The following is a 72,089-nucleotide window of genomic DNA, read 5'->3' on the forward strand; positions in this document are numbered from 1 at the left end:
TATTTGGACCACGGTGAACGCTTGAGCATTCCCCCTATGGATCACCATAGCCTCTGCCGCAATGTTTTAACCCTTGTCCCTACGTAGCTCATCATTTGATGAAATTGCAGCCCAGAGGTGATCCTAACGACTCAGCTGTATCCCACTTAAGTTAGGGTGGGTCCTCCACGAAAGAGAAGCAATAGTCCAAGTGCATCTGCAGCTTTAAGAATCATGCATCGAATTGTTTAGGCAAGAACTTCCTGGCTACTAAGCATGATTGAACTTTACAACTATCTGTTGTAGGAGATCCCAATACCAATTGGGATCAGCTATTAGATAAATGTAAAGTTATTTTCGATGGTTCTGTTACTCCCCCCTCCTCCCCCCACCCGTGTAAAAGATAAGGAGCCTGGAAAATGCTGTTTTAGAACTAACAAGGACATGTGAAGGGAGATGATGACCCCTGGAGCTAGGTCAGTAGGGCCAGGGAACCATATTGGATGAGCCTACATCAATAACATGTGATGGACATACTATCAATAATCCCCTGCTCGTTTTTCTCATGGCATCTTCAAGTCTGTGAGAAGGAGGGGAGGGGGGTTGTATACAACGGGGTGTTGAGGATCAGAGCGTAATCCTGAAGGTTCTACTTGGCCCAACATGACCAAACAGTCATGCTTAAATCTCCCTCCTGAATGTTGGCCATATGTTGCAGTAATGACTGGTTGCCACCTCTGCATACTCCTACTGAGGAATTACCTCCTTAAATCAAGATTAAGGTGTGCTATTGGTTAACCTAAAATTCACCAGGGAATATAAGAACTATTTTTGTTAGGAGGGTAGGTAGGGATGGCCCCTCAACAAAGAAACTGAAGGGGGGAGTGCATGGTCATCAACTGTAGTTATGACGTTACATTACAAAGGATCAGGCGATATGAATTATTACACACCTATGCATGAATGTGCGATTGTTGCACGTTTTTGAAACATTTAGTTGTGTTTAGTTATACAACTTAAGGAGTGGAACTAGTCCTGTATATATATTACTTTCAATAACTAGGTCCTGAAAAATAGACGATCGGAATAGGCTAGAAACAGGTCAACCAATAGGGTGTGTGAACATTAATTTCCCACAACACCCTATTTCTTTTCCCTGTTTAACCTTGCCGACTAGGGGTCAGAATAAAGCACTTTTCCCACTAGCCAGGTAATTTTAAGTACACTCCCCTGTAACTTCACTCCTCCACAGCACAACATCTGCCTCTCATAGTCTGTGTAATCAGTGCTCCTGTGTAGCCGTCTGGTCATAGCACGCCCGTTCCGTAGCAGAATGCAGGGGTGTGGAATTTAATAAAATATCTACTTGTCCATGGGGCAGGCTGTTTAATAAATCTACTTGTCCTGTACCAAAATCTACTTGTCCCCTTTGTGCCATGTAGTGCGGCAACAAATTATGCAGCAATCTCATATAAGAGTTCTGATATAGCCTCTCTGATTATGCCAGGGTTCATACCATAATAGTGTTTGAATACTAGCAATTCCCATATGCTGCTATGTTTCTGCAGGTCTACATCCTGAGGCTGAAGGTAGTCGTAAGCAATAGTTCCAGGGTTGGAATGCCCTTTTTAGTCTGTGCAAACCTACTAACATGCATGTTTTAAGTGTTTTCAACAATTCTTCTCTAATCATTTCCCATACTGAGAACGGTTGGAAATTTACTACGGACAGTGGCCGACTTAAAACTTCTTTCAGGGTTGGGAAAAAAGTGGTTGGAGGAAAAGTGAACTTGAAAACATTCAGATTTTCACATGAGCAAATCTACACGTGCATATTTGCTCATGCTAAAATGCAGTTAACAAATATTTTCTGGGATTACAGTACTATTTCTTGGCCTACTTCTGTAAATTCTTGTGAATTCCTGGAAACTGTACATATGCACTTACTGCAAGGATATATACCATGGATGCACTTTTGAGACTTTCTTTAATAATCGGGCCTCTAATTAGGCCTGGCGTTAACCATGACCTTTTGTTTTGTTTTTTATTCTGTTTCTCTCCGTCTTTTTATCAGCTGGCTTCCCTGTAAGTACAGTATTTTAGAAGGAGCATATTGGCACACAAAGTAGTTTTGTTCAGTGCCCAGAACCGCTGTGGCAATGTGTGCTGAGACCAGCATTTTTTTGTTTTGCTATTGCCAATGCTTGTTAGAATGGTGAGGAACCAGCAGCTCCCACACTGTTAAGGTTTTATAAAAGCCATGCCTAAACAAGTCACGCCTTGACAAAATCAAAAGGCTGACCACCAATTTCAGACCCAATAGCTTTGCCAATGCTTGTTTATTTTTGTTTTCCATATGCATATTTAAACTGGTTACACTGATTTTCCATTCTGAATATTTTTGGGAAATACTAACATACATCAACATGTTACTAAATGATGCTGTAAAGATACGGTACCTAAAATCTTACAGTAGTTTAACTAAATGTTTTCTTTTCTTACATGCATTGTTTTGTGAACGTTTTATTTTGAAAGCAAAGAATCATCACTCTTGCTTTGAAGCTTCTGAAAATATTCACATATAATCAGAGCGCATTCTGGGTGCATTGTACAGAGCCTCATATTACTAAACTTTGAACACGTGTGTACACTTTTATACTGGATCCACCGTCAGTAGGGCAGGCTGAGCTTAAAACATTTACTTTTAGTGCTCTCCCTAATAATAAAGGCTTTGCGTTAATGAACCATATAGACAAGTTTGAACAGCATTACCACACATATTACCTTAATTGTAGAGAATGCCCTTCCCTGATCCACAATGTGGTACTGTAAACTGGCAGCCAAAGGGTTTGTGCTGCAGGGGGTTGGGCCTACTTGCCCAAGGACAAAAGGCACATTAAAATTTGCTGCCCTTGACCCCCAAACAATATGTCCCAGGCGTCGGGCTAAAGGAATTCCACATCCCTGAGAATGGGAAGGACCCTATGATGAAGCATGCCACTAGAGGGTAACCCTGGTGGGTGATGGTTTTACCAAAAACTTAAGGATTTTCCCAAGATAAGGTACATCTCTTCCACGTTTTCTTGCTTGAAAAAAAAATGGATCCTTTATTTCTACATATAGTTCTAATTTGAGGGCAGTCCCAGCCCATATCCTTTTTCTCCCCCCCCCCCTTTTTTTGTTGAAGTTCACTTATTCAACAAATTTCATGTGGTGATTTTAATGTCAAATTTGGTATTAATACAACAATGCATGATCCTTTTTTGGTTAGTGAAAAGTAATCACACCCTAAGCAATGGTTATAGGGGTCTGAAGCTATGACATATTTATCCAACTTTGGTCTATACAATACTTTAGAAATTGTTGGAGAGTCTTACAAACAGATCCTCACTTTTGTTGTCTGGGGCCAAGGTTTAATCATAGACTACATCTTTATCGCCAAGGCTTTGGACCTCTATGTCCATTCTGGGGGGCGACTGAAAACAGCAATAGTGACCACAACCCTATTAGGTTTGGTCTTAATTTACCTGATAGTAGTCTGTGCCCCATGGAATGATTGACATGAGCCAAAAGGATAATGGGTTCATCAGTCCAGATATATGGTTAGAACATTTTGAACATATTTACACGTATGTGAATACTTCTATGGATATAATGTTTTTATGGAAGGTGCTCCTCAGTTTCGCTTGGCCATCACATTTGAGCTTGAAAAGGTCACTGACGGCATATTGGCTTGACCATCAATGAAGCTGCAAGGGGTACCTATAGAGCTTTATAAGGAGAATATTCGATTGTGGGCTCCAATAACTACCAACGTTTTAAACTCCGCAGTCTCTCACAAAATTCCCAAATTGTGGCAGACTGCTAGTATTTTGTCCCAGTCTACAAAAAAAGGCAACAGACCGGATACTCGTTGCTACAGGCCAATATCACTGCTGGACTCTGTCGTTTTTAGAATTTACCCTTTCTGCAGGGTCATATGCAAACGTTTTAGCTTTTGCCTCCTATTTTTCTGACCCTGTTTCTGTTAGCTATAGGATTCTGGGCACTTTACCACTACCTATCAGTGCTAATGTGCCTATGCTCTCTGTATAAATTATGATATGATTGGTTATCCATGATTTGCATATTTGATTTACTGGTAAGTCCCTGGTAAAGTGCACAGTGTGTGCCAAGGCCTGTAAATCAAATGGTACTAGTGGGCTTCCCGCACTGGCTGTGCCACCCACATGAGTAGCCCTGTAAATGTGTCTCAGACCTACCCCTGTAGTGTCTGCGTGCGCAGTTGTAAACTGCCATGTTGCCCTGACAAGTTCACCCATTTGCCAGGCCCAAACCGCCCCTTTCCTTACATATAAGGTACCCCTATGGTAGGCCCAAGGTACCCCCATGGGCAGAGTAGTATATGTGAAAGGTAGGGCAAGTATTGCGTTTTCGTTTTTCACTATTGAAAGGCTGTCTGTCCCAGAGGTTCACCATTGGGGCTGCGCTGTAACAATTTTACATATGTAGCTTTCCATAGGGACAAGTAAGAACAAGCATTTGCAATGCAATCGGTCTCGCCTTTGGAACGTTATAGGTATTTAGCTATGCAGAACATTAGCTTAGGTGCTGAAACATCTACTGTTCTTGAACATGGATGGAAAGTAAGCACCAAACTGCGTGACACGCCAGTTATGGGAATGCATGGAGAGAAATATTGACTTTCAGCTGAAAATGGTATAGTCCAAAGCTCTATTTTTAATATAAAATCAGGGCCTTTGGTTGTCAAATCACTGAAAATACAAGATTTGAAAAAAAATATTTGTGTCTAAGGGTTCTTGTGGAAGACCATTTCTATGGACTGGAATCTATAGAATACCAAAGTGATTCTGGTATTTTACTGGCCTCTGCTGGTTGTTTTCTATCAAGAAAGTTGAATAGAGGCAGTTGTCTTTTATTTTTTTTAAAGTCCCTCAGCAGAAAGCATTTCTGGTATTTTACTGACCTCTACTGGTCGTTTCCCATCAAAGCTAAATAGAGGCAGTTGAACAGAAAAAAAGTCCCTAAGCAGAAGCAGACAAGTCCTAGCAATGATCTCCAGAGCCCACAAAGTACATACACATATAAGGATATACTAAAGTATATACAAGAGTACTCGAATGCTCGACCTAAAAAACACCCAGCTTTCTTCCTAACAGGGAAAGCATAACGATTAATGCAGAGCAGCATAAACAGAGACCTGCAAAATATAAAAACAAAATCCTACTTACACACCTCTAACCCTAGCCATTAACGTTACAGAAAAGTCCCCCAAAAGAAAAATCACAGACTATTCTACAGTAAAGTAAAACTGCCCCTCTAACCGACCAACCCCAGGTGCTTGGCCATAAATGAAATGTTCAAAAGGTTCAGCTTCATTAAGGACCCTTGGTACTTTCCTTCCTAGCTCTGACCCTTGCAAACCTCCTTTGTAGTAGGGGGGTACTGTTCTCCAGCGCCGACCCTTCCAGGCATCCTACAGAGCAGTGAGGCGCTGTTCTTCCGCGCCGACCCTTGCAGGCATCCTTCTCAGCAGTGGGGCGCTGTTCTCTGGCACCGACCCTTGCAAGCATCCTTCTCAGCAGTGGGGCGCTGTTCTCTGGCACCGACCCTTGCAGGCATCTTTCTCAGCAGTGGGGCGCTGTTCTCCGGCACCGACCTTTGGAGGCATCCTTCTCAGCATGGGGGGGGGGTTGTTCTCGGGCGCCGACCCTTGCAGGCATCCTAAAGAGTAGTGAGGCGCTGCTCTCCGGCACCGACCCTTGTGGGCATCCTTCTCAGCAGTGGGGCGCTGCTCTCCAGCATCAACCCTTGTAGGCATCCTTCCAAGCAGTGGGGCGGAGTTCTCTGATGCCAACCTTTGCAGGCATCCTTCGAGCAGTGGGGCACCATGCTCCGGCACCGACCGTTGCAGGCATCCTTCCTAGAAGTGGGTAACTGTTCTCCAGGGCTGACCATCACAGGCATGCTTCAGCGTAGTGCGGCAATGTTCTCCAGGGATGACCGTCCCAGGCATCCTCCTGAGTAGTGGGGCGCTGGTCTCCAGCGCTCACCCTTGCAGGCATCCTTCCTAGTAGTGTGACAATTTTCATGAACAATGTCTCTCTATGATCAGGAGAAGTCCCAAACTTCCTGAGATACTCACTGGTTTTCCCTCCTCCAACAATATTCACTTGGCTCAGCAGAAACCAACTACTCTTAACACATTTCACAATTTATATAAACTCCAAAGATCTTTATAAATAAAGTGAAGGTCTGTTTTCTGACTCAAACTGAGCCCAGGACATGGTGGATATAAGAGAGAGAAAAGCTTATGCAGAGGACACAGTAAATAAAACAAACTGTGCAGGTGAGCGGCTAGAGATAGGATACAACAGCTCCCAAAGCACGATCATGCTACAGATATCTCCGCTGGCTTCCGCACACTGGACCACTACACCGTCCACCGGCCCGCAGCCCGTGGGCGAAGTCTGAGACCACTCATTTAAGTGGGTTCTTTTTTTTATATGAATTTTTATTATTTTCAAACACATCCATTTTTCTTCCAACCCTTGTGTTATCTTTTGAAAACCAGGTGAAAGAACCTACTCACTCCAGTCTCTTCCATCGTCCTCTGTGCCACCAGGATTACATTTACAATGAGCGAATCATGTTGGTCTCCTTGGTGGAGCGGTCCTTGTAGTGTAGTTGGACCCCATTAGGTTGTAGCAGGACCCCATGGCTGCGGTCTGTCACCCCTTCACCTCAGTGTGAGTTGAATACAAGTGAGGGTTCACCGAGTCCATGAGCCTGTTGCGTGTAGTTTGCTGTGAGTGAAGGACTGCAGGTGTGTGTCTAGTGACTGTGATTAGTCCTCTCATGGTTTCCGAATTGTTTCTACTTCACTGGTTTCAACAGGCCCTGTTCAAGTGCACGCGCAGTGTAAGACGTGGAAGCGTGAGTCCTCCTTGGTGGAACTCTGTCACATGGATATTCACACTTGCCTCTCTACCCTCGACATCTCCTTTCAACATCTAGAATTCAATAGCAATGGACCACCTCCACTTTCATCCTCTGCTCTTCAACTCTCTGCACACAAGACAACTGTCAAAGAACTTACTTGTCAGAGTTCAACAACACTTTCACCTCTTTCCAAGGACTTGGAGGCAATCCAGTCTGGGAGGGAGCAACAGTGTCAACAGCATGGGTCATAAATGGAGACACTAACGCAGGCCCTTCAGTGGGACATACCATCTATTTCCCCCTCCATGGTCTTTGACAAGGCGGTACATGTGGAAATCAAAGAACCTGGGAGTCTTGTGGGACGCTCTCCTCAGCCTAAAACCCCAGGTAGGGAGGTCATTCCTAAATGAAGGTCTGTCCTCTTTGTGGCAGCCCCAGTGACCTCACCTCTTGACCACGCTAAAGTCCTCTCAGCTGACCTGCCAGTTTACCAACTCAGAGGGCAACCCAATGTCCATAATGATGCCAGACAACTTACATCTACAAAACGGCAGCCCATATGGTCTCACGTCAGAAGTTTAAACTTAACACCTAGCTCCCCACCAGAGTAACTTCAAGGAATCAGCCTCACCAGCACACACCTGGTAGAATCTGACCCCCTCCTCCAGGAAAAGACCAAAGGCCCCCAACCTGCCTCTCTGTGTCCTCTGAACAGGTCAGCTGGTCAGTGATGCACAGGTCACCTCGCAGAAGGAGCCGAGCCCACACAACACGAAGACTTAAAAATGAGAAGATTTGCAAGTAAGCCTCGCGAGAAAGGGGGAGGGGCAGTCTACACCCCCCATCCCTGCCACTGGAAGGTACTAACCTTCTTGACATATGTAACGCCAAATACCCATTTCGATTCAGGGAAAAACTAAAAGCCCACCTCTTCTGTTTCCGGCGACTCCACACTCTGTAGTCACCTTCGTGATCCCAAACCGGAAATGGCGTGTTTTATCCTGCCGTTCAAGGGCACACACACCAAGTCAACCAAGGTAACATCGCCAGTCAAGCATGATGGATGTGCAGTGACAATCAGTGCAACTGATGTAGCACCTAAAGTCCCCAGTGTATTAGGTGCTGTACAATCATCGTTGGTTATAGTTAGTGGTGACCTTCTACAAAGTGGGGTCACCTCAGCCTCAACGCCACACTTTCCACGACTGAAATTAAGCTGCCTTCTCGATGCTAGAAGCACTTTCTGCAGTACATCAGTTAAGTGAGTGAGGCATACTCCACTGAAGACTATTTTATGTACATTTAAAAATACCAGCAAGAACCACTTTATCAGAATCTCATTGTGGAGAGGATTACTCATGGTTTTATATTTCTTAAAAACGTTTCTATTGGTTTTTTACCCAAAAGTAACTAACATGCGTAGTACAACGGAGATGCCCCCCCTGGCGCACATTATGACGTCACTAGCCATTCCAAAACACCTCAAAGCCACAGGGTCATGTTACACTCTCCCATTCATCCTTGCTCAATCGTGCAGTAAACTTACATCCGGAATGATTTCAGATCCAATTACGCCTGACCTCGGATGCACCTCAGTGATGTATCAGGTGAGTAAGACATTGTTCAGCAGTAAACACCACAATTCTACGCCGTTAGTTACTGTTGCATCTGCTCTTTAGTTTATAACAAAACATGTGTTCTTTATTTAGACCTTCTAGCCAAAGCGCTCTGAACATTTAGATCATATTTGGAGAAATGTGGCTCAATATTTAGAGCGGCAGACCCTGATGCAGACGCCCGGGACCAGGGTTCAATTCCCTGCCTCGGCGGGTCTTGGGCTCAAAATTCCACAGACCTGATAATTCTCGCCTCGGTGCCTATTCCATTCATGGAGTCCCACTCTGCAACTCTGGGCAATAGCTTGCTTAATCTCCACAACGGCCCCCACAATGCTAAGGATGCCTGGCTTCCACCTTGGGGGTGCCCAGGAGTGGACGCCTCACAGGGAAAGCCAGGATGGGTTCCACAGCGGTATTCGTACAAGCGCCTTGAGACCCTTGTAGGTGAGTAGTGCGCTATACAAGTATCAATTTACATTTATTAACACCTAATCTAACTGGATCACCGTTCAGTGGACCGTGAAGGATGAAAGGCTGATTGAGCCCACCTGGGATCTGTAGGTCACACATAGAAGTCAGCAGTGACTTATATTAGGTTTGATAGCGGACTCTATCTCACTAAGAAGGTAATGTTGTAATATTCCAAGTCTGAGTTTTCTTTTACAAATCACAGTTTTAATTTGTATTAATGCAATTGGACTACTGACGCGAACCAGGGCTAAATCTCTCAAAATACACTACGCTGTGAAACTGAAGTCAAGGAGTGGAGTGCTGCGTCTTTATGGAGTCCGCTACAAACGTTACATCTATAATTCTCCAAAGCATATCCCTTGTTATGCGTAATAGTAAAAGGCCATAAAAGAAAAATTAGAACATTTCTCTCAGTCGCGTGTATGACAGGTCCAGATCTTACACCCTGTGCTAATTAATCCTCCTCGTCACACTGATGTTTTTGGAGGATTCATCCACTCCACCTCCAAAAGATAATGAAGAAAAAAAATATACACTTGGTGACATACTTCAAGCATCGCCAAGTGTTCCACGTCTATGCATGACCAGCTGTTCCAATCTAGTTTTTTTTAACTTTGCATTCTGGGACTTGTAGTCTTATTCAGTCCAGTAAAAAACCTGGATCACAAGTAACAGGATGTAAAGAAAATCCTGGCCTGGAGCAGTTGGTCAGACACGGCTCTTGGAGACTTGGCAGCTATGTTAGTTCATCACCGCAGCACCAAAAGGCTTATTCTGAGATGAACATGGCTTCACTCCCTGAACACAGCACCTCTCAGACCAGGAGCATGGGTCACGTGGCATGTCACTCAATGAGTTCTCAGCCGATCAAAGGTATCGACGTAGAGAGGATACAGCTCCAACGCATCCTGTAACACCGGATAGAGACCACCACTGTCTCAGGCACCCTGACCCCAACAAACACCCCTTTCACCCCCACTGTCCAGGGGGGTGGCTGGGGGAATGTGCGACCTCTGCAGAGCGCCAGTTTAAATGAGTGAGGAAGAGAGTCTCTCTTCAGCCAGGGGAGGGGGCACAATGGCTCCCCGAGGGAAGTAAACAGAGGCACTCGGCAGAGGTGGCTTCACAGCCCGGCTTGGAACTGGGTAGTCGCCCAGCAACAAGTGAAAAGGGGTGTGCCAGACAGGAAAGTGTGTCAACCCCTCACCCCCCCATGCTGCACCAGAGCATCGCATCACAAACAAATGCACAACTTACCCAATTCACCCTAATGTCCCTGTAACCTCAGCCCCCTCACCCTAAATACACACAGGAGGCTGTTTTCACCTGTGATGTTTATTATCCAACACCACAAAGCATACTGAATATTGTAGTCTCCTGCATGTGATGAGGAATATAGAACTACACTGCCGTTTGCTGCACACGAGGGCCAGCTAAAAGTCAGCAGACCTCAGCCCTTCAAATTCACCTCGAGGGGGCAGTAAACCATTTTTAACAAGCGCACCAACTATTTACTGCTGCAGATAAACAAGCGCGGCCGCGAAAGTGAAAGCGGCTGAGCTATGTTATAGTAAACTGATCCACGACCAGCTGCCAGCCTGCACGCAGCTGCTCGCCCCCAAGACCCAAAGGCCATGGGAGTGAATATTTAGAGGAAAAGGAAGGTCATGCACCCGTCTTTGGCCATTTGCTTGCTTTCATTATTTAAAGCCACACGCAGAGGCCAATGGAATGTGTGGGAGGAGTTCGACCGACACGGAGAAGTCTCTGGGAAGTCTGGAGTGATTTTGAGAGGCCCTCTCCTAGAGCAGCGCAAGCGCGCTGCGCTAGGCTTGACCTAAAAATTAAGTTTAGGCTTTCTGAACTCAGAATTTATCACCGCACCTTTTGGTAAAGGTGGTTTTTAAATTCAGTGTTTGAAAATGCCACTTTTAGAAAGTGGCCATTTTCTTACTTTCCCATTCTGTGTGCCACGGATGTTTGTGTCTTCTGCATCTGGTGCTGAGTGTTAGGAGCTAGGATTTGCATTCACTCTAGACAGTCACGCAGGAGAGGAGGTTGAGGTGTGTCCTGCCTTGTATGGGTGATTCATCGCTGGGCTAAATAGACCCGTCTGCATTTAGAGTGGTGGGAGGAGTTTCGCTTGCACCTGAATAGGCGGTGTCTCTTTTTAGGTCTCGCCTGGCGTTAACAGCGTGCGTGCGCTGCTCTCGCCAAGCAAGGGCTTCTTGGAATGAATACGGTTCCAGAAGTTCGCTTTCTGCTCTGCCCCTAATTTCTATTGTTGTGCATTATTTTGCGTCACCAATTATGGTAAAGGGGGTGTTACGATTGTCCCGGAGGCTTTTTTGTCCCTCCTGGTTACCACTCTGTCCACTTTTTTCCCCGCCCAACCGGACTGGATTATTTACTTGCAGCTTCATACACTTCTATTAAAGGCCGTAAGCACTCTTATTTTCATTTTGAGCGCGGTCCGTTTTGGCTGCGCTTGTTTCTTTAAGCGTGGTCTGGTTTGGCTAGGCTTGTTTCTTTAAGGCGCCGCTTTCAATGCAGGACACGCTGATTTCAATGGCTGCAGCGCTCCGCTCACCCCACATCACTTATCCAGCACACCCGGCGCACCAGTATTGACACTGGCAGTCTCCCATTGAATTTTTTTAATGGGTTGGTGCACCGTGCTTTATCTTTAATAATAGCCCTCGTCTTCCAAGCGTGTCTCTAAGAGCCAGGAATGCAGGCTCTAAGTATGTCTCGCTTTAAACCTGCACAGTAGTCACCGCCCTTCATTTTCCCAAGACCCAGAACGAGCCATTGTTATGAGGCTTTTAGAGATGTCACTGGATTGTGGGCTTCACCACCTGGCTGGCCCTTTAACACGCTTCCGGGTCACAGCTAAATGGCATCATGCCTCAGCTTGCACTGTAGCTTTACTGTTGGGAGCTCTGCTGCGAATTCCGGTTTACTCTGCTCCCTCCCGTTATCAGTGTTCACTTTACTCCGGACCCCTCCCGCGGTACTTTGTGTTGCTGTTCCAGACCCCCACCTCCCATTGTCTGTGTTCAATTTCTTCCCGCCCCCTCCTGTTGTCTGTGTTGTTTTTACTCCCTCTTCCTCCCGTTGTCTTTATCTTTACTCCCACCCACTTCCGTTGTCCGTATTGTCTTTACTCCTGCCCCCGATCCTGTTGTCTGTTGTCTTTACTCCTGCCCCCTCCCGTTCTCTGTGTTATCTTTACTCCCGTTTTCCTGCTGTAAAAATGCTTGTCCTCTCAACATACATCGTTTGTAAAGCTCTTTAACACCCTGGGCATATACTTTAATTGCAAGCCGGCCTCGGATGCAGGACCTCCTGAAGGTCGATATCCTGGGAGTGGGTGAGCTTGGGTAGAATCTGGAGCCGGCCTTTGCCTGACTAGGGATCCCGACATAACCGATTTATTATTTTTTTCACTATGGAGGCTCGAACTCCTATCCAAAGGGAAGGAAGTCCAGCTGACTACCCATACGAAGCCTGGGACCGGAGTGCTCACCTGGGAAGCGGCCTGCACCTGGCTGACACACTGGCTACAGAACTGGGTGCAGCAGATTTTTCCACCCACACTGTCAACTCGCTGCCCGTGCGCAATACCCAAACAAATACATTCATATATATGCTATGCCAATACAGCTCCCACGCCAGCACTGGCTGCAGTCAGGTAATATGTTGGCAGTGTTTCTGTCCAGACCTAGGCTGGTCGCATGTTGGTATTGTTGCTCTCAACACTATGTATGACCACAACATTCCTCCTTGTATTTTGATAATTTGTTTTTGGCTTTACCCCTCACCATACTGCGAACAGTTACACGCCGGTAAGGTTTTCTTGGCAGCATGTTTCCAAACACACAGGACTGATTTTATGAGGGTGGCCTCTCGTTGCAGGGCTCATGATTGCAGCTGAACTGATTACATGAGTTTGGAGCTTTGGCTACTTCCGTATGGACATACTTTCATGGCCATACCTCTATCTATGCCTAAACCGCTTGCATGTTTGTAACGTGGTGTGCATAGTGCCTATGCATTTCCTTCCTGGCTGCTAGTTACTGATAGAACAGTACCCTTACTTGTTTGCATATTTTGCTCAAACTACGCTTGTCGTCAGCTTGCAGTCACCTAGATCTTTTGCTATTTTTTAATGGCTGTACTTACGCCATTATGTATATTGTTTACAAAACAACACGAAAAGGTATCCTTTGCCAGTCTACCACCTGCACTTCTGACTTTGAGGTTTTAGTGTTTCATAAACAATAACATTCCTCTGGGACAACAGTTATCTTTTATATTACATTTAGGAACACAGCGTTGCCTAATATATAGAACAACACGCTGCCCTTGGAATAAGTGTGACGACAGGGACACATGTACCCCGTACAGCACCCTGAGACAACAATTCATAAAAATGCAATAGGTCTCGCCTTTCATTAAGTTAAAGCCATTTGTTTAGCTATACAATACCATTAGCAAAGCAAATGGATTTAACTTAATCAAAGGCAAAACCAATTGCATTTTCAATGCATGTTTTACAATGCTGTCTCCCCCCCCATATGGTCATGCTGCACCGGAGAAGCCAGAACTGGTTTGGACTGGGTTCAGAGACCCTTATAGCAAAGAGAACAATTACAAACTGGGGATAAGTATTGCACCTAAAACCCTAGGACTTCAGACTGCTTCAAGAAACAAAAGGACCCTGCCATGAAGAACGGAAGAACTGTGTGAGGAACGCTGCATTTCTTGAGTGAGGTGTGGGTTAGCCTGTAGTTGCTGCTTCTATCTGTGGTGGAGGAAAAGGACTGACTCTTTTTGCCCTGCTTTAGTATCTTGCTTGTGAAGAATCTCCAAGGGCTTGTGTGTGCTTGCCTCCTGTTGGAAGTCTAAGGGAGATAAAATACCTCCCAAACGTATCCTTGCTGGATATTAAGGGGATCCTGCCCGGAATGGAAGGGCTGTGTGAGGAGCACAGCCCTGATCTGTGTGGGATGGTACAGGCTGCAGTTGCTGCTCCTGGCTAGAGCAGGCTAAGGACTTGACGGTTCTTCACTTTTTTTGAGGAAGAGATATACTGGGTGCATTATTGTTGCCCCTTTTGGAGCGTGTGGCGAGCCCTGTATTATCCACCTTATCTAAAGTGAAAGTGCGCAAGGAGCACTTTTTGTTACATGTCCAGCGCAGGATGAGCGATTTTATTTCTGCTGGAATTCACGTTGGAGCGCTGGGCTTCAGGGCAGCGCAAGAGCTCTGGGCCCGTGAAAGCGTGTTAAGAGCGAACTGTTTTACCTGCAGCTTGTGCAGTACTGCACTTCCCCTTATAGGTTCTGAACAATGAGAGGGGAGAGCTGAGGTGGAAGAAGCGCACTCCCTCTCCCAGGCGGCCGCTGTGCTAATGAGCCCGTCTTGAGAGTGCCGGCTGGCATGAGTGAAGAGTGGTTCTGTGGCAGCTGTCTTGCTTCTGTGAATTTGCGGTGCCATTGATATATAAAAGAAATAAGATGGGGGCTAGGACACAGACCTGTCGGACACCCCGGGAGAAGTTAAACAGATCAGCGCATTTGCCCCTATTCCGTATCTTACTGACACAATAACCCACTGTGCAATGCACAAAGAAAATAAACCAATGGTAAGGATAAAACCTATCTTGGTTTGAATGCTCCACAAGATGTGTTCCTACCAACATATTTGTCACTTCAAATGTCTGAGATGCACTAAGGGGTTTGCGAGCGATTACCAAGTGTCTTTTCCTGCCAACGTAGTCACTGCAGTTTAGACCTGCGTCCAGTAAGAATGAATTACAGGGCAGGCCCATAGCATGTGTACCAGTGTAGTGCCTTGGGTATGACAGCAGGGCATGCAGGGGACATAGCTGGGAATATCATATAGAGCATGGTGTGAGATACGCTATGTGTAGTACGGTGAATTGAATACATTTGAATCTAGAATATCGTGAGACGTTTCTAGGGAATTCTAAAAGCAAAGTCCCTTTTGATTTATCTTGAAGATCACGACCTATGTGTTCTTCCCATTTAGTCCGTAAAGTGTCCCGAGAGGCTGAGAGATGTGCCCATAGTCCCCAGTACAGCCATTAGATTGAACTACATCTGTGGCCCATTGTGTGTAGTGTTTGAACAAATTTCTGTGTGCAGGGGTTCAATGCCATCTGATGGCCAATGTTGTCGTAGTTATCACATAATGCTGGTGTGTGTTAAAAACAGTATGTCCGGTAGGTCCTGGGCATGTATGCAGTCTGTGTGGTTCAGGAGGGTATTATACCCAAATAATGTATAGACGTCAAAGTTCCAACTTCATTCCAGGGGGACAGTCTCTTTTCAACATGAGAACACCTGCTATTGTGGGAAGCCCCAACAGATGTATGTTGGGAGCATATTGCATCGCCAGAGTTGTGTATCGCAATGCACTTTTCCAATATGTAAGGGGATGGCGTGGCAGTATGGCGGCTGAATGGGATAAGGCAGATTCAGGGTAGAGCAAAGTATGTAGTTTGCATTGGTTGATCAAAGCTGTGGTTTAGCCGATTTCCCAGAGGTTCCGGCTAGCCAACCAGTAGTCATTGCAGCTTACCTGCCAGACAATAGGATTTAAAATCAAGTGCGACCATCCCTCTCCTATCGGGGGGCACCTGTAGCTTGGACAACTCAACCCTTTGTCTGCCAATGTCCCACACTAAGTCTATCAGTAGAGTGTTCAGAGAATCAATACAGGCAAATTTACAAAATAATAAAGAATGCGCTGTAGAATGAGCATTTTAGCCAACACTAGCTGACTAGTCACTGAGAATGGTAATGTGATCCAGAAGCAAATCTGTGACCTCAGTGATGTAATTACTTTCTGGAAATTCCTCTCTCTGAGGTATGTTCCGTCCCAGTATATCTGAACCCCCAAATACCTAAAAGTGTAGCTGCTACCTGGACAGTTGTGTCTCTGAAGGTCAGTGATGTCAAATGAGAAAGTATAGGATTTATTTAAATTAAAGGGAAGACCAGAAAGTTCTACAAAATCGGAAAATATCTCAGCTGACTCAGCGTGGTTCATCAGGGATGTGGAATTCCTATAGCCAGACACCCAGAACATACAGTTTGAGGTCAAGGGCAACATATGTTATATGTAGTTTGTCCTTGGGACAAGCAGGCCCAAAACCCTACAGCACAAACCCTTTGGCTGCCAGTTTGCAGTTCCGCATTCTGGATCAGGAAAGAGCACGGTCTGCCGTTAATGTAATATTTTTGTCCATGTGTTGAAGCTGTATTTATGGTCCATTAATAGAAAGCCTTTAATATCAGGGTGAGCACTCTAAGTAAATGTTATAAGCTCCGACTAGAATTTAGGACATTATCCCGCTGTATTTCTCCCCACAGGAATCACAACGCGGTTGTTACAACGACCGCATTGTGATTCCGCATACCATTACTCCGCAAGTCGGAACAACGACTTGCGGAGGGGGGCGCTGGATGTTGGAATAGTATAATTTACTATTCTAACTCCAGTCTGTGTGGACAATAGGGAAGGTGTTGGATTTTAAATCCAACACCTCCCCCCCACAAGTCGTCGTTCCGACTTGCGGAGTAATGGTATGCAAAATCACAATGCGGTCGTTGTAATGACCGAGTTGTGTTTCCCTGCAGGGAGAAAGATTTGTGGTAAACCCTGTTTACCTCTGACTGCACTACTGACAGTGGTTCCTGTATAAAAATGTGTACACACGTTTTCAAAGTTAAGCAATATGAGGCTAATTATAATGCTCCGAGACTGCTCTCTGATTTGATGCAAATATTTGCAGAAGCTGAAAATCAAGATTGGTTATTCTTTGCCTTCAAAATAGAATTTTCATGAAAAAATGTAAGCAGGAAAAACACATTCTGCTAAACTACTGTAAAATTTCAGGTACCATTTCTTCGCAGCAGCATTTAGCAACATGTGTTGATGCATGCTGAAATTAGTGGTTAGCTTTTAAGTTTTGTCAATGTGTTAATTGTTTTGGCATGGCTTTTGTAAAACCTTATTGGTGTGAGAACTGCTGAGCCCTCACCATTATAACAAATATTGGTAAAAGCAAAAATTATTTTTGTCTCAAAAAGCGCACACTTTCACAGTAGTTACTGGCACTGAACAAAATTACTTTGCGTGCCAATATGTTCCTTGTGGGACAGCAGAATGCTGTCACTCACAGTGAAGCCAGCCGATACAGAAAGAGAGAACATTTTAATTAACGCAAAAGGTCAGTGTCAACCCCATACCAAATTAGGGGCCCAATTATTAAAGAAAGTCTCAAAAGTGCACCCATGGTATATGTCCTTGCATTAAGTGCAGCTATACAGATTTAGTGAATTTCCAAGAATTTACAGAAGCAGGACAAGAAATTGTACTCCAGGAACATATCTGTGAACTGCATTTTAGCATGAGCAAATATGAATGTGTACATTTGCTTATGCGAAAATCTGAGTGTTTGCAAGTTCACTTTCCCTTCAAACCATTTTTCCCAATTCTGGAAGGTGTAAGTCTGCCATTGTCGGGAGTAAATTTCCAAAATTTCTCAATATGTGAAAAGATTAGAGAAGAGTTGTTGAAAACCCATAAAACATATAAGCTAGTAGGTTTGCACAAACTCAAAAGGGCGTTCTAACCCTGCAACTATTGCTTACCACTACCTTCACCCCCAGTATGTAGATCTGTGTAAACGTGGCAACATAAGGGGATTGCAAGTATTCAAACACTACGATGGTATGAGCCCTGGCATAACCAGAGAAGCTATATCAGAGCTCTAATATAATGAGATTGCTGCCATAATTTGTCGCCGCACTACATGGCACCAAAGGAACAAGTAGATTTTGTTACAGGACAAGTAGATTTAAGAAGCAACCTGTCCCATGGACAAGTAAACCTGTCGGGTGCCACAGGTGATTGAGTAGGAGTCTGATATATAAGAACTGGTCCTGGCTTTCGCTGTTGGAGAGGCATACAACAATCTTACCCAGTAGATCTAAGCACGGTGATCCCCAAAGCGTTTAAGGATAGCAACCAAAGTCCCAACCTAGCATGCCGAAAGCTTGGCGGAGGTCTAGTGAGAGACAGCCAGACCAAGGGTAACACAGCCTCGCACCACATCATGACATGATCAATTCAGCATAAAGCTGGCATATGTTAAGGGAGGTAGTATGGCAGGGGACAAATCCACAATGATCCATAATAATGAGTCTTGGAAGCAGGGGGGAGAAGCCGTTTTACGAGGACCTTGCTGAGAATGTTATACTCAGTGTTGAGGAGCGATAGAGGCCTGTATGAGGCCATATCTGAGGGTTGTTTGTCAGGTTTAAGAATGTTTGTCTGACGGTGCGGGGTAGCATACCTTCTTCCTGTGAAGCGAAGTAAATTTGCTTCAGCAGTGGGACTAGGCAATTTCTTAATGGCCCCACGGATTTTGTCAGCGGTTAATGGTGCTCCTAAAGATTCCCTGTCATTGGTTATGATCTATGGTAGTTCCAACTGTTGTAAAAATGACAGGATAATCAGTGGGTCTGATTGGGGGGGGGGGACAAATAGAATTCTTCTTAAAAAGTGTGGAACCCTTTATCTCACGTGTGGGGAGTAACTAAATGTAGTATCAATCAATCAATCAGGGGTTTTGTACATAAGCTCTTAAAAACATATGTAATTTCGCACACACTACTAATTTTGAGGTGAATGTTATGAATATGTTCTTTCTTACAAGTACCACCCTTCCAGAGCAACTTCTACACTATCCTTCTCAATCCCAATAAACAACATATCTACAGCTCAAATTACTTTCATATTTTCACTATACTAATTCACCACAAATCCTTTATCGGTTCTGGAGTAGCGTGCTAATCGCCACCAAGATGGTACTTCAACACCTCATTAGGGGTAGCAACTGATAAATAAATCTAAACCTTTCTCCTCTTCTATCCCTCCACTATCCTTCTCAGTCCAAATAACTGACAAACATATCCACCACTCAAATTACTTTCATATTTCACTATACTAATTCACCACTAATCCTTTATGGGTTCCAGAGTAGCATGCTACTCACCGAGAAAAAAACCGCTTTGACGCCTCGTCAAGAGTAGGAAGAGGTATATAAATGCAATTACACAAGACAGAATGGTTTGAATTCAATATGAAATCAATTGTACTTGTTGAGAAGACAGCAAAAAATGTGTTCTGGGACTGAACTAATTCATACTCATGTTCACTAAATTAAAATTCTGCAATACTGAGAGAACAGCACCAATGAAATATTTAGTGATGCATAAACCGTCCGTAAATTTCGTGGACCGTCCGTAAATTGGACCTCACGTCCGTTGTCCGTGGGGATCCCTTTTACGGACGCCTTTTGTCCGAAATTTTGGCCATTGCAGGGAACAGCACTGCCCCTGCATGAAGCCTCAACTACATGATTGGGCCAACTCGCACTCCTCCATGGAGCACAAGAGCAGCCCCACCTCGCCCATTGTCATTCTGTATGCGGCTGATTGCCACATACAGAATGACAATGGGAGAGTCTGGGCTGCAGAGCATGTGGTGGCCGAACTCCTACAACCTCTGTCCAGGGCATGGCATTCTGTCAGACAGAAGACTACCTTGGGGGGGTGGGGTTCGGTATTTGTTGTTTCTTGGCGTTTCAATAAGAATGTTGTTTTCATTCAGGCGGCCTGTCAGGCTGCCAGCTAGTTTGTGAAGATTATAGAGGTAAATCGGAGAGTTAGTTTGGATTGTGTTGTAGGCAGGAGCTCGCTATTTCAATTTTATTCTAGGCCAAAGACAATGTAACTAGATGAGGCTTGCAGTGATATTACTGGTATTAATTGAAAATGGGATAAGTGGAGTTTAAAGCAGTTTGGAGTGGGAGGAGTTTGGATTGGGTGATGCCCAATAGAGTACCCCCTTTATTATCTAATGCACACATTGCTGAATACATTTGTAATCTTTACTGGCATCTTGGGTTTAATCCCCTGCAGTGAGCGCATTTAATTCAGTGGTTCCTGCACTTGTTCTCACCTCCAGAAAAACGACACATGCTGATGAGACTCAAAGGAATGATTAAGATTTTTTATTTGTTCAAATGTCTAGAAACTGCCATGTTTTATGTGTTTTTGGCCCTTCAACAATAGATTGTACCATGATAAAGTTTCTGTAAGGAACAAAATGTGTTAGCAAGGCTGATTCCTGTTTTTTTTTTATTTTTTATTAATACATTGAGTCTATCGAATAAAACATTCAACTACTGAATGAAAATTGGTTTTGGCATAATTTGTGAATCCAAGGAGAGTTATTGATTATCTCTTCTTTCCTAACATTTCACTGAATGTTGAGGACTTGTAGTACATTGTGCAGTTTTAAGTATGCCACCCTACTAGAATATTTTATTCTGAGCCAACCAGGTTTGAATGTTTAAAAGTACAGAATGGAGCCAGGTCAAGCAGTGATGAGGTTTTTGCTGTGTATTTAGATTGCTCTTGAAATCGTCTAGCACCCTGGAACATGTCCATGTATTGACCAGTTCTGCTACCAGCCTTTGCACCCTTCTACCATTTGTGGTGCACTGTAATTCTTTAGAATCGTAGTGTCTTTTCCAGACAGTTGTGGACTTTTGACTGATGCATTGTGTTAGTAAAACTTTGTTTGTCCAGTCACTTGTGTAATCATTTATTATATTGGTTATTGTGAAAAATAAAAGGTCAGACGGGGGCTTTATAGTGCACACGTGCTAAAGGATACGTTTATTTCATTCCACTACGGTCAAAGGCTTCCCACATAAAGCCCTGGAAACAAAACCATGCCATAGTCACCTCATGGCCTGGCACTGTGCATCATGCATGACTCATGACTCAGAATACCTATGTGTAAGGGTATAATGAACACTTCCACGCCCCACCCCTTGCTTTAGGAACCAGAGCAAGGGTGACGTTCTTGATGGAACTCTTCTGTCTCCAACTCTGCAAAGGCTCAGTTCATAATTAAAATAAAAAGGTGGGTGAGGAAGGGATGGGTGGATGGCTGGAAAGATTAGTGAAAGGGTGAATGGATGAATGAAGGAGAGGGTGAATGGATGGATAATGAGAGAAAGGATGAATGAGTGCGTGGAAGGATGGATAAGACAAATGTTATGGGTGGAAGGTTAGAAGGATGGGTAAAAGGGTGGATGGATGGGTAAAAGGGTGGATGGATGAGTAAAAGGGTGGATGGATGAGTAAAAGGGTGGATGGATGAGTAAAAGGGTGGATGGATGAGTAAAAGGGTGGAGGGATGAGGAGTGAAAGGATGGAGGGATGAGGAGTGAAAGGATGGAGGGATGAGGAGTGAAAGGATGGAGGGATGAGGAGTGAAAGGATGGAGGGATGAGTGAAAGGATGGAGGGATGAGTGAAAGGATGGAGGGATGAGTGAAAGGATGGAGGGATGAGTGAAAGGATGGATGGAGGGATGAGTGAAAGGGTGGATGGAGGGATGAGTGAAAGGGTGGATGGAGGGATGAGTGAAAGGGTGGATGATGGGCGAGTGAATGGGTGGATGGATGAGTGAAATGATGGATGGATTGATTTGATAAGTGAAAGGGTGAATGAATGGACGGATGAGTGAAAGGGCGGATGTAAAGATGGATGAGTGAGTAAAAGGGAGGGTACATGGCAAAAGGATAGATAGATGAGTGAAGGAGTGCGAGGGTGGATGGATGACTGATAGGGTCAATGGGCGGATTCATGAGTGGATGAGTAGAAGGATGGCTATGTGAAAGGGTCGATGGAGAGAGAATGGGAGGATGGATGACTGAAAGGGTGGAAGGATGAGTGACTGGGTGGATGGATGAGTAAGTGAAAGGATGGATGAGTAAGTGAAAGGATGGATGAGTAAGCGAAAGGATGGCTGGATGGGTGAAAGGCCAAAAGGCTGGATGGATGAGTGAATGGATGGATGAGTGAAAGGGTGGATGGAGGGATGGATGAGTTAAATGATGGATGGAAGGATACATGGTGGATAGGTTTGCACATTGTTGAATATGTTTGGATATGGATGGGCTTAATTATGTACTATTGAGCGACCTCCTCTGATGTGTCTGTAAAACTTAGCTTTTGTCCCGAAGTTTTGTCCTGAATTTTGACCCCCTGTCCTGAATTTTTGTCCTAAATTTTGACCCTTTGTCCTGAATTTTTACACTCACCCTCCTCAATTTGGACCCATGCCAGTTGGTCACCCTAGATGCATGTTGTGCTGCATAAGCATGGTCGTTCTGCGTGATGTATGCCACCAAATGTTACACTGACAAATAAGAAAACCAGAGCCTGTAGCATACAAACAGTAAGCTGGAAAAGAGTTTGTTTCACTTGGCCTGTTTTCAGACTCTGTGTCAATGCACAGTTAAACTGGAATCAGTTCAACTCTAACTGTTAACAACAACAAACAAACGTGTCTAAATAAGCGTGGGTAAACTACATGCAGCTCAGAAAATTAAGTCAGCGACAAAGGGAATTAATAATGAACAAGTTAGCCTCCTTTGGTAACGCTCTTTCTAGCTGCAGCTTCCTCGCTTTTAGATATTACCCAGGCATCTAACTCGAACCGCAAACGTTTCCATAGTGCTTCTGCTTGCTAGAAGGTAGCGCAGTGCGGCTGCACATTGAGGCGGTTATGCCCTGAAAGTGACGCGCGGGCTTATATAGGTGTCACTCCTGCGCTCTGACGTAAATTGCTTTAGACACTGGATTGTCTAAGCTTACCTTTATCTGTATGTATGGATAAAAGCAATACATTTTATGCATTAAAACAAAGGTTAATCCACCCCAAAAAGCAAATGGAACAATAACCGAAACAATAAAAACAAAAATGTTCCAATTAACAAGTGTTGCCACACACTCCAAGAGAACTTGCATTTCAATTGACAGAAAGGCTACACCCAATTTAAACTAAGTACACACACACGATGATAAAACATCATACAACCTTCCCATAATTGAAATCTACAAGTAGAGAAAAAAACACAGGGGACCAGGATGGTCTGGTTTGACCAAATCTTTGCTCTTGCCAACCACGTGCTAGCTGCCCGGATTTACTCTATAAATGCAAACGTGCTTTCCCTAACTGGAATAGGTAGTCGCCAAAGGACAGTAACAAGAGCAAAGTAAAAGTGGGAGTCATAGTCCCACATTTGGGGGGAAAAGTGCGCACTTCGGCACATCAAGTCACAGTGCACAATTGTTGGTGAACACCAAAACAACACAACTGCCAGTACTGGACTTTGCTTTCTACTATTTGTACTAACCTTTATGAGTGAAACATACCGGTTCGGTTTTTTAAATTTCCGTCACTTTATTTTATTAAATCATTTTCTTAGCAATGAAATCAAGATAGCACTCTTTTTTTGAACATGTACAAACAAATATGAAACAATACATTTCAATACAACAGTTTAAATGTACATTAAATTTACAAATTGTCAGCACATCCACCTAACACTCTACCATTCATTCATACCTCACTCATACCTACAAATAAACAACATAAAACATTATTTTGAGCCTAATGTCAACGAATGGGTTAAACGTCCATGTTGATGGTAGTATGTTTGATTATTTTGTCAAGAGCAGTATTATTTAGGAACAATTTCTTGGAAACACTCATTATCTAAACCATCTGCCTTATTATCTACAAATCTGTTTGACACTAGGCATCAAAAACCGGGTCGATGCGTTTCGAACCTCCAATTGCGGGGTTCTCCTGAGGACCAACAATCTACAAAACATTAAAAAAAAAAACTAATTTACCACCAAACATCTCCCATAGAATTGACTTAAGATGCTGATGCCACCAGTTTCCATTACGCTACCGTACCTTATTGTAGTGAGACACAATACCTTATTAACGAGGACACTGGTCACAATAGACAATCTAGACACAAAGGAGACATAACAAATCCTAATTAGGGTTATGTTTAAATTGTGCAATCATTCTGAAAATCTGTATCCCTTCAAATTCACTCACCTCTTTAGGTGTGTTGGTGAAACTTCTAAAACAGAGAGAGGGGAGGGGCACGTTAGTCTAGCATGTGCCTAGCCTTAAGAGGCTGTTTAAAGACAGAGAGCTTGGGCATATACGGGGCTTACCTAATTGAAGCACGTTTTGGGTTAATTGTTCGTTTGCAGTTGTAGACACCACGAGGTTCAATCTGCAAAAGAGGCGGCCCGTTGAGTTTTAGACAACAAACGGGGAGAGGGCACGTTGTTTAATTAAAAGCATTCCAGCTTACCGGGTGCAGGGGCGTCACAAGTCAGTCCCCGGGGTTTATTATTTATAGCACAGCAGCAACGTTCTGTAAAGAAAACGGGCCATTACAATCAATAGAAAGGCGGACCGTCGTGCACCTTGAAATGTGATTTGGGGAGCAAGTCTTTGGATGCGGCCGCTTACCTCAGTCTCGTTGCCTCACTCGTCAAACATTAGCACTGTGAGTGCACGGAGCCGCGCTTCATGCTTAGTTGTGCCGAATGGACAAAAGTGCCGATCAAGTGATTCCGGTTGTCAACAGGAAATTTTTAAAGGGACAGTATTTTTAGTCCTACATTGGTCATTCAATGCTGGCAGCTAATCAAGCATTGTAAACGGTAAAACCGGAGCTGGGGAGAACCTGGCTTATGTTTATAACCCATTTCAAAATGCACACTTATTCACCATATTTTTCTGTTAGCACAATTGTGATGAAAATGGATAAAAAGTCATTATTAATGTGTTACAACATTGGTGGAAACGCCTCTCATTCAAGGGTAGGAAAGTCCTTGCACCTACTACTAATGCAAAATGACAGAATCAAGCCGCAATCTATCAGGGATTTTGAGCAAGATGCGGGAGATTATCTAGTACAGTATGACTGGAGTTCAGGGTTCATGGATTACCTCTAAAAATTTCAGAAATTTCATTTAGCCCAGTTGTTGCTGTGTTGTATTTCATTATAAGTAATGCTTCCCACTGGTTAAGTTTCTCCTCAATATCTCCTCCCCGTGAGTCGATGTTGATTTTGGAAAGGATTGTCCAGCGTAAGTCCTCCTCTTTGTGTTTATTAGACAGCCAATGCTGTACTAAAGGTGCGTTTGGTGTTTCCTTCCGTATTCTTGATTTGTGTTGCGTGATGCGCTGTCGTGCCTCCTGGGTAGTCTTCCAAATATATAGTTTGGGGCAGGGACAGATGATCCCATACACCACATTCCTGGTCTGGCAATTAGTGAAAGCCTCATGTTTCCAATGAATGCCATTGAACGTAAACACTGTGTCTTCATTTGTCTGTGAGCAACACGAACAATTCCCATATCTATGATGGCCTACTACTGGAGGTAGTCCCAACATATCTCGTAAAGTTGTTTTTTCTGCCGGGGGCAACGCTGCCCTCAAGATATGATTTGCAACACTCTTGTCTTTTTTAAAAGCAAATAGTGGTGCTTCCAGAAAAACAGCATGCAAGTCCTTTACCAAATGCCAATTTTGCATCACCGTCTTGCGTAATTGGTGGGCATTTGGTCCAAACGTGGTGACGCAAACAATTAGTTTTTGTTCTGGTCGTGTTTTCTTTTGTAGCAGGGTTTCTCTCGGAACCCACCAGGCTCGTTTCAATGAATGCCTGAGCAGTTTCTTCTGGTAGCCTCTAGCCTGCAACCGTTCTGCCAATTCATTGGCATGGAAAAAATATTCCTCCTTGTTTGAACAATTGCGCCTAATTCGAAGGAATTGGCCGAATGGTAGGTTTTGTTTGAGACTTCTCGGGTGGTGGCTCGTGTAATGGAGTGCTTTATTTCTGTTGCTTTTCTGAACAGTGTGGTACCTAACACGCCATCCACTGCATAGACTTTCACATCCAAGAACGTGATGTTTTGTTTGACGACGTGCAGCTGAATTTGATGTTTTCCAACCTTTGATTTAGCCATGTCAAGAACTCGTCTAATTTATCTTGTGTTCCAGACCAAATCATAAACACATCGTCAATATATCTCATGTACTTTTTGATGTACTCAGCATATGGATTGTTATTATAAATACATTTATTTTCATAGAGACCCATGAACAATACTGCCAATTCCGGTGCAAAGAGGCAGCCCATGGCTACCCCTTTAATCTGGTAAAAGAAATCCGTATCAAACTGGAAATAATTTTTTTGTAAAGCAAATTTTGCTAGTTGAACTATGAAGCTCGTGGGAACTCTAGTTGGACGTTCTCTTTGTTCCAGGAAGTATGTAATAATCTCCAAAGCCTGTTCCTGGGGTATCTGTGTGTATAAAGAGACGACGTCCATCGTTACTAGCAATTGCTTAGTCGTATCAAAATCAACCGATGTTATTTGATTCAAAAATGCTGTTGTGTCCTTTAGGTGTGCTGGAATCTCTTCAATAAAGGGTTTAAGAAAGAAATCTATATATTGTGACACCAATTCAATAAGTGAGGCACAACCCGAAACTATCGGGCGGCCTGGAGGGTCCAGTTCATCCTTATGCAACTTTGGAAGCACATAGAACAGTGGTGTTCCAGGGTGTTTGTTTTGCAGAAAGGTAAATTCCTTGGGTCCTAGGATACCTAAGTCTAGACCTTCCTGAAGGATGGAAAAAAGCTCTTTTTTGAGATCATCCATGGGATTTTTTATTGATGGTTCTGTAGCAGCTTGGGTCGTGCAGTTGGCGTTTAACTTCATTTTTATATTTGTTTATGTCCCAAAGTACTACTGCTCCACCTTTGTCCGCCTGCTTAATTACTAGCGTTTTGTCATTTTTTAATGAAAAAATAGCATCAGGTGAAGGCATGGCACACCTTTAGTATGGAAACCAACTCTTAAAAATAAATATTTTGTACTGGCATTCTTAAAACATTCTCTACAGAAATGCTGGTATTTCCCATTTAAAATACTAAAGCATACAAGCAAAGTCCTCTGTCCTGTCCCATCAAACGGAAGGAACTGTGGAGACCAGCACTTCCGGGGACAAGCTTGACATGATCTTGCGGGAGATCCGTAAATCTCGTTCTGTGTTGGAAGCGCAGTTGGGCATGATCTCAGTGGATCTCAACTTATTGAAGGATGATCATAAGAAAGTTGTAGAGAAGTTCAAAACAACTGAGCAGAAGGTGGACACCGTGATACCTCAGGTACAGGCCCAGGAGGAGCAATTAAATCATATTCACCAACAGATCGTCCCTCCAGGCAGTGGCTGATGATGCGGAAGGCCGGGCACGCCGGAACAACCTATGAATCGTGGGTCTGCCTGAGGGGACGGAAGGATCTACGCCTACAGAATACGTTGAGAACTGGTTAAAGTCTACTGTGGCCCGACCGGACTGTCTACACACTTCACAGTCAAACGGTCACATAGGGTCCCTACACGTCGCCCAATTCCAGGCGCCAACCCGCGTCCCATCTTGGCCAGGATTTTGAATTGCAGGGATCAAGATCACCTACTACAGGCGGCGAGAGACAATGGTCCACTGCAGATTGACAATGCGAAGATTTCAATATTCCCAGATTACACTATGGCAATTCAGCGCAGATTTTCCTTTATGGAGGTGAAGGCGCGTGCTCGGGCAGCGGACATGTCATTTGCCTTATTGTTCCTGGCAAAACTGAAAATCCTTTATAACCAGCGCTCCCTGTTTTTTGATACCCCTGATGGCGCTTGGGACTGGCTGGACAAGACGTTCCCCGATGTCCAACCTATGAGACGTATGGATTCCTCACTGCCCAAAACGCAACGCCCCCCTCGGAGGTGTAAGAGGGGGCTTCTTACTCAAAGTTCGGTCTCTAGTTCCCTGGTTCATCAACAAGTGCTGGAGGGCAGGCGAAGGGCACTACACACTGCCTCAACTTTTCGCACCACTTGCCCGGCTATCAGTGCTAGCCCATCTGAGGGATTGAATACGGACACTGATTCCTATGGCAGCGTTGCGCTGTTTCCTTCTGCGACCTCACAACTTAGCAATGATCCTTTAGCCTCAGCGGAGACTTAGTTATTTGTCTTGTAACCTTGTAGGGCATGCTCAGCCTATTGTTGTCTTTCTGTCCTCTTTGAAGTGCTGTTGTTCACCATATGCGCCTTTGCTCGACTGGTGGAATTCCATGGAATTTGTATACCGATATGACTGGTGGGAACGGATGAGTAAGTTCCCTGGCCAGGTCCGCGTTCTAGGCGCTTTCATGTGTTGCTTACTGCTCTTGCTTGGCTGTTGATAGTGTTGGTGACTTTCCCCCAAAAGCGTTAGCAGTGGTTGAATGTTAAGCATGTTAACTTTGTAGGGGGGGGGGGGGGGGGGGGGGGGGGGGGTTCTCATTCTTTTTGATGATGCCTGCTGTAAATTCCTATACATTTGTCTCATGGAACGTCAGAGGAATGGGTTCTATGGCTAAACGAAATAGAATAGCTGCGCAATTACATCGCTGTAAAGCACACAATCTGCTTTCATGTGACACATTTGATCCCCTCCGAAACTACACAGGAGATGGCGGGGTCAATTTTATGCAACAGCATATTCGGCCTTTTCTAGGGAGGCTACCATCTGGATTCGGGCGGGCATCCCCTTCTTCCTAGTGAGCGCAAAATTGCTAAGGGCCGGTTTGTTCGCTTGCTGGGAACGTTGGATGGTAGGCAAGTAGTGCTGGGGTCCCTCTATGCACGAAATACGGATCAAGAGGCATTCTTTACACAGGTCTCCCGGGCACTTTCTGGCTGGTCCCATTTCCAGTGGCTTTTGGGCGGTGATTTAAATGCGGTGTTTGATATAAGTCTAGATCTTTCCCATCCCCCTTTATTTAACACTGCAGAAAGGGCGCAGGCTGTGACCATGACACGTTGGGCACAAGGCTGGAATTTATTGGACGTCTGGAGGGCCTTGCACGTGAACAAGAGGGAATATTCCTTTTACTCTTACCCCCATAAGCTACATACACGTCTGGATTACTTTCTTTGCTCCCCATATTTATCCTCTTCTATTAAACATTGTGTGTACCTGGGAAAGACTATTTCTGACAATAATCCCATAGAATTATTATTGACTTGGGCCCATTCCCGTTGCTCCTATTCCAATATGAAGAATGCAGCCTATACAATTGGAGGACCAGGTATATCGGGCCGCATTGACTACGGCTATTGAAATGTTCTTCGTGGAGAATGAGGGTACTGCCTCGTCCAGATCTATTGAGTGGGAGGCCATCAAAGTGTCTATACATGGGGTTGCCATGGGGACTTTTGCAGGATCGCGGAGAGAAACGATCAGGGAAATAATTGACCAGGAGGGGGAATTGCAGGCTCTGGAAGTGGCGGCTCAGAGGAGCGTAGACTGCTCAGAACCACTTTAGTCCGCCAGGATTAAGTATGCAGAGCTGTTGGAGCGCTTAGGTATGATAGGTGTTAATGCCTACACACTGCGTACACACTCCGAGGCGGATAGGGCGGGTATGCTATTAGCGAGACTGATCCAACCTACGGCGAGTCCTACTCCCAATTTTAGCTGTGAATACGATCAATACCGTGTTAGTTCCATCTCAGGGTGGGATCAATACTGCGTTCCAGGAATATTATGTTCTTTTGTATACCGCCCCATGCTTAGATGTCTCGGCTCCCACACTTTCCTTCTTGTTCGAGGTCCAGCTTCCCACAGTTTATGATTCGATCGCTAAGGAATTGGCTGCTCCGATTACTGTCGCAGAGATCCAGGTAGCGATAAAGGCGTTGGCCCACAACAAAACGCCGGGTTCTGATGGCCTCCCTGTGGAGTCTTATTCCACTTTTTCTGATATGTTGATCCCTAGGTTGTTGCAACTCTTTACTACTTCCTTGGAGGCGATAGTCACATCCTTGTTCAAACCGGATAAGAAACCAACTGATCTCCTATCTTATAGACCACTTTCTATTCTTAACACAGAATACAAGATACTCAGTAAGGTCTTAGCATCGCAGTTTCTCCCCCCGTTTCCTTGATTGATCCATACAGATCAATGTGGATTCATACCCCAACGCAGTACCTCTCTGAATATCCGCCGTCTCTATGCCCTAATGCACGCAGCGTCCGACACTTCCTGTCTTGCTGGGTGCTTGTCTTTAGACGTGCGCCAAGCTTTTGATACCCTGAGCTGGCCGTATACGTTGGTGTGTATTGTCCAAGTTTGGCATGTCCCAGTCCTATTGTGCATGGATTAAATTGTTGTATACATGTCCTACAGCACGCGCTAAAACGGGTAGGACCATCTCTCTCTCTTATGCAATCTCCCAGGGTACGCGCCAATGCTGCCCCTTATCCCCCACGCTTTTTGTGTTAGCCCTCAACCTCTTGCGCAGATCCTGCGTCAGATTATGACCCCTTATGGCATCCCCTTGCGTGGGGTGATGCATTCAGTATCATTATACGCAGATGATATGCTGTTGTATTTTCGAGATTTGGGTGCTGATAAACGCACAATAGCTGCTTCCTTTTCTAGATTTGGGGAAATTTCTGGCCTGTGTCTTAACGCCTCTAATCAGTCGCCTTCGCCTTCTATAATACTTACGCTTCTCCAATTCTACAATTTGGTCAGATGCACTTTCGAGTCGAGCCTGTCACTTTTAAATATTTGGGGATTAATGCCCATAGATCAAACACAGATACCATAGATGGTAATGGTGTGCGCACCATTAATTTGCTGCGCTCCCAGATCACCTTTTGGAATTCGTTGCCATTGATGGTGGTGGGCTGCTTGGCTGTGTCGAAAATGGTTATGCTACCCCAACTCCTTTATTACTTTGTGAACTTACCGGTGATCCTTCTGGCCTGGATTTTTAAACTACTTGACACACTGTTGTCATCTTTGATATGGGGAACGGGCAGGCATCAGTTGGCACTGTCTAAGCTGCAACTACCTAGTGCAGCGGGGGGCATGGGGGCGCCTGATTTTAAAACGTATTGTATAGTGGGACAATTACAATGCATGGCTTATTGGTTGGCGGGTAAGGATTTATTTGAAACTGGGTACTCCCTGGAATGTTTGAAACGTGGAACCCTTCAATCACAGCTCTGTCCGGGTGCACAAAAGCTGTGTGATCCTCCTTATTTGCTGCACGTTGCATTACATTATTGGAAACAGGCGAAAAGGCTAGTGAGATTCCCATTTCTGTACGCCCCGAATACCCCCCTATGTGGATTGCCTATTAGGCGTGGGATACTTTCGATTAATCAAATACAAGGGTAGACGCAAGAGGGGGTGGGGCCTGTCAGGGCTTTATTTTTCGACAGCCAATTGATGCCGCATGATGAGTTTGCACGTACTTACTCGGTGCCTAAAACCTTGTTTCTCACTCATGCTGCAGTAGGGCGCTCCACTCCAAGTTATTGGTACGCAGATCAGAAAGAACCCCCAACACCGCTCCCAGGCAGTCCACCTTTCCACCTTCTCTGCTTCCTCTCTCTCTCTCACTTGTGGTGTTCCCCAGGGATCTGCTCTTTCTCCCCTCCTTTTCAATCTTTATATGCAACCACTCATGGCTTCTCTTCGCCATTCCTCTGCTACAATATACAATTATGCCGATGATTTACAACTGATTTTTCCTCTGGACACTACACCTTCCTCTCGCCTCAACTTCCAAACAACCATGTTACTCATCTCGGACTGGATGGCACACAGCCAGCTCAAGCTGAATCCGTCTAAAACGGAACTTGTCCTGGTGGGTAGTCCGTCCAATCCATGGGATGATAACTATTGGCCCCCCTCTTTAGGTCTCCCCCCTTGCCCGGTCAGCTCTGTGAAAAGCCTAGGAGTGATCATCTCGGAGGATCTTTCCATGAAACCTCAGATCTCTGCGGTAACATCATCCTGCTTTTTCCAGCTACGCAGGATTCGCAAGATCTGTAGATTTCTAAGCAGAGAGGCACTCACGCTAGCAATACTGGCTTTGGTCATCTCCAGAGTTGACTTTGCCAACATCCTGTATGTGGGGATTCCTGTCTATCAGCTTCATAAACTTCAGCTGATCCAGAACCAGGCAGCACGCCTGGTGTACCACCAACCTAAACATCAGCACGTCTCCCCCCTCCTGAGGAGCCTTCATTGGCTCCCAGTGGCTAAACGATGTTCCTTTAAGCTAGGCTGCACCCTATTCAAATCCTTGCATAACCAGGCCCCTGAGTTCATTTCTTCCAAACTTAAGCGTTATTCTCCAACCCGCAACTTACGGTCCTCTGCCAATAATCTTCTTTGCACTCCATCATTCCGCCGTAAAAAACATGGAGGATTATGCTTTTCTTTCCTAGGCCCCTCCTACTGGAACTCCTTCCCTTCTTCCTTTCGCCATTTTACCTCATATGAGTTGTTCCGCAAAACCCTAAAAACACACCTTTTCAAGGTGGCTTTTGAGTAACTCTTCTGCCCTGGCTAGCTATGTTTGTTATGAGCGCCAAGAAACCGTCTCGGTGTACGTGCGTGGTACAAATTATTTAACATAACATAACATAACATTCCAATTGCTGAAATCGCTGCACATTATGGGACACGGCCGACACTTGGTGCGCTGGCTCTATCGAGGCTTGAGGGAACGTTTACATGCTCTATTATTGCATCTTAGGCAGAAGTGGGACTTGATATTGGGGCGGGAGTTGGAGGACAGGGAATGGACTCAAATGTTAGAACATCCCCGGCGAGTCTCTCGGAATGGTCGTCTAAAAACTATTCAATTATTTATATTACATAAAGCATACCTTGCCTCGGCAACAATATGAAAGATGTTTCCTACTGCATCCTCAGCATGTCCGCGGTGTAAGATGCCTGCAACTGATTTCCTTCATATGATATGGTATTGTCCGGTGCTGAGGGGGTTTTGGTCAGAGGTTGTTCGGGGTTTGGAGGTATTGACAGAGTGCACACCATGGGTCACAATTGAGGCCTGTCTTCCAGGACTTTTCCCTCTTCCTAAAAAGGCAAAATTGCTAATCAGATTTGCAGTTTTGGCTTTGATGCTGGCTAAACGTATGATCACGCAGCGCTGGAAGTCTACTCTAGCGCCCCGTGCATGCACTTGGCGCGAAGAGGTGGGCATATGGGCGGTTGCTGAGAGGGAAGATTTACAGCGAGAAGAGTACACGGGACTGCGAAAGCGACCGATTTCTCTGGACTGGGCACACCTGGTGGAACTATTTAAGGCTGCCGAAGGGGATGAGTCGGTAGACTATCAAAGTGGTATGCGGGAAAATGGTACAGTTGCTTGATTGCGAACGGTATAATACCTATGCACACTCTACCCTAGTGCCTCCCGTTTCTTTCCCTTCTCTCCGGCTCCGCTCCTTTTATCCTCTTTTTTTTAACTTTATCTCCTTCCGGGAGCCCCCCTCTCCCCTCCTTTTTTCCCCCCTTGTTCCCCCCCCTCCTTGCACACCCTTCCCTGAGGATCTCAGATCTGACACACACCAGACGCAGTAACATCGGCGGGGTGTATTGTCTCAATGGCGGCAATTAGGTTACTTGTTTAGTTTGGGTATTATTTTGGGTGGGATACTTGGGGTGGGGGTGTTAGGGGGTACTGCGACTGATTGCACATACTAGGGTCGTTATTCGATATACAAGTATACAGTTTGTACACTCATGCTGCAAATATTGTGGTACTTTATGTAGAGTGGATCCACTCCATGTGGGCTTTGCTTCAGCATACGAACAAGATGCATGCCGAATTGCTATTTTGAAATGTATTCAAATGCTTACTATCGACTGTGTACACCTGTATAATATTTGCAGTACTCTAAAAATATCAACAACAAAAAACTGTCCTCAAAGCTGGAGCAGTTTGTGTAGTGCATGCAGGAGAGCCAGAGGGCTGTAGCCCTGTATCTCAACTTCTGTGTCGATGCACAGGTGTTCTGCAGGAGGGATGGTTGTCACTGACTGATGAGGACGAGTGTGAAAAGGGGCTGCTGGAGTCTATCCGGTTGTGAGTAATGACCGCGCACAGTGTGGAACATTTGTGGAAAGGATGCTAGTGCGCAACAGTAGGAGATGTGGAGTTTATCACCACAAGGGGTGTTGGGGTGGGGCTCTGCCTCTCCTAGAAAATGGAGATGGTGAAGTGGGTTGTTGTACTGAGGTAATAGGTGGGGGCTCTTTTCCTAACCGAAAACATGTCAAAATAAACGGACGTGCCTCATTTAAGTTCCCAAACTACTTGTTAAAAGAAGTGCACAGCTTAATGCTGCAGTGTCATTCTCGTCCGACACCTCTGTGCATCACCACACTGTAGAATGGAGCACAAGATGCAGTTGTGCGTCATCATAACCGCGCAGAGAGCTTTTGCAGACATTTGTTAGAATTAAATTGCACTCCCTAATTTTTGTCAGAAGGAGAGAGGGACTCATGGTGTCTGGAACAAAGGCAGTAGGGAACCACCAGCCATTTAAATTAATGTCGGCTCTGGTAACCCTGACCTCACAACTTGTGGAAGAAAAGCTGTCATATGGGATGAGTATGCTAAAGCAAGTACCTTCCTACAATTGCGGCCCTGCAGTCATTTTTAGGTCGAAGCCTGCATTGCAGGGCATGGCCTTGCTGCAGGCAAAGAGATTGTGAGCAGGGGATTTCAGTATGGCATGAAGCCACACCCCTTTTTAGGTCTCGCCTGTCGATGCGCATCGAGCTTGCGAGACTATGGGGGGCTTAACCACTCTTTAACTAACTTGCAAGGAATCGTGGCGATTCCTTGCAGTGCCCGTGACTTTTAAGCTCAATGCACATGCGCATCGAGCTTAAAAGCGCTTGCACATGCCCCCAGCCGCCTGCCTTGCCCACTCTCTCTCTCACTTCCTCCCCCAGCTCCGCCCCCTCACTTCTTGGTTGCACGGCCGCTAGGCCGTGCCTCCCCTACTCTCCTTCCCCCTCCTCCTCCTACTCTCCTCCCCCCTCCTCCTCCTACTCTCCTCCCCTGCCTGCCGTGTCGCACCTCTCCCCGCTCCGCCCCCTCCCCTGCAGAACAGTCCAGAGACACCAAACAGATTTTTCAATCAGACTTTTAAATTAAATCACAGCAGCAATTTACTATTAAAACAAAACAATTTTGGAGCCTGCATTTCCTGAATTTTAGCAGCAATTTACTATTAAAACAATCTTAGAGCCTGCATTTCTGACTTCTTTTGGGCGCGCTGAAAGGCTGCATTTTCAGTTATTGCGAACATCACATTCAGAATGATGTTTAACTTATGCAGCGCTCTGACACCCTCGAGGTGCTAGCCTCATGCATACACACAGCCCTCACACATACAAGCATACACGCGCCCCTCCCCGCCGCACATACGAGTACACAGAACACACATCTTATGGTGCACACACTAGCACAGAACTGAAGGCGCTAGCCTTCACGTGCGCATGCATATACACCGCCTCAAGCATTCAGGCATACAGGCGCCCCTTCCCTTCGCACATACGAACGCACATAACACAGTTCCTACGTCTCAGATACTAGCGCATAAAGATACAAACATCCGCCTTCCCTTCAAGCCATACTAACCTCATCAGTGGAACTTAAAACTGCAGGTGACACCGCAGGGCTCCCCCTTCAGCATAGAAACGCTGCGCCATTGCTGCTCGTTTAGCCCGGCACTCCGTGGGCGCTTGCTTCCATTAGAAAATGGAAGTCCCGCCCTACTAGTTTCCGGCAAAAGCACGCGAACGTCTTGATATAAAACTGGTTTCTATGCTTTTTTTCGAGACTTGCAATTCCCAAAACACTTTTACAGCAGCATTACTCATCAAGTGTTTGGCACAGCATCAGTGCAGCTTATACTGTATGCCTCTAACATTCATGACCAGGCAAACGCGTTTGAAGAAAAGGCTTTTATAAATGCTCCTTGCACATCTATGCTCCTGCCTGCCACATTTGCATTGAATAATGATGAGATGTTATACATAAACTAATCATCTATAAAACTTGTCTGCTGGCATAACTTCAGTAGCGATAGTTCTGCCAGTATGTTAATTAACTATACAAATGCCAGTAATAATCGTGAACAGCCTTTAGACCGCAGCTTTCGTGCTGGATGTAACGGTAACATGCCAAATTCACTACCAGAAATTAGTAGGAAAAAAGTGGGTTAGCTAAGTAGAAGCTGCTTACCATCATTTGCTATCCCAAACAAAACAAACTTGTTTTAATTGCCAGCCTAATTACCAGCATATATTCATCATGCTTCTTTAGTTGATGAAAAAACATGTAGAACGGTTAATTATGCAGACTCCACAGTATGAGTCTATATCACAAACACTTATTCAGCTTTCAACACTTTTACAGCAGCCTTACTCATTTAGTGTTTGCCAAAGTGTCACTGCAACTACTATTTTGTGCTTTTTACATTTATAAGCATGCATATGTATTTCAACATTAAGCTTTTACCTACCACACTTTCATTGAATAATGACAAAATGTCACATAAACAGACTAACCATCTATACAGAGGTTAGATAAAATTGTCTTTTTAATGACCATGCTGTTTTAAAGCATTACAAGTATTAGTAGCTTGTGCATCCTCTTCATATATTCGCTCAAAAAATGTCTTTTTTATGACAATGCTGATTTAAAGCATTATAAGTTGTAGTCATTTGTGCATCCTCTTCATATATTCAATCACTATCACATCTTTCTACCCTCACCCCTGTCACATTCTCACCTCCGTAAAAAAAGTGTCACCGTACCTTACACAATCCCAACAGTAACAGCTCATACTCTCGCAATACATGAACTCACCCTCATTCCTTCACTCTCCCTTACAAACACACCCTTTACTTTCACACCTCTCTTCCACATACAGCTTCACACGTCTGTCATCACACACCCTTATATATTCCTAGAATGATTTTTAATGTAGAAGCTCCCAACCCACGACACATATCTCCCAATATGCACAGAACTAGCGCTTTGCGAATGCACACAATAGGGCTGAGAATGCTAGTCTGCAATTTTTAGACCACCCTTAACTTATGAATACCACACACATACAAAACACCACACACATAAGACCACACACCACACACATAAACCACGCACACATACACCACGCACACATACACCACGCACACATACACCACGCACATACACCACGCACATACACCACGCACATCCACCACCACCTCATCCACCACCACCTCATCCACCACCACCTCATCCACCACCACCTCATCCACCACCACCTCATCCACCACCACCTCATCCACCACCACCTCATCCACCACCACCACATCCACCACCTCATCCACCACCGCATCCACCACACCCACCACCATCACTTCCACCACCACATCCACCACCACTTTCACCACATCCACAACCACCACATCCACCACCTCCACCACCACCACCACCACATCCATAATTACCACCACCACCACATCCACCATTACCACCACCACCACACCCACCACCACCATATCCCCCACATCCACCACTGCCACATCTATATGTATGTGTGTGTGTGGCTCTGTGTGTGTGTAGGTGCAAATGCAATGTTCTTGGATTTTTGTCACAATAAAATACACTGAACATAATCTTCACAAAAGTTATTTACAAACGTTTAAGCTATTGCCATTATAAATTACAATAACTTTTATTTAAGTATTAATTATTTACAAAATTAAAAGCCATTGTTATGAGTAATATCAAGACATCCAAGTCACGTAAATACAACACACATTGCATTACAAATGCTATAGGTGTCACATTTGCAAAAGTTAACACTATTGACATTGTAACTGACAAAGCTATTAATTTTGATACTTTCAAAACCAACACATAAATAAAAAGTGTCATTTACAATACCAATAGCTCAAACTTTCCTAATGCGAGACCTATTGCATTTCCAATGCTTGTTTCCATTGGCAGGCCTCTCGAAACGGAGGCCTGCCATTGGAAAAAGCTCCTGTTTAGCAGATTTGTCTGCTCTGGATCCAACCTCTCGAGGACTCCATGACCTGCCTTACGGTAGCACGACAATATTTTCTGAAATATTGCCTTGGCAACCATGAGGCAGGTCAGGGAGTCCTGGAGGGGCGGGATTCAGTATTATGTTTCCGCCCTTTTTTTTGTTGTTGTTTGGTTTCGTTTGTACCGTCATTCCTGTGCGTCCCTGGGCGGTGGAGGAGGTAGGGGAGAGGCGGTGCTGGGTATGTTTGTTGCAGGATGCCTTTTTTTTAAAATGCAGATGATCCTTTCATGGCCGTGCAGCTTTACTGCTGCGCGGCCAATGCTTGTTGGTCCAGCAGTCATGAATCCTGTTCCGGTTGGACACTATGGGCGTTCAGACATCAACGCCCCCCCCCCCCCCGTCCAATGGTGAGCCGCACCAAAATGCATCAACATCGCAGGAGGCAAACCCACAAACGGCAGCAGGTTCTAACAGTTAGCTTGACTAGGCAGAGCAATTTTTGAACAGCACACAACTCAAAATGTTTTATTGATTGATATCGATAACTGATTTATCAGCTGGTGCACTACATTACAGCTTTGAATGGCAGACACCATCATTTTGTATCCCAGTGATATGGTGATTTTCCATAAACGTTGCTTACTATCAGGACACTGTGAAACAAACTAGTATTTTTTTTTTGATCAGTCGGTTTCAAACCTGAACAGTATTGGCAATTTAGGACTGAGAGCCTTGAGTAAAACTAGAACACTGAGCCAGTTCACATTATTGATCAGCTAAAGTTCAGTCTTTCACCCATCCCACACATCCATGCATAATTTTCTTGTGGATTGTTTTTGCAGTTTTATAAAGTGTGAACTCGACCCGAAGGTATTGGAGCGCTTTACATAAGCACCAGTTACATTACACAAAGACACATTCATTTTTGGTAGATATGGGACGCCAAGTGATTTCCCCAAAATCACAGGATGCTGAACTGATGCTACGACTCAAACCTGGCTCCCCAGTTCTAAAGTGAGCAGGTCTGACCATTATGCTACCTCCTCTCACTCAAGAGATAGGATAGCTTGGTACAACTGTACTAGAAATTTCTCCAGGCGCCAAGTCTCCCTTTCATGCTATGCTACAGGCTAACACTGATGAATGTGAAGTAGGTAAACAAAAGGAGAAACGTGCACAGCCAGTATCCTAGCATGGCAACCATGGGCTTTGATGCGAGCATGGTAAATGTGTCCCTACACTTCCCATCTATCTTACTCTTGCAGGGTGCCACTATTTCCCACCTTTTTAGGTCTCAGCCTGCGATGGCTGCGCTTGCGCAGTCTCGCTGGCGAGACTTAATGAGATAGAGAGAACATCACTAGCAAGGTGAAGCTCCGCCCCTCTTCTCCATTGGCTGGCCTTCTAAACGGTGGCCAGCCATTGGAGAAGAGGTCCTAGTGACGTTCTTCTTTCTCTTTAAGCCTCATCTTTTTCAGATTGACTTCCCCGACTTACTGCTGGTGTAAAAGGTTTCTTATCTTCTTTATGGGTTCAGTTAGCCCCATAAAGAAGATAAGGAACCTTTTACCCCAGCAGAAAGTCGGAGAAGTCAATCTGAAAAAGGCGGGGCTTAAAGAGAAACTTCTTTCATGTTAGTAAAATCGCGGCACATTATATCAACATGAAAGAAGACAGCCTGCTGTTTTTTGGGATGTGATGTTAGGGTGTTCCTCTTTTTGGGTAGTGAGAGGGTGGGAGGTTTTTGTTTTGTTTTTTGATGGATAGTTTAGTTTACAGACGATGAGGATTGTTTTATATGATGTGATGCATTTTTACACTGACTTCCTTTTTTTTGTACTGTATATATGGTGCAGTTAGGAAATGTGCCCAGTACTTCCGGGCTTTTGTTATTAACGTGGAATGTGCATGGCCTGAATGATAATAGGAAACGTCGACAGGTTTTGAACTATGTAGCACGGCATAAGACTGATATCCTCTTTATGCAAGAGACCCACTTGGCAGACACAGGCGCCAACTCTATGGCTTCTGGTTGGGGTCCACACAGGTACTGCTCTGCTTACAGTTCATATTGAAGAGTCGCCACTATTTTTGTACATAAAAGGATTCAGTTTGCACACTATGCCACACAACGTGACCCCGAAGACCGGTTCTTGATGGTCACTAGTCAGTTGATGGGTCATAGGGTTTTACTTGTATGCGTGTATGGTCCGAACACTGACTCTCCCTCATTCTATCACTCCCTGTTAACTCGCCTCCTCGCCGTAGACACAGGGCTCTTGATCATGGGTGGGGACTTTAACCTTCTCCTGGACCATTCTAGAGACAGCACTGCCTCCACTCCTGACTCCAAGCCCCATGCCCGACTAGCCCTTCGTGAGATTTGCACACAGTATTCCTTAGTAGACATAGAGTCCCATCTGCACGCACACCATCCTGCCTTCACTCATTACTCTGGGTTTCACAACAACTGGACCAGAATAGATTATTGGCTGGTCTCCCCTTGAGTGGCTGGCTGGTTAGGATCGGTCCAGACTCTCCCTCGCACTCTTTCCGACCACTGCCCGGTTCTTCAGCTATTTATTCCTCATGAGGGGGGTTATGAGAGGCAGTGGCGTTACCCCGGCCGGGCCTTGATGAACCCCACTTTCAGGGAGGAGGTAAGACAGGCTATAGAAGATTATTTTGATTTGAACACGGGCACTGTCGACACGTGGGCGGTCTTATGGGAGGGCTTTAAAGCTTTCATAAGGGGTGTCTGCATTTCTAAACATGCCGGAGTCCTTCGCGATCTGCGTTCTACTGTAGATCAGATCGAGAAGAAAATCGCTGCGGCGGACCGCAAACTACTTGCTTCTCCCTCTGATTCTCTTTCTGCCCACCGTTTGGAATTATGTGTCGAATTTCGGGACGCGGCTGATAGGGAATTGTCGGTTCTTAATAAACATTGCGTGGCGCAGCGGTATGGGGAAGGCGAACGTCCGGGTCGCCGATTGGCCAACACGCTGCGCCCCCCTAGGGCCCCACATGTATCATCACTATGGCAGGGCTAGACGGCTCCCCCATTCATTCTACCCCAGCGGTCTGAGAGTTGTTTCTTACATATTATAAGACCCTGTATGCCTTTGCCTGTACGGGGATCTCGGCGGTCAGGAAGATTATCTATCTGAGGTGGCTCTGGTGTATCTAGAACAATACATGCAGGAGTTCCTTCTGACCCCCATTACCTCTGACAGCATTGTGGAAGCGATCGATGCCCTACGCGCGTCATCTGCCCCCGGGCTGGACCGCTTTTCGGTTGACTTTTATAAAGCGTACAAGGACCTTCTGGTCCAGCGCTAGGTTGAGGTCTATGAGGAGCCTTGGAGGTGGGTAGCTTCCCCTCTGACGTTTCGGGAAGCTGTGATCATTTTACTGCCTAAACCCGGAAAAGACTCCATGCAATGCGGCTCATACAGACCACTGTCATTGCTAGATTTGGACTACAAAATCTTAGCCAAAGTCATCGCCATTAGACTATCGCTCTTGATGGAATTTGTCATCTCCCCTGTGCTGTCGGGTTTCGTTCCACACAGGTCCACCTCTCTCAATCTTCGTACATTATTCACTGTACTGCACTGTATTGATCCTTCCACGCCGGCCGCCGTAATTCTATTGGATGCGGAGAAGGCCTTCAACTCCCTCGTTTCTTTCAGTCATGCGTCAAATGGGAATGCCGGAATGTTTCGTGGCCACTTATTCTTCTATACACTAAACCCACTGCCCGGTTGAGTCTTAACGGTACTTTGTCTGATCCTTTCCCTCCGTCAAGAAGCACTAGGCAGGGCTGCCCCCTTTACTCTCTCCTATTTATTTTAGCCATAGACCCCTTGGCTCGGCAGTTTTAGGAGAACCACCTCCAGCGCCGGTTGCAATTTCGCACTGGCCCTTTGTTGATGTCCATGTAGGCGGACAACATTGTATTATACGTTCGACAGCCTCATGATAATTTGTCATCATTGATTCGGGAAATCATACGATTCAGCAATTTTTCTGGGCTCCATATCAATTGGCACAAATCAGTCATTTTTCCGCTCACAGCCTCCACTACGCCTTGGTCATTTGAGTTTCCGCTAGAATGGTGCGATGATTCCATTAAATATCTGGGTATTCACATTCATTTAGACACTGCATCGGTGATCGGTCTCAACTATGACTCCGCTTTCGACACATTGGAATCACAGATCACCCGATAGATCCGCTTACTCCTATCCATGGCGGGTAGAATCGCTAATATAAAAAATGATAGTATTGCCCTGCTTTTTGTATTATTTCAATAATATTCCCGTTCCCTTAACCAAGATATTTTTCACGCAACTCCACTCTCTTCTGCTTCACTTGATCTGGGGAGATAAGACACCCCGGTTCAGTTGGAAAGTATTGACCTTGCCACCGGACAGATAAGGTTTGGGTGTGCCAGACTTTTATTTCTATTATTTAGTCGCGCAGTACGCCTACGCATACGCATATGCTTGGTTCCATCCGGACGCACGCATACCATATTTACGGCGAGAGACAGATCTGGTTCTTTCGAGACGGCTCCTTACAATTCTACCCAGTAGCTTCCCTCGTGACCCCCGAGACATCCAGACTGTCTCCAACACATGCTGGGCCTGGATTAGATTACGTAGATTTTTGGGAATAGATCTTTTATATTCCCCGGCCTTACCCCTTCCCAATGCCTCCCTTTTCCCCATTACAGGGAAGGCTTTGGTAGAGCGCACCTTGGCGAAATTAAACATATGCACCCTCGGGGACTTATTCCCAGATGGGCATGTATTCTCCTTGTCGGAGGAGGCCCGGTTTAGCGATCGCTCCTTTCTGGACCCATTCATTCTCACCCGGATTCGCTCAGCTTTGAGGGCGGGTTTTCTCTCCTTTCCTTTGGCCCCGGATGAGACCCCTCCCCTCACTTTGGTGTTTCAGAACCCAAATAATGCGCACCCGATTTCCAAATTGTATAAACAGTGTGGGGCACTCAAACCAATTGATGACTCTAGGCTCAGGGCCGCTTGGGAGGAGGACCTGGGTGGGTCTAGCTCTGATGATCAATGGGCATATTGCTGTAGGACCACAACAGAAGTCTCTTTGAACAGTCGTCATAAGTTGCTTCAGTTTAAATTCCTTCGTCGGATGTAGTTCACTCCGGCCCGTGCACACAGAATTGACAATTCCTGGCCTCACCACGGTCGGAAATGTCTTGCCCCCCTTGCTGATTTCGCACACCTATCCTGGACGTGTCTCAAAATACGCCAGTAGTGGCTAGAACTCCACTCCACCGTGGGTAATATATTGTCCATGCCGCTCCTTCCTACACCTGAGATTGCGCTGTTGGAGTATGTTGAGAACTTCCCTAAGAAGGTTCGTAAATTAGCGGCGCTTGGCATCCTATTAGCCAAAAGGGAGATAGCATTGCTGTGGGGCATTAGGCGTGCCCCTACTCTTCGCTCCCGGTTGAACAGCTTAGCGTTCTGCAATGTAAATTGCGAAGAATTCAGTTCCTTACTCCCCACTTCTTCCAGGCCAACCAATATTTGGGGCCCGTATAGAGACTATATCTCCCGGCACCAATTAGCCCATGATTCTCAGTTACAGTCCGGCATCACCCCTACCGGAGTGGGATAGTTTCTACAGACTGTGGAATGGAACAACAGGGAAATGATGACGTTACATCTGTTTGGCTTTTGGTCTCTGCTTTAGACGGTATCTATTGTTTGCAGTTTTGTCACAAGATAGATTTTTCATTACGTATAGTATAATTGTTGTTGTCAGTACTTATGTATCACATTGTCTTTTTTTGTCCTCATGATTTGTGTTCATATTTTTTTGATATGTTTTTCAGATTATTCGCAAATGTCATTTGATGTTCCCATATTGCAATTTCATTGCTGGTTTTCTTTTTCTTCATGTAAAATGGAAAAAAAAGTTGAACAAAAAAAGCTGTCGGCGGTTCTGCTGGAGGGAGAGGAGCGACGGCTCGGCGTGGCCGGCCCGGAGGTGATCGTGGTCTCTGCGCTGCCGCTGCGGCCCTCTGCTGTGGAAAAGAGGCATGCTGGCCCTGCATTGTGTGCAGAGGAGCTGCTGTGGCACCTCTAAAGTGCAGCTCAGAGTCCTGGCTTGTTCCGGTGCACGTTGGCTTGAAGCGCCAAGGCAGGGTCAGAGCGGCGAATTCGCACTGCAAGTGGGACTGAAGCAGTGTATATCTAACAAGAGGGGAGAGAGAGACTATAGTGGATTCATTCTCCCTGTGTGGTGGTGTGTGAGGTATAGAACGTGAGTGGTGGAGTGGTGAAAGTGATGTTAAAAAATACCTGGCTCATGGGGTTGAAAAAACTTTAATTAAGCCCCCGGCTGGTATTATTAAAAACGTGGTCTGCGAGGTAGTTGCTGTGTAGTTAAGTACAGCTACCTCTCTAGTGCGTCGACATGGACATGTTTCGGAGTATCCTACTCCTTCTTCAGGACGGGAAAGCACTTAATTCCCCACCTTACTCACATGCGATATGTATTTGAAAGTGTATTATACAAAAATTAAATATGTAGAAAAATTAGGTGTATGTGTACCTAATATGTATGTTTGTCACGAAGTCCTAGCGCCCAGTTGGCGATTAAGATCGAACCTGGAGGAGAGACAAAGTATAGAATCAATACCTATACTAGAAGAGGCATAGCTGTCAAAACAGGTAGCAATGACCTAGTCGACTCGGAATATGCTATTGCATGTAATTCACAAGAAGGGTTAATGATTGCCTCCATCAAATCATGATCCCTGTGGAAAAAAGGAGACAAAAAGAACAAAGACACACATACAACACTGATGTGACATGAAACTCTAGGAATGATGATGGTTTCAGAACATATCCTAGATAGAATAAAGATGTCTTACTTATTTTAAAAGGTTACATTGCCTCATGAGCTTTTGCGCAAAAATATTGGGGCGTCCCATCAGGCTAAGAATCAGCAATCTGTAGGCATGAGGAGAGCATGGTTTTAGTTTCTATTCCATACCTCAAAAAAGTTCTTAGCAGCTAGTACCCTGGTGTGTAACTCACGGTGCTTTTATACCTTGCCTATTTGCTTTAACTAGTGGTTAATTAACCAATTACCGGCGGGAAATGCCCAAACATGGGTGTGCCGATCGCGTTAGTTGCCGGTTGTGTCATTGGCATATGTCTCTCCCTGCGCGCATGCTCAAAGGATCGGTAAATGGTGTGCGCATGCGCGGGAGAAAGTGTGTTGTGTTTGCACATGCGCGGTAGTGAAGAACCGGCGCGATGTGTTCTTGGTAACCAGACGCCTGCGCAATGAAATGTTTATCTAAGTTGGAGGCTGATTAAGGGTAGGTCCCAGATGGAATGACCTGAAAGGATCCTAAAACCTTTAGGGAATAAATAAAAGATAGTGCAATTGGTCAGCTAGTTTTGGAAAACTGGGGAAACCAGTAAAGTTTAGTTGGACCCCTCAACATGATACTACATGTAAGACAGAGTCGAGTTACGTCAGTTGGGACCACGGTATGGCATTGTTAAGTCCCTCCTCATGGGTGCCCAGACGGAACACCCACCGCTGTTCTTTCTCAAAAAGGCCAGCCTCAGATGTTAATTGTTCAATGACTGTCCATGCTAGTTCATTGACGTAATGTTGTCTTTCAAGGAAATGGGCTGCCATTTTGGTGGTGGACTTCCGGCATCTCACGTTGCTCGTATGTTCATTTATCCTCACCTTTACCGGTCTGGTGGTCATGCCCACATACTCCAAACCGCAGGGACACGTGATCAAGTATATCACGTTCTTGCAGTTGCAATTGGTGAACTTTCTCTGTTCCCATTTACTCCCATTCCAGAACGTGAGAGATAGACTCTGTTTAGTCAGATGGCAGCTGCTACAGTTGCCACAGGGGTAATGTCCATGCACCCCCTGTAGCCTGTGTTGCTGGTCTGGTCACGGACGGGGTCTGGTGTGAACAAGGGTGTCTTTTAGGTTTTTCCCTAAAGCAGTGGAGCCACCTGCCGTCACTGCCCGTGTTCACTCCAGGACTCTGAACACAAGACTTTTTGTGTGCGCGAAAGTGTGAGAGAGGCGAGGGGGCGGACGGTCTGGCGGCTCCCTTCAGTGGGGGATGATTTATCTGGAGGAACAGTGAGGAGGAAGAAAGGACGGCGACGCTGAGGGACGGACATCCCCCTTGTCAAGCCCCCCTGACACTCGGCCGCCGCCCGGGGGCCGCAGAAGGGAGCATGCTGGTCTTGCTCATCTGGATTTTGACTCTCTCGGACACTCTGTCTCAAGGTAGGACCCGAACTTCTGCCGTCTTTTGTGAGGGGCTGTGCTTTGTGCTCGAGTCTTGGCGACGTCCCCGCTGCCCGGCCAGGGGTAGAAAAGGCAGTGGGTGCCCCCGGTAAAGGGGGGGTATGGAGTGTGGGGAGAGAGCCTGAAGTCTCAGAGTTCATGTTTTTCCACTAGAAGTGCCGCGCATCGTGTGCTCTGTGTTCGACACGAGCTGAGACAGCCACAGAAGTTCACGCCGATGTCTGGGCGCACAGCGCTTGGGGCCGCCTTCAGTGCGCTGAGAGTGTGTTTAGAGCCTAGAGTAAGGGGTAGGAGCAGCAACGTGTCTGACCCAGAGTCACTTATTTACAGATCGGTTGTTGGGGGCATTGTATCCGGGCTTAGGGGTGTATATTTGGAGTGGGGAGGTCAGAATGTTCCTAAAATGTAGCATTTCTGCTGTTAAGTGGTTTGATAGAGGGAGTGATGTTCCACTTCCAGGAGACTTCAGTGTGTGCCCAGATTGACCGTCTCTGTCCGTTAGATCTGTTTGGTGGCGGGGGGGGTCACACGGACCAATGGAACTCGAGAAAGGTGGCATGTTGTGCCATTTTTCAAGGTTTCGTGCTTCCCTTGTTGTGCGGGTGCCTGGCTCGGGCGATCTCCCTAGAAGAGGCCCCTTGAGGGTACAGCGGTCAGTCTTCTCCGAGGCAGTTTGGGTCTTTGATTTTGCCTCCCCGCTTCCTGTGTCTGTTGGGTGGGAGGTGGCAGACCACAACAGGGTCTGAAACAGAGCGGGTTGCCTTTACACGTGAAACTTTGTATCTCTTTTGCACGGCGAGCACTGATGGGTTAGGAGATGGAGCCAACGTTTGCTTTTGTAATTTGTTCACTTTTAATTTTCTCCTCATGCATCATTACTGTTCCTATTGTGAAGCGCTCTGACACCTTCGGGTAAAGTCTGCTCTATATAAAAACGCATAAAATAGAAAAATAAACACTGCTCATATCCCCACACCGGTGTCTCCAGCACAGGTGTGGCGTCCTGCATGCGGCCTGCAAGGAGGAACGCTAGGAGCCGGGCGCGCTGCATTAAAGGTACATGCAGATCGGAGACCTCAGTCCGGCCTACTCCCTAGGTGTAGGTCGCTCCAGGTCCGTGCACAAGCTGCACCCAGTCTGGAAGTGGACACTGCCCCAGAGCGGCAAGCATCCCCTCCCCTGCCTATAGGAGTGAGCAATCCCAGGAATCTGGAGCAACTGCGGGAACGAGGCTTGGGAGAGTATCCTCAGCTTCCAGGGAGAAGAAGTGAATTTACCCACCGGATACAAGCAGTTGCATATAGCCTTTTGCGCCCTGTAGGGGCACCTGCATCCCCAGCCAGCGCAGGCAAGGCATCCGAAGCAGTAGTGACCATGAACCGTAGCTTCAGAAGGTGGCAGAACCTGCGCTTCCTGGAGAGTAACAGGGTCAGACTGATTTGCATATGGCAATGTCTGAACTGGGGTGGTGTGGAGTGCAAAAAAACGATGGATTTAGGCCCAGATCTCTGTACTGGGGCGAATGTATGACATTGTTCTGCATTTTGTCCATCAACTGTGGTTTTTGCTCCTGGAGAGTAACAGCACCGTGGAGGTGAAGAGTAAGGTGAGTGGGTTCAGCTCTCAATTGCACTGAGGTACGGGTACTCTCTTTCCGTGCAGCTCCTGCAGTGTGGAGACTGGTGGTTGCGGTGTAAATTATACCCGGGAATGCCTGGAATGTCAGGTGCTGGGGCATCTAGTACCAGCTCTCTTTCCCCACTTTGGACCTAACCCCTTCCATATGCGCCTCTGTGACAGGAGACAGCAGAGCTGGAGACTAAGATCTCAACATTCTGTATGTTTCTACATTGTTATTTGCATAGTATCAATTTGCTTGATAAAGTTCATTGAATAGTGGGATCTGTCCATATGTGTTACTTGCTGGTGTTCCTGGAGTACACGGTTTCTCAATTTCATTTTGCACAACATAGGCTGTTGCTCAAACATGGAACAGAAGATTGATTGGTGGATATACTTGCCTTTTGTCCTCAACCCATTTCTTTGTTGGTAGCTCCGGCCTCTTTACTAAGTCACTTCTTTGGGTAGACTAAGTCTACAGTATTTACATTTAACTTTTGTTGCTGTAGGATGAGCGTGTGGGTGGCGGTGGTGTTACCAGTCTCAGTTTGCAAGTCACGTTTGCATTGCTGTCCTTGCATGTATGGGAATCTGCTGTTTGGTTCAGGTTTAAGTCATATGTCCCTCACACAAAATTACCACAAACACAATCCATTTAAGATGGAATCGATCCTGTATTCTAACTTTTTTCACCAGGCAGTCGCCTCTCACGGCCAACATCAGTGTTAGTTTGCACACGCTGTATTCGTATGGCTCTGGCTATTACTTTCCCAAACAAATTTAATGAAATACTAGTGCATTGCCCGCCTTGTGTAACATGCTAGTGCGTTGTATGAAGGGGTCATATGTTCTCCGTTCAGAGTAGGTGCGTTTAATGTTTACTTTAGGAACGTCTGGTAGATGCACTTGTGTGTGTGTGACGCCGTGCGTGAGTAGGCTATGCACAAGGTATTGGATGGCATGGATACTTGTGGCATTCTCCCTTGTTTGGTGTGTGTGTATGTGAGGGTGCGCACATGGCACCTGACTGAGTAGGACGTGCAGAGGGTTATGAAGGTTGCATCTGTTGTGTGCTATGTGAGAGGGTGTGCACATGGCACTAGATGGTGTGAGGAAGCGTGCAAAGTGTTGTTGGGGTTGTACCACTTATTTGGTGAATGAGAGGATGTTCACACAGCACTGGTTGGAGTGAGTAGGGAATGCAGATGGTTCTGGAGGCTCTATCCCCAGTGCTTAATTTGAGCCAGTGCTTGACAGGGGCACTTAATTTAACAAAACACGGGCACGTCTGACAGTCTGCAACATGGCGGCACTCATTGTCTAATTTAGAGATGAGCACAAGTGGTTTCTTATTTCAATAGAGCAGACCTTAGAAATAACTAATACCTGCCACCCAAGCCATTCTTACAGTTGTGGAGATCCGGAATAGTCCTAATTGTCTCACTTGTAAGAGCGTGGTGGTTAGTAGTTGTGTTAGTACTGTCACTGAAAGCCCAGGCAGGGGTAATGGGAGGTGCAAGCTGCAGTGGCCTCCTGATGAAGGCCCTGGCACTTATTTATTTTATAAATTTAGCACCGTCTATCCCTCAACTGGCGCGTGAGAGGGTGTGCACAGAGTGCCCTATGGTGAGTTTTTGAGGCTTTGACCCTCGTCTGGTGTGTACGCGTGCAGGTCACTAGATGGTGTGAGTAGGCCAATGAAAGGGTTCTGAGGGCTGTACCCCAGGTCTAGTGTGCGCGCAAAGTGCACTAGATATTGTGAACTGGGCGTGCACAGGGTTCTGAAGGCTGTATCCCTTGTTGGGTATGTAAGAGGGTGTGCACAGGAAGGGGCTGTACACAAGCTTCTGGGGGGCTGTACTCCTCCGGTGATGGGTAGGGTATGCACATGGCTTTAGATGATGTGAGGAGGCTTTGCAGACAGTTCTGGATGGCGTGTTGCTCACCTGTTGATTTGATTTGGGTGTTAAGGTGGTACTGGGTGGTGTGAAGGCATGTATTGCAGACACATCTGGAGGATGTACGTAGAGCGTATCCATTGTGTAGGCTGCGAGAGTAAGCTATTGGTATTGTAAATGACAAAGCCATTTATTTATCTGCTTTCAAAACCAACACATAAATAAAAATGTTGTCATTAACAATGCCAATAGCTCTAACCTTTGCAAAAGGTGAGACCGTTGCATTGTAAATGCTTGTTCTTCCTCCTTTCACCCTATTCTGCCCCTTATAATTTCTTTCTCTGAGCTAAGGCGGATGATGAAAAATAAAACCCAGGTCATGTGGCGACTCTCTTCCAAACCTAGTTGCTTTATAAACAGGCAGGCCTGTTTGGAAATGTTGGAGCAAGTTTTGCACTCAAACCTTAACATATGCAAATTAATCAGTCAGCGCTGATGATGAAGAAGAAAAAAAACCTCAGTCATGTGGCTGATTCTCTAACAAACATAGTGGCTTTTTAAAGAGGCTGGTCTGTTTGGAAATGTTGGGGCCGGTTTTATACTGAAACCTTAACATAAAATCAGCCTCGTCAGTTTTGTTTTAAAGGGAGGGCAAATGTACAGGAGGCGGCGATCCATTACAAGTGTGCTCTGTATTTGTGCCTTTCAAAGGTCTCGTCTCCTTCCCTGCATCTCCTTCGCCCCAGCATACCCACAGTCCCTAAACTCTCATACGTCGCATCACCACACTGATCAAAACAAGGGCTACTTGGATGCAATGCATGCAACTAAGCTTGCATGGAAGCAAAAGCCTACCTACCCTTCTAGGTATATGCGCTCTAAGAGAACCCCCTCTTGCAACTGGTTTGTACACCCTTTGACAGTACAAGCATCTAATCATTAGATTGGCAAAAGAAGACAATTTTGCATGGCACTGCTAGCAAGATATAGAAGGTTGCAGTTCTACGGAATGTAGTGCTGTCTCCCTGGGCACTACATATATGCGGTTTAAAACCAGCTCAATTCACTTCAAAAAGAATTTCTTCATTCGTTTTTGTTTGAAATCAGGTTCGGTTTTCATTTTCTTATTTCATTCTAGATGTTGAGTTCACATCTCATTTCTTTAATTCGTAAACTTTTCTTATGTGTTTATCACAGATATCCGTGTCGTACATCACAGTTGTACCCAATGCATTTCGGCGTTCTATGCCTTCATCAGGGGATTGTCTAAAAGAACAAACATAATATACTTATATCTCGATAATTTCATGTGGTAGTCCATACATACATACCTACAACAATATAATAAATTAAATCCATAACCTAAGTTATCTGCATTTGGAGTTACTATCTATGTTAACTAAATCAGTTGTTATTGATTAGTTCATCCGCGCTATTATGATATGATATCCTGATAAGCTGCCTTTAGTACTTAATCTTACTAGGTGACCAGTGGAAAGTCTAACCGATGGTGGGGCCCCGCTGGCGGGAACACGAAGTTGGACTCTCTGGTTAGAGTAGCTTTTAGGCTTCATACGGAGTGTGTTAATCTATCGCGCGACTGCTGTTTTGTTTAAACACACCTCGCTCTTGGTGCGATTACTCCTGTTTCTGACAGCTCCACTTAAAAATAAAATAATTAGAGTGTGGGTTACGTATAACACGCTTCAGTATGTTTAAATGTTGCTCAACGCTGTCTATTTCAGCTAAACAACCTAACGTAACCTGCCATGCAGGTTTCGCTCACCTTTCTGTAGCTTAGTGAGGAATCTCGTTACTTTCTTGTGCGTTCGCGTCTACGCCCAAACTGCTCAATCTGTGATCACCTCTCGCTCGCCTGCCGCTGAGTTGAATTTACGCACATGCGTGTTGCTGTTCAATAGGTCTTAAAGGGGAAACGCCTCCCTTCAATCGAGTGTGCTTAAAACTTTATGTGTATTATTCAAAGGGCTCTGGCTATAGATTAAGTTAAATAAACACTGGATAGAGCTCTCTTTTTGCGAATATGAAATGCGCTTAGATCAGGGTGACTAGAACACCTTGGCTACTACTTGAATTTTTCCCCTGTGCTGGACATTCCAGAACAGGGTGTGGTCGTGACGGAACCATTCCGTCATCAGCACAGCTCAGCCGTGACTGATGACGGAATGGTTCCGTCACAAGCATCGAAGGGGTTAGATGTTAACTCGCTACTTACAGGCTACCTGCCTAGCTATACCATGATTGTTTATATACAAATCTTTTAAGGCTGACAAATGCTCAATGGTATTATTACAGATAACACGTGAATTCTACACGTTCATTTAACCCGTGTGGCTTCAATGAGTTCAGGTGATATATCCAATGATTTTCTCTTTTAACAAAGTGCACCTGCATCACTGAGGAGCAAATGCAGTACTATTTGTGCAAGTAAATTTGGAGGGCAGTCTGAGTGAGTTTTGTTGTGAGGGCTGGGAAATTTCCATAACCGTGACTTGACTGAGAGGAGTGAGTTTGCACCACCGCTTTGCATCAATTCATCAAGAAGGGTAGCATTAGAAACAATGTCAAGCGTCACCCCCGTCTCTGGAATCCTGACTGTAAGTTACCTATTCTCAGTGGGTAAGGGAGCCAGTACAGTTGGAGTGTTTTTTGATGCGAGCGCTAATAAATTTAAGCTGAGTGGATTTCTTTTCAGTTCTGACTTTAGATGAAGCGTCAGGCAGACCTTTTAATATTACTGAACGGGTATTTTCCTGCCCCCATCTGCATACATATTAGAACCCGCACTTCTCAAGAGCACTAGTCCCGATAGTGAGTTATTTCAGTTGAAAGCACTGGTGTTGCACATCGTTCAGTTCCACTAGAGCGCATTCCAAATTGGGGTGCTTTTGTGCGAACCTGAGAGTGCCAGTGAGTTACAGATCTGATAATGCAGTTAAGTAATTGGAGCCATGATCTTTAATTAATTATTGAAAGCAAATGTTAAGCCTTTAGTAGTTGTACAAACTTCATGTTATTTTAAATTAGTTAGTTATTGTTTTGATTCTAGCTCAGAGCAGACAGAAGCAGTGCTGGCTAACTAGTGAGGACCAGGCAGACAACAGGCAGAGTGCAGCTGCAATGGCAGACATCAGGTCGTGGTTGGGAAAAACCACTGGAGCTAAAACTCCAATGACTAATGCAGGAGAGAGTTTAGCAGTTGGGAAAAGGAAGTCATTAGAAGAAATCCACCAAAAGCAAAGGGAGTATGATCAAACAAAAAGACAGTTGTACAACAGAAATGGCTTGAAGATTTCAAGTGGGCAGTGACTGAAGAAAAGGAAAGTAACAAAGCTGTCCTAGATGAGACCAGTTTTATAAAATATCAAGTTTTGTATTGTGGTGTTTGCAGGAAATTTCCTCATCTCGCAGATACTAAGTCTTCCCTATATGTTGGTGTGACAGAAACATTCAAAAGGGAGACGTTAGAATGGCACAACAAGAGCAAATCACATGAAAAATGCATATTACATGAAGCTGCAATTTAAAACCTACAGGAGACCTGCATAGCCAAATCAATCACAAAAATGCATGAGAAAAATATTGGGCACTTAAACATTTGATTTAATACAGCCTATTATCTTGCAAAACAAGGTGAGGCTTTTATTAAGTTTCCAAAACTCTGCACACTGCAGAAAAAGAACAATCCTGACTGGAATTTCGAAAATTATACGAATGATCATGCATGCCGTAACTTTGTAATAGCAATTTCTGAGACCCTAAAAATGACAATTTGATCCCAGATAGAAAATGCTAGGTTCCTCAGTGTTCTGTCAGATGGGTCAACTGACAAAGGAATTCAGGAACAGGAACCGATTTATGTACGATTCGTTTGTGAAGGCACCCTTGTTACCCCAGGGGTGGGGGAATCATATCGCCCGACGCCCGAACCATGTAGATTTTTATAATGGGCAAGAAGATTTAGTGTCTATTTTGTCCGACGGACAAGAAGACATTAAATCACTGAACACGGGTCTCTGCCCTCCAGCTCCCTCGCTCTGTGATCTGGAAGCGCGATGCCGCTGCCCCAGAAGTGGAGCTGCGGGAGACAAAGAGATAGGCAGAGAACTGCACTGTCTCTGCAGCTGCTGGCAGGTAGAGGCCAGTGTGCGCAGGAGCAGATGGACGGGCACAGGGCCCCAAGAGTGGAGCCGGGGCTGGAGACATAGATCGGGCCCGTGAGAGGGGCCCGGGAGGCAGCAGACACAAGACCCCAGTAGACTGGAAGAGAGAGGCCGAGTATGGGGGCTCAGAGACAGACCCCCGAGAGAGGAGGACCAGGCCTGAGGCTGCCTAGAGGACAGACGCTGTCTGGTGTACTTAGGATGGTGGGAGGAAGAAGAGGCTGTCTGCCTGGGGCTGCGGGAGAAAGAGGCTGGTCACGGGGCAGAGACAGAGACAGGCTCACAGTAGCTATGATCGGAGCAGTGTGCAGGCTGCTCAGAGGGAAGAAATTATCCGAGGGCCAGAACCGGGTGGAGCGAGAGAGGCAGCTCTGGGAATTACAGACCAGACGGGCTCGGCAGAGAGCAGCCTGTGAACGGGGATAGGTGTGCCTCCCTGTCAGAGCGGCCTCAGGGAGGGGCTGAAGCTGGGGAGGGAGAAAGGGGCAGCCACCAGAGGAGGAGAACTGGCAGCATGGGACAGGAGAGAGACACCGAGGCAGCCGCTCTGCAGTGCTATATTTGTCAAATTTGAAGTGCAGGTGCTCAAATCTTTGTTGGAGGCACACCTACTTGTCTTTGGCTCCAGTGTATGTAAGTGTGCGTGGTACTATCTATATGTCTTTGAGTGCGTGTCTGCCTGTTGTGTCTTTGTCTGTGCGCGAGTATTTAAGTTTGGGTGGGAGTTTTTAGGACTGTGTATGGAAGTATTTGTGTCTGGGGTGTGGGAATCTATGTATCTGTGTGTCTGCCTGTATGAGTGTGTTATACATGTCCAGGTTAATGTTTGCATGTGTGTTCCAGTTGCGACTAATGAATTCTCATGAAGTGCCTTTCTGTTGTAAAAAAAAACTGCATGCTTCTTGGTCCAGATGCTCCCGTGTCAAGAGGAGGGAGCGGAGGTCGACCCTTTCCCATCCGCATGGTTCTTCCATTCCTTCCATTCCCAGAGACCCTGCTCCTTCCTTCCATGCCTCTATTTCTCTCTGTATTGAGTTACAATGGGGTATACCCTAAGAACTCTCTGACCTGGGTCAGTAAAAGTAGGTACAATAGTAGTGGTCAGAGTCTATAGATTCAATAAAACAACCAATGTAATATATGCATTCAATTATGTAGGAAGCAAAAGATTGCTCAATCCAAAGTGTGCTTCAATTTTTATTCATTATTTAAGCACATTATTGCTTAAGTACCCAATTCCAGTCATTGAGTACCAGGATTGTATGGAGTGTCTCTCAATTCAAACATCTAAGATACAATATTCAATTACTTCATTGAATCACACAGTTGCCTTGAAGCATAATTCACATTTGAAAATGTAGAATTTATCAGAAGAAAGCAGCACAGTCAATATCAAATCATCGTATTTCAACGCGCTCAAAGTGATGGAGAAGGGGAAGTTAGATGGGATAGGTGTGATGGGAAAGAAGTGAGGACTGGGTAAAGGTGGTTGTGACCTTAAAACAATCACAGTGCTATAAAATACATCCTTTACAGTCTAGATTAAGATCTGCAGTTCCAATACACTCTTAAGCATAGGGTCCGTTTTGCTCTGTTAATTATTCCTATGCGTAGAGAACAAGTATAGTCTGGTCTACGTTTCGACCCCCTGGTTGACGGGAAAATTAAATCCTCAGGCTGGGGTCTTCTTCAGGACAAGGAGAAACAGGAGCGCTTATTGTGAGGCCCTTGGGTGGCCATTGTCATAGGACCGTCAAAGGTTCCTTCCTGGTTGTAGTTCTGCAATTATTGGGAACGGGACATTTCCATTTCAAACATCATGTTGTTACAATGGTCGCACCAGGCCAAACACTGTTGCGGTGTAGGAATCTCACAACCCACGTGGTTCGTTAGTTTAATCCGTGTAATGTGTCTCCGTGAAGCTGCCTCCTCGCTGTCACCGCCAAGGGGGTCGAAACGTAGACCAGACTATACTTGTTCTCTACGCATAGGAATAATTAACAGAGCAAAACGGACCCTATGCTTAAGAGTGTATTGGAACTGCAGATCTTAATCTAGACTGTAAAGGATGTATTTTATAGCACTGTGATTGTTTTAAGGTCACAACCACCTTTACCCAGTCCTCACTTCTTTCCCATCACACCTATCCCATCTAACTTCCCCTTCTCCATCACTTTGAGCGCGTTGAAATACGATGATTTGATATTGACTGTGCTGCTTTCTTCTGATAAATTCTACATTTTCAAATGTGAATTATGCTTCAAGGCAACTGTGTGATTCAATGAAGTAATTGAATATTGTATCTTAGATGTTTGAATTGAGAGACACTCCATACAATCCTGGTACTCAATGACTGGAATTGGGTACTTAAGCAATAATGTGCTTAAATAATGAATAAAAATTGAAGCACACTTTGGATTGAGCAATCTTTTGCTTCCTACATAATTGAATGCATATATTACATTGGTTGTTTTATTGAATCTATAGACTCTGACCACTACTATTGTACCTACTTCTATTTCTCTCTGAACAGGTGTCTGCCCCCCCTGTTCTTTGAACCACCAGCGCTCTGCACTCAGCCGCCTAGAAAGGGCTGGCAAGTGCCTTAGGGAGCATGAAGGATATTTCGTGCAGCAGGGGATTAAAATCTCAGCTCTTTAGAATGAGTGGGGTCTCTCTAAGAAGTGAAGGAAGTCATATTGGCAGACAGTGTCTCCGGACGAGGAGTAGTTGAACACTTGAGTTCAACAGTAACACTGTGCCACTGGCAAGTCCCGTAGCAATAGCTAAGCACGGAAATTATTGTACATCAATTACGTGCAACAGCGTGTGTAGACCCGGCCCTGCTAATTAGCTGCCGGTGTTAAGCACCGGCACAAATTAAGCACTGCTGCTCTGGCCCTGCCACTGAGCAGAGAGAAGAGGCTGCAGTTAAGGGACTCCCAGGGATGCAGCTGTGGAGCAGACACATTACCAATGCTAGGATCACCCTAAACCTGCAGTATGTCATGCGGCTGTAGCAGTGGGGGCATAGGCCACACCTCCTTTCACAGACCATCTTCACTTGGCACCGACCCGTTCTCCATGACCCTCCACTCGCACCGCAATCTTGCGATCTCCCCTTATCCTCGGGGGATTGGCCTGTCCCCCGTTTACCGACTCTTCCCTTTTACCAGCCCTAACCAAAGAACCAACTCCAGCCTCTACCTGAAACCCGTCTCTGGTACCAGCTACCTCCCTCAGTCAGTTTCAAAGACTGCTATAAATCCAGCCATAAGAGGGGCCTTCCCTAGCACTAACTTATTCAAACGTCTCACAGCAGAAATCCTCGCTTTTTGAAAGATGCTTTCCAGTCTGCCGCTCCTCTCCTGCAATTCGTGCAAGGGCTTGTTGGATCTGTTCTTCCCAGTACATAATGTAATCATGCTTAAAATGATTATACCCTCAGTGATGTACAGTCTTTGTGCATCTTTCTCTAACCTGTGTATCCCTGATTCAGGCAGGATGGGCCCCTTAATGCGCCTGTCTTTTGGGTGGAGAAAGTAGGTCTTCCCCTACTTTCTGTACACACCTCATATACTAACCCCTCTCTAGGAGTCAGGGAAATGGTCCCCTTCCCTTGCCTCTCTGTACACATCACATTCACCTTAGTGCAGGGACGCAAGCTTTGTGTCTGTCCCATTGACCCCTCTGATCCGGATGGAAGCAGGGAGAAGGGTTCCACCTGCTCAGTGTGCGCTGCATATTCCCACTTCTGGGTGCAGGGGGTGGACTGTCCCTTACCTCATATCTCTCAAACTTTTCTTCTTTGCGCAGGTTGTTGGTTGTCCGCTTTTACCTGTCTCTAATTGGATGGGCTCTGTTCTCCAGTTCTCTATACTCATTTACTTTATTTACACCCCTTGCTTGTGGTATCACATGTAGTTTCAGTTGTGAAATTTAAGTAAGTTGTTGCCCCCCCTTATAAAGGTTAAATTATGCATTTGGGCAATGCTGTTGGAGTCTTGTAAGTTTTTAGCTTTTTAGGTCTCGGCTAGAAGCGAGCGAAGCTCGCTCTCGCCAGAGATCTATTGTTAGCGGCTCAGCTTCCGAGGAGGCCAGTCCTGGCCGCGCGCAAGACGATTTGCGCCGGCCACGCGCGCGCGAACGCGCTGTCCTCCTCGGAAGCTGAGACGCTAGCTATACCTCCCGCTTGCGCATGCGCCGTGCCCCATGGAAGGTTTCGGGCTTACGCATGCGCCGTGCCCCTTACTGCAGGACTGGCCGCAGCAGACCCGGGGCTGCGGCCGTCAACGGAGCGCGCGAGGACAATGACTCGTGAAAATTCTTGAACTGGGCTTTACATTGAAATGTGAAAGGCATGGCAAGCTTCTTCTATACCACTGGTACTAGTGCCACAACCCGCTCCAACCTCAAAACTGGCCCTGCGACCCATTTCACCCTTTTGACCTTAGAATGTGTCCCAGAGTGCTCACTCGCCCTGTAATCCCTCCGAAATGCACCTCCGTACCCGCACAGTGCACTCTCGCATTATCCTGCAGGTGTCGCAGCACACAACTACAGTGTTCGTCCTTATTAAATCTTCCCTTCACTTGTGCACATCCTGGTTGTACCACTAGTAAAGTGAGCTCTGAACGTGTGTGATGGGACCTCATAGCGGACTGTGAATTGCATGGGCGGGTCAGAGGTGATGCACCCAGTAACTTCAGTCCAGCTGATAATGACACCCTTAATTCACTAATAAGCATTTTACAGTTTAATAAGCCGTAGCAAGGGATTCGATTTACAGTGAAGAAGCATATTGTTTTATATATATATAGTTTTTTATAGATCATTGGGATAAGGAAACGGGTGACGTCACGTGAAGGCATGTAGATTTGTTTTGAGAAAAATAAGTGATTGGAATAGTTAGTATATCACAGTACTCTTGACAGTGCTAACTCTTCTCGTGCTGAGGATTATTTAGCTAAGGCTAGTTAGGATATTGGTTTTTAAACAGTTTTTTTCCACAGACAAATACGCGATACCGTTCATTGGATCTTCAGTGAGCAGATGGTTGTTTACTACATTAATGTGTTTCGTGACGCTTTCTGGCCTAATGGTAAATTAGCACCCTCAAAAGCATCCAGAACAGAAATGCAGTATCAAGAAACAAAACATAAAGCACAACCAAAATTACTTGAAAACATTCCAGGTAGGAACGTCCATTCATTGAATTCGAAGGAATCCAAAATACTTCCCAGAATCCTTAGATTTTCTAAAGCTTTACAGTTCAAGTTTGCTGTAGAAGTTATCTTAACGTTAAAATTATATGGCTCTATGCACAAATGGCGACCAGTGAAAATAGCAAAAACTGTGATACATGATTACACCAGAATTCTCTGCAGTTACTTTTGGCAGGGAAATGCACATTTTATTAGCAGTTCACCTCCATTTTTGCATTGTGATACCAGAATACCACCATTCTTCATTTTTTTTCTGCACCCCATACATTTTTTTAACCTTCTTTATCCTCTTTTGCTTATGGGTAATTGTTTTCCCTCCTCGCCCTGAACCAGCTGATTTTCAGATTGAGCCTGGTTGCGACACATATTGTGGGCCCTCCTGTCACTCTAATTTGCCTGCTTATCCGTATCCCAACTTGTCATTTTTGCGTTCGTTCCAGCCATGGAGCATAGCCTCTTTACTATCTCTTTTGATTCTCTAGCTTCTATAGGATTCCACTGCTTGGTTGTCAAGCACTACCCTTTTCTTTTTGGTTAAGCACTCCATGAGAGCACACATGTTTTCCGACTGCCTCCTTCATGTACGTATCTCCCCTTGCACTCTGTGTTTCTCTCTGTCACCTCTGTGCTTCTTTTCACCCTCTCTATGTTTCTCTCACCCTTGTGCACTATTTCTCATTGCTTTCTTATTAATATGCTTCTCCCTTTCTGCTTTATTATGTTCTCTCACACTTTACTTAGCCTCACCACACCCACCCTCCATGTTCCTTCCCCCACCTGCAACCTCCTCTTTCCCATTGCTTCTCCGTGTTGCTACACCCTACTCACTCTCCTCCTCACTTGCCTGTTGCTCCTCCTACCCATCCCCACCCTTAATGTTGCTAGTTCTGCCCCATGTTGCTTCCCCCACACTTGTCCTATGTGTTGTCCATTCCCATCCGTGCCCTCCATGTTGCTTCTTCCACCCGTGCTTCAAGAACCAAAGGCTTTTCCACCGCTTTTTAAAAATGTACCAATCCAACTCGGTAAATAAATTGTTTGCCACAAAATGATGCGCCCACAACGTCATACTACCTTTTTTTTTTTTTATTTGTTGTCTGTATGCATGCTGCACATTCCCATCCGTGCCCTCCATGTTGCTTCTTCCACCCGTGCTTCAAGAACCAAAGGCTTTTCCGCCGCTTTTTAAAAATGTACCAATCCAACTCGGTAAATAAATTGTTTGCCACAAAATGATGCGCCCACAACGTCATACTACCTTTTTTTTTTTTTATTTGTTGTCTGTATGCATGCTGCACAGCATCGTGGATGCTGCACACCATGGAACAAAACATTGATAAAATCAGTAGGTCCCAGAGGCACAAGATCTATTGGATTAACCAATGCTTGGCCCATTTCCAGGAAGGGCTGCGCTCCTAGCGGCTTCACACACTCTAATTACAAGCATTTACAATGCAACGGTCTCGGCATTGCAAAAGTTAGAGCTATTAGCATTGTAAATGACAATGTCATTTATTTATGTTTTAAAAACAAAAACCTAAATAAAAATAATGTCATGAGCAATGCCAATAGCTCTAACTTTAACAATGCCAAGACCATTGCATTGTAAATGCTTGTTTTTAATATGGATTTACAGTGATGTCAAGAGGGACAACACACACAAATAAGGGGGAGTTGATGTGTGGTTTATGCTTTTAATCCTTCCAAAGTTGCAAGTTTGAGAATTAATTCCCATCATGGTTGTAATGTATATATTCTTCCGATTGTGTGCAAGTAGGCAGTTTATGCTCTTGGCTCCTTTTTGGCTCCAGTACCCTGTGCGCTGGAGTAGTAGACTTCAGCTCTCTTTTCTGTGGTCATCGGTGAGTTCTCGGTCCAGTATGCTTGCCTGCTTCCTCATCTGTGGACATGTGCACAGTGCAGACTGTCCAGCTGTAAATTATTTATGCACATTGCTCCCTCTGTGACTAGTTTAGAGGAAATTCTTGCTCCTGGGACGTGTTTCGGAGGGGGGGGCGTTGACGCTTGCTTCTTGACCTTGTGTTTTAGAGGAGTAATACAGTGGCAGATCAGCCTGTTTTAGAGGGCTGGCGAAACAGTCTTATTGGCCTTATTTGACTGTAGGTATGGTGGCTTGTAGGCCTGAGTTATTTGGGTGTGAATGGGGTGCTGACTTGTGGCCTTGTTTGGGAGGGAGGTTGGGTGCTGATGCTGGCTTCTGCATCTGGTTTAGGGAGTAAAGGCTCAACTTTGTTGCAGGGTTGGAGACTCCTGGGCCTTGTCAATAGACTGGAGACTCCTGTGCGTGCTCAAGAGGTGGCTGAAGACCCCTGGGTGTGCTCTAGAGGGCTCTGGCTCGAGGGACAAAATTAGGGAGGCACTGGTGCATGTGCTCAGCTTAGGAGTTGAATGGCCTAGGGGTGTTGGTTCTTGAGCCCAGTTTAAAGGTGGCGGGCCGATTTCTGGTCTAAATATTATAGGAGAGGCTGCTGGTTCCTGGAGAAAATGTATCCATCATTAATTCTGCCCTCACATAAAGCGGACTGTGATATCATCCTGCGCATATGGCGAGCAGTGGGAAAAGTACGTATTTTCCCATAAACTAGACAGTTGTGTCTCGGGCAGCCCTTATAATTCATTTATGGAGTAGGTGGGACAAGTGGATTTTACAGGACATGTAGATCACAGTACCATTTTGTCCCTTGGCCAAGTAGATTATTCAAAAAATTCCACACCCCTGTACCCATCTGTGTGACATTGTCAGCATGAAAAACTAAACTGCATCCGGAATTAAAAAAGCTATAATGGTTGGCCTAGAAAGCACAGGCATATCTCTAGATATTCTGAGCCAGAAATTCATTGGTCTGAATACAGATGGTGCTGCTGTGAACAGCGGTACTAAATCTGGTGCTGTACAGCAGCTACTGGACGAAGTCTCCAAACATCAAGGATTGGACAATTGCAATCACATTGCAGTTGTGCACCGTGTAGCTCACAATCTAGAGCTTGCTGTGTGTGATGTTAAAAAAAAATTCATACATATCCAATTTTGAAGAGGTGCTCAAAGGATGTTTCAAACTATATTATTATTCACCTAAGCGGAGAAGGGAACTTAAAGAGAGAGCTGATGATCTGGAAGAGCAGTTACAACATTTTGGTGGCTTGCAGCAAATCAGATGGTTAGCAAGTCAGCACAGGTCAGTAACAGTGCTTAAGACAAACTGGGAATCTACAGTACATCTTGAGCACCTTGCTACTGGTAGTGATGAATATTCAAACAAAGCCAAAGGATTGCTTCATGACATGAAATCAGAGAAGTTTCTTTATTTCTTGCACTTATGGTAGACTTCACAGAGCTGCTTCAGCAAGTGTCTAAGGCATTTCAACAAGAAGACTGTCTTATTTCTGAAGTTGCAAGAAGGATCGAGGTGCTTCAACAGAAGCCAATACAGCTGAAAACAAAGCCAGAAAAGCACTAACACAATTTCAATTGCTTTTTAAAGATGGAAATTTTGCAGGGGTCACGTTGCTAACACAGGCAAAGCCTGCTAGAAAAGGTAGGTCTAATGAAACTAGTGTCAAGGAAGACACTATTGAGTTAATAGAGAATGCTCTTTCTTTTATAAGTGACCGCTTTCTGAAGCACATCTCAGGCAAGCCGCATTTTTTGTTTAACATTCTTGATTTTACTTTGTGGCCAGACTCTGTTGAAAAGATTAGAGGTTTTGGGGATCAAGAATTTGAGGACCTTGTTACGTACTACAAAAAACGTACTTACTGATGGAGAAATTCAGTCTGCCCCTGGAGAGTGGCTAGATTTTAAACTGTACGTCTTTCATCGGATGACGTTGCATCAGCCTGTATCCCTCTTCACTCAGCTATTGAAAAAACACCCAGAAGAAGTTAAACATGTCCTTCCAATTTTAGAATTCATGCTTTCCATCAGTCCAACAACAGCAATATGTGAAAGGGGGTTTAGCAGCATGAACCGAATAAAAAATGAGCTCCGTACGTCCCTTAAAAGTGACACCATGTCTGCTTTAATGCGAATCCAAGTAGATGGGCCGGAGTTAGACACTTTTTATCCAAACCCAGCCATTTGGCATTGGCTTTCAGCAAATCCAGGAACGAGACATATTACGGGCCACAAACATCCTTGTCAAAACATCACTGTTACGGAGTCAGGAGATAGCGACTGAGTTTATTGCTACTTTATGTTCAAATCAGCACTATTTTCCTTAACAAGTGTGCATTGTGTTTTACCATTCACTGTTTGGTGTCTGTCAATACTTCTGGCAATTTGCCATGCTGGAGCAGCTGTTTGTCTACTTTGGAGACACACACCCCAAAGATACAGATAAAGTTGTGTGTCGTCGGCGTACATGTGCCATTGTACGTTAGACACATTTAGCATTATGGTGAAAGGTTCCAGGAACAGGTTAAACAATGTCGGATATAGTAAGGACCCTTGCGGGACCCCCAACGTAACTCAAGCTGTTAGGAGGAGACTGATGTGTTGAGGGAGGTTGTTCTAGGTGTTGGGTGGGATGTAGGAGAATGAGCAACCTCCATTTTAGCTTTTTGCGGATGTGAGGAATGTGTGCGAGTGACAGTGAGGAAAAGTGTGTTGGTGAAAGTCTATGTGGCTGTTCAGGTATTCTGGTCCTGTATTGTGTAGGGCTTTGTATGTGTGCGTGAGAAGTTTGAATTGGATGCCCTTGTAAATGGGGAGTCAGTGAAACTTCTTGAGGTGTAGTGTGATATGGGTGCGGTGTGGGAGGTTGACTACGAGTCTTGCAGCATTGTTCTGGATGGTCTGGAGTCTTTGTAGGACTCTTTTCAAAATTCTGGCGTAGTGTGTGTTGCCCAGTGCAGCCTGCTGAGTGCTTGTGTGACATCCCTTCTGGTGTTCTATGGTAACCATTTAAAGATCTTTCGTAGCATGCACAGACTGTGGAGATGTTAGGTGCACACTGCGTTGACTTGAGCTGGCATGTTGAGCTTGTCATCCACGATGATCTCTAGATTTCCTATGTGGTCTGTTGGTGTGTCTCCTGCTCTGAAGGCCAACAAGTGGAGCATCATGGGGAAGTCTTGCTGCCAAAGACCAGCACTTCTGTCTTATCGGTCCGAGTTGCTGATACTTGGTTTGCATCCAGTCTGCCACCATGGTCATGCCGTGGGTGAAGTTGGTCCTGGTGATAGTAGTCTTGTCCGTCAGGGAGAGGATAAGTTAGGTGTCATCGGAATAGAAGATGGCTGTGATGTCCTTTCGGATGATATTGCAAGCTGTGTCATGTATATGTTGAAAAGGATGGGGCTGAAGGACAATCCTAATGGGACTCCACAAGCTACCTGGACGTCTGGTTGCCAAGATAACACTCATTACTTTGGGAGAGAGACCAAAAACACTCAACTGTTGCCGCTCAATCCTGAAGCATGGAGGTATAAACTGAACAGGCTTGACTCTGCTACAGTGACAGGAGGTCCTCCCTAAGGGGCAAATTAATTGAAGGGCAAATATTTATGCCCAGAAGTTCTGGGCACCACATACTCCTAGCCCAGTCAGAATCTAAAAAGATGACTTGGTCCTGGTCATTTTTGATCTTCTTCAGAAGCTTTAGCATGAAAGGAGGAAGGTTTAAAGAAGTCCTGAGCTCCAATCTAAATGAAGAGTATCCCAGAGTAAGAATTGCTTTGGGAACTCCAACTTACAATAGCTTGGAAACTGCACATTTTCTGCAGCGGGGAAAAAATTAAACCAGGGTTCTCGCCATTGCTGTAAGACACCCTGTAACACCTTTGAGTTCAGGCCCCATACATGATCTGCGGGGCAACGTCGGCTGAGCGCGCCCGCCCTGCCGTTTTGTACGACCAGTGACAACTTGATACTGCAGCCATTTGCAGAGGCGCATTGCCTCGTAGAACAGGACCAATGACCCACAATTTCATGGGAGTTGTACTACCATATGGCAGTGGTGCTGGGCGTGGGAACCAGCATCTGTTCCCTTGATGGGCGGTAGGAATGCTTTCAGTACCAAGCAGAACGCCCGTAGCTCCAAAATGATATTAAGACAGGTTTCCACCGGAGATCAGAGCCCTCTAATCACCTCTCCTAGGTGCCCTTCTCAAACCTGCAAGAATGCATCTGTCACAACTGTTAGCTCAGGGTGAGGTAGACAGAGGAGTCTGCCAACAGACCAACTGTGATCTAGTAGCAACCACTACAGAACTTTTGCAGCCTTCTCTGATACCTGGGTGTAACCCAAGAGGTTTGCTTGGAGCGGAGCACAACGAGACTGCAGATTTCACTGCATGTGCCATCTGGCATGGTCCACAAGCCAAATGGAGGAAGTCAAAAAGCCTCTGAGCCTCTCTCACTGAAACCCAGGTTAAAGGCTGAAACATAAGGATCATAGCTCAGATGTCCAGGACTTGTGAAGGTGGAGGAAATGATCCAAAGAGCACTGTGTCCAGGATGGCTCCAATAAAGGGGAGCTAATGATAAAGAGTCAGGTGTGACTGACACGTTGATGGAAAGCCCCAGTGATGTTAACAGGTTGGCCATTGCCTGAAGGTTATCTAAGACTGTCTAAGGGAAGCCCACATTAAGTAGCCAGTCATCGAGGTATGGAAAGATTGGTTTTCCAAACCACCGAAGGTGGGCAGCAACCGCCACAATTACTTTCGGGAACACCCAAGGTACACTGGTATGGCTGAAGGGGAGCAATGAGATCTGAAAGTGCCTGTGACCCATCCTAAATCTTGGGCAGTGTCTGTGGGCCTGAAAGATGGGGATATGTATAAAGGCATCCTGCATATCCAACACCACCAATCAGACTCCTGGATTCAGGCCAGATGGAACTTATGCCAGGGAGAGCATTATGAACTAATCCTCCTAGAGGTAGAAGTTCAGAGGGTGAAGATAGAGAATAGATCAGAGGTCTCCATCCTTCTTCAGCACCAGGAAGTAACAGGAGTAACGACCAATCCCTACTTGTGCTACCAGTAACCTTTCTATGGCTTCTTGTTCAAGGGAGACTGAACTGGTCTTCGAAGCATGGTTAAGTGGTTCTTTCGGAGTCATGTCAGGATGGGCAGAAAGGAAGAGCAGGAGTGTATCCATTTTGGACAATTTAGAATACCAAATGGCTTGAGCTGATGCACAACCACCCTGCATAGCCCTGTGGGAGGTAAAAGGTCTGCCATCCTACAGGTGATCGTTTGCCAAAGAGAGCAAATTAAAGGGGTTTTTGCGACTTCTGCGTGGGGATGGGGAAGTCTGAGTAGTTGTTTGCCCCTGAGGGCCTGGACGCTAGCGCCCAACAATGTGTCAATCAGGGTCTCATTAAGTGGCAGCAGAGGCTCAGGTGCATCATGCCCAGATTGTCCACCCAAAAACAGAATCTCTTAATCGCTCTCCCCAACCAAACAACCATCATCCGCAAGTGGATGAAGTGCCTAACAGCACTCGATGGTCAACCTCTCATCATTGATTCCGCTAAATCACTAGGAATAACCCTGGACAATAAGCTAAATATGCAGAAGCACATCAGCGGTGAAACTAAAGGAGCAAATCTTCAGATGAACACCCTGAGAAAACTGAAACCCTTCATCCCCGCAAATGACTTTAAACAGGCAGTTCAAACTCTAGTAATTCCCAGAGTGGACTATGGGAGTGTTGCTCTCTGCGGCCTGCCCAGATCAACGACAGCTCTTTTAAGAGCCTCAATCAATACAGCCGCTAGACTCATCACAGCCTCCAAAATAAATGGTCACATTTCCCCTGACCTTCGTGCCCTCAACTGGCTACCTTTTGAGGCCAGAATCCATTTGAAAATCGCCTGTACCACACAAGGCATTGCATCAGAAAACCCCAAGATATCTAGCGGAGAAACTAGCACTATCGGGTGGTAACAGATCTACTAGGAGTTCTAACAATCTTCTACTTCAACCACTACGTTTCTCCAAGAAGAAAAAGTACAACCGTACCTTCTCAGTAATGGCTCCCACGTTTGGGAATACCTTGCCCACAGAAACTACACTTAATCTGTCCGCAGCTTTTTTTTAAAAAGAAGTGAAATCGATTCTTCTGGCCAAATTCACCTGAACTTTTTTATACACTCTTGTAAATATGTGCTCGTCTCAAATATTTACCACTGCTTTATTCACATAATTTATTGTACTTCTATATATGTGTCGATATATTTGCCCTGTAAAGCACTCTGATACCAGCAAGGGTCTTGTTCGAGCTATACAAAACCGTCAAAATAAAAATAAAATAAATAAAATAAAAGTAGAACCTCAATACAGACGTTAGTTTTGACCTCACTAGCAGGAAGCTCCTGCTTCCCTCCAAATCACCATAGAAAAGGAGGCAGATTGCTCTGTGGCTAGACCTGGAGTAGGAGAGCATAGGCCAGTGTCAGATGAGGTATCAAGCCCACTGGCATCTTAATAGTCTAGAAAAAGGTTTTTGCCATCATAAACATGACTGTAGTCATCATCTCAGAACCAGAGTAGGTTAAAGAGGGTGAGGGACTCAACAACACGAAGGCCGCCTCAACCCTACTTCTGAGTCTGAAAGGACTATTGTCTTCTCTCCAGCAGCATCTGGGCCAGCATTGACGCATGGGGTTCCAGCAGCGGTCTTGGTGCCGTGAGGGGCATCAGGCGTGGCTCCAGATCTGGACTTTGGTTTGACCCTGAAGCAGTGGTCAATGGCACAGTCTGAGTTTCAGGTTTAAAAAAAAAATTATTGGCATTTGTAATTGTACACAACAATGCAATGAAGACATGGAATAATAATACAATATAAGTGACAAAACGATTGAGCTAGGTACTACCATAATTGGGCAGCAAACATATGTCAGGCTGCAATGTTACATCACATTACTAATCCGGGGGAACATAAAAAATATGTAGCTGTGTGATCAGTTAAGCATCAACCGTGCCCTTCTGCATCACTGGGGAGGGCAGCAGCTTCATAGTGTCCCCCGATTCACATATCAAAGTTGTATCTTATTCACTGTAAAACCTATTCCCTGGGGCCTACTAAGTACTAATGTACACTTTACTAAGTACTGGTTACTCTATATATCAGACATGGCACAAATCTCTCTATTTAATGACAATTATAAAAACTAAAAAAAATTGAAAACTTCCTCACACAGTGCATGTAGGTGTCTCCCTCTCTAAGGATCTCAATATTAGGGGTGGGGATCCGTAATTCCTTCGGCAAGGCGGAACAAGTCTAGACCATGTTGATGTCAGCTAGCTCCTTGTATTTTCCCTAGGTGTCTGCAGTGATGGAGGGGGGAGCGGGGGAAAGGGGAGAGGGCCAGGAAGGATACGACCAAAGCACTTTGGAGTCAGCAACTGGGACATTCCCTCTGCGGCGGTTGTCACACATTCCCCCCCTCCATCCACCCCAATACCCTCGGTTTCCAACTCTGGGGGGGGGGTCTCACTGTCATTTTCCTCACTATTAGAATGGCTTGGATGATCCCAATTAAATAAAATGTCTCCCCTTGCTCCAGCAATCGGTCGCCTACGCAGGCCCCTCAGCTTCTCTCTATTCAAGGCTCTACCCTCTGCAGCTGCCCATCTAGATACCTCCTGGGTCCACGTGTTGATCTGTGGCCCCATGGCAGATTTCCATGAGTTCGCAAAATGCCTCTTAGCTAACGCCAGGGACAAATCAATAAATCGACTCCCCACTTTACGCTTCGGTGGTCTAGGATAGAGACCGAGAAGGCAAGCCTCCACCCAGTGTCCCAATGTACGGTTCAGCATACCACTGATCTTGGCCAGCACCGCCTCCCAGAAACCACGCAGGGACGCACAGCTACAAGTCATAAGTAGGAAATCTGTGTCTAAATTGTTACATCTTGGGCATCCTCTTGGTTCCCCTTCAAAGGCAACACGAATGCGGTGAGGGGTCATGCAAGTCATGTGGACATATTTAAATTGTAGATATTGTAGACGGGTGTTGCAGGAGATTTTCTTAGTTGATTCTAGTCGGTGGCACCATTCAACATTAGTGACCATCCTATCAAGGGATCGCTCCCATTTCCTCTTTAGATTTAGCATCGGAGATGAGGACACCTCTAGAAGCGATGCATAGAACTACTTTACTTGATGCCCAGCTGTACCCAGCGTGAGCAGCAAATGGAGAACAGTATGAGTGGCCGGTTCCTCTCTTCCCACCCCCCACAACCTCCTAAACTTTCATACCAGTGCTTCATATATAAGGAACGCGAAGCGTGGAACGCCGGGTGTGTCTGGTGGTGATCCCGGTAAGCTAGGCGCAGGCAGACTGGTGCTGTGGCGGTGTGCTGGGCTCATCCCCGTGCACGCTCCGATGCAGGAACTTCGCTGCAGCATAAGTGATAGAATATCTTCGGCTGTCTGCCGCCTTGGTAAGGACACACATTGGAGGAGGGTGTTATGCGACCCGCTGCTCGTAAGAGATGGTGGCAGAGTGAATTCTTATTACATGGTAACACTGCTGTTGGGGTCATACCGCCGCAATTGGATAAATTAAAACTGTGGGAACTACGGAGTACGCATTAGTCTGGACAAACGCGGGCTAATATTTGAAAAATCGGGGAAGTGCCTGCGCCCGCCATTTTAGACATTGTGACATCGTACTGGCGGTCCTATGTGACGTGAGATTGGTGCAAACCTTGCACACGGTGAGAGAATAGAGCAGCTGACAGAAGAAAGAGAGCTGCCAGGCGTCTGTGAGTGTTGCTGGTGGTGGCGGCATCTTTGGGAATTGTGGCAGGAATAAGCGCTGGATACGAGGGGTAGGAGACATACGTTTCTGCATGGGCCATCTCCATAAAGTGCACCAGAGCACGCTAACACTCAAGACGCGCAAGAACAGTAAAACTCGGCAAGAGGTGGCGAACCCTGACCACCGGATGCAGTGGGGTGCAACTACTAGTGGCATAGAGTACATTTGGGCAGGTTGCGAAGCTGTGAAGTGGTGAGACTGGAAGGTCTACATTTCACAGAGGCTCCGCCAGGACAAAATGGTGGCCAGTTGAATCGGCTCAGAGCGGAACGGCTCCCGAATCTCTGGTTCGTTGACAATAGCTCTGATTGTCCAATGACGAATACCTCAGACTTGCGGCAGACACATATGACCTTGCATCACTACTCAAGCACGCATTGGCCGTCCTCCTCACCGCCTCTACTAAACGCAACATCCTGTACTTCCCATACGTGGCAGGAACTATCCTCTCACAAGCTTCCCCTCCGGGGCAACAAGCAGTGGAGAGTCCATTCACTCAATAGGATGCATGACTCCAATAGAGCAGCCATGGGAGTCACGATCATCAGGATGAAGCAATTGAGGGATCGCAAACTACCTAGGTGCCTGACCTAGTCTTGGCCTCCACACAAATGGTCTAAACTCCTAGACTCCCACTTTCTATTCTGCCAATCCTTACCCTGGAACCCCCTCCACCCACACTGGACTCCCTGGACTGGCACTTCGAGGTTACTCTAGCGAGGCTAAAGTGCTCCCCTTCACCCTCCCACCCTGGCTCACCCACCTTGACATTGACTTTGGGACCTTCCTCTGACCGTTGAGCCCTATCTAGCTGATCGACGCCCGGTGGAGTTACTTGCTAGCTGAAGAGGAGTTGGGCTGTGGATTTCCCCCGCGACCATCACCTACCCAGCCGGACGTTGGGCAGACTTTCCTTCGTCCCTCTGTCGTTTTCTCCCCCTACCCTTTTCCTTTTCCCCACCCCCTCTACGCTCCACTTTTCTTGTCTTCCTATACTCTTTAAAATGTTTTGCTTCTTAACCAAGACCTTGCTGTTTGGACCTGGTCCGGTGGAGCTAGCTAAGAGGAGATGGGCTGTGGACTTCCACCTTAGCCGTCACCTACCCAGCCGGACTGGGGGAAGACTTCCTTTCGTCTCACTATCCTATATTCACCTTCCCCACCTTCCCAACTCCCTTACCCTTCTTTGTATCTATGCTCTTGAAATGTTTTTCTAGCAACTGATATTACCGGATTCTAACGTACTGTTTAATTTTGTGGAACCTTATGTAAAGCGCTCTGATACCTTAGGGTCTATGCCAGCGCTATATCGAGCATTTTGTCTGATGCCCGGTGGAGCTGCTCCTGTTCAGCTAATTGAAGAGGCCTTGGTTCAGCCCCCGACCGTCACCTGCCCAGCCGGACACTGGAAAACGGTTTCTCCCCTTTTCCCTGTCTCGCTCTCCCCCTCGCGTATTTCTGCCGCTCTTCCTTTTACTTGTCTCCTTTCTCTCTATTTTTCTGATGGATGCCTGTTGGAGCTTTCAACAGAGCTATTGAGGAGACTGAACTTGGATTATCTCCCTGGCCGTCACCAACCCACTCGGTCTTTGGGCTGACTTTCCCTTTATCTCTTTTCCATTTTCCCCCTCGTCCACTACCTCCTCACTCCACCTCTCCCCTTTCCCTCTCTATTTGTCTCTCCGGAGATTGGACACAGTTCTTCCTCATCTCCCTGCTATGGCTCCTTCCTCCCCTCCTTTCCTATCAATTCTCTCAACCGCTTTGTTTGCTTACTGTATCTTACTACGCTATTGTAACTGATGTAATTTGTAACGCAATGTTCCTCCGCTATAGCGCTCTGATACCTACGGGTCTAGCCAGCGCTTTATAATCCTTTTGATGTACCTTCTAATGCTACGTTCCCCTGGTTATGCGCTTTGATACCTCCGGGTTTAGATAGCGCTGTACTCCCAGTCCTCCGTCTCTCATGCGCCGCTGTAGGGTCCATAGCGCCACTTTACGCCTCCCATCTGAGGTCTCAAACTAGCGCATCTAATGGCCT

Source organism: Lissotriton vulgaris, chromosome 4_1 (assembly GCF_964263255.1).
Source record: "Lissotriton vulgaris chromosome 4_1, aLisVul1.2, whole genome shotgun sequence".
NCBI lineage: Eukaryota > Metazoa > Chordata > Amphibia > Caudata > Salamandridae > Lissotriton > Lissotriton vulgaris.